The sequence below is a fragment of the Nicotiana tomentosiformis genome, chromosome 1, assembly GCF_000390325.3.
Source record: "Nicotiana tomentosiformis chromosome 1, ASM39032v3, whole genome shotgun sequence".
NCBI lineage: Eukaryota > Viridiplantae > Streptophyta > Magnoliopsida > Solanales > Solanaceae > Nicotiana > Nicotiana tomentosiformis.
Genome location: NC_090812.1, coordinates 30,003,074 through 30,075,162, shown reverse-complemented (window position 1 = coordinate 30,075,162; position 72,089 = coordinate 30,003,074). Strand labels below are relative to the sequence as shown.

General features: G+C 38.1%; 5 protein-coding genes across 7 annotated transcripts in view; all 5 read right to left on the bottom strand.

Moving 5' to 3' along the window:
- Positions 1-28,591: 28,591 nt before the first annotated feature.
- LOC104090945 (pectinesterase) lies at positions 28,592-32,030 on the bottom strand. Its single transcript, XM_009596163.4, has 3 exons — positions 30,767-32,030; positions 29,689-30,453; positions 28,592-29,229 (listed from the first exon to the last, which is right to left on the bottom strand). The coding sequence occupies exons 1-3, from the start codon at positions 31,770-31,772 to the stop codon at positions 28,946-28,948; spliced, it is 2,055 nt and encodes a 684-aa protein (XP_009594458.1). The 5' UTR covers positions 31,773-32,030; the 3' UTR covers positions 28,592-28,945.
- A 341-nt stretch (positions 32,031-32,371) lies between these two features.
- On the bottom strand, positions 32,372-35,589 carry LOC104090936 (pectinesterase-like). The gene is made up of 3 exons (XM_009596151.3): positions 35,057-35,589; positions 34,137-34,496; positions 32,372-33,270 (listed from the first exon to the last, which is right to left on the bottom strand). Exons 1-3 carry the CDS (start codon positions 35,550-35,552, stop codon positions 32,567-32,569), a joined length of 1,560 nt encoding a protein of 519 aa, XP_009594446.1. The 5' UTR covers positions 35,553-35,589; the 3' UTR covers positions 32,372-32,566.
- An 831-nt stretch (positions 35,590-36,420) lies between these two features.
- Positions 36,421-38,650, bottom strand: LOC104090930 (putative pectinesterase/pectinesterase inhibitor 22). Its single transcript, XM_009596137.4, has 2 exons — positions 37,666-38,650; positions 36,421-37,242 (listed from the first exon to the last, which is right to left on the bottom strand). Exons 1-2 carry the CDS (start codon positions 38,624-38,626, stop codon positions 36,572-36,574), a joined length of 1,632 nt encoding a protein of 543 aa, XP_009594432.1. The 5' UTR covers positions 38,627-38,650; the 3' UTR covers positions 36,421-36,571.
- Positions 38,651-40,766: 2,116 nt separating this feature from the next.
- Positions 40,767-46,814, bottom strand: LOC104090919 (F-box/LRR-repeat protein 3). Of its 2 annotated transcripts, none has more exons than XM_009596133.4 (7): positions 45,706-46,814; positions 45,472-45,597; positions 44,806-44,910; positions 44,308-44,704; positions 43,793-43,922; positions 43,418-43,712; positions 40,767-41,377 (listed from the first exon to the last, which is right to left on the bottom strand). In XM_009596133.4, exons 1-7 carry the CDS (start codon positions 46,333-46,335, stop codon positions 41,132-41,134), a joined length of 1,929 nt encoding a protein of 642 aa, XP_009594428.1. In that variant the 5' UTR covers positions 46,336-46,814; the 3' UTR covers positions 40,767-41,131. The 2 variants fall into 2 exon arrangements, with proteins under 2 accessions (XP_009594428.1, XP_009594422.1); XM_009596127.4 differs by having other exon boundaries at positions 44,308-44,707; positions 45,706-46,813.
- Positions 46,815-60,536: 13,722 nt separating this feature from the next.
- The window catches only part of LOC104090912 (glycine-rich domain-containing protein 1), a 12,291-nt gene continuing 738 nt past the window's right edge, over positions 60,537-72,089 (bottom strand). The window contains exons 3-8 of one of the 2 annotated variants that reach the window (XM_070180106.1): positions 71,603-71,986; positions 70,734-70,997; positions 61,943-62,463; positions 61,722-61,846; positions 61,344-61,504; positions 60,537-61,260 (exon numbers count right to left, since the gene is read on the bottom strand). In XM_070180106.1, coding sequence (XP_070036207.1) covers positions 60,724-61,260; positions 61,344-61,504; positions 61,722-61,846; positions 61,943-62,463; positions 70,734-70,997; positions 71,603-71,986 — 1,992 coding nt within the window. In that variant the 3' untranslated portion in view covers positions 60,537-60,723. Of the gene's footprint in view, positions 61,261-61,343; positions 61,510-61,721; positions 61,847-61,942; positions 62,464-70,733; positions 70,998-71,602; positions 71,987-72,089 lie in introns of those variants that run through there. The other variant, XM_070180108.1, reaches the window with a different exon arrangement.

The following is a 72,089-nucleotide window of genomic DNA, read 5'->3' as shown; positions in this document are numbered from 1 at the left end:
TTTCACTTGACCGCTAGCTTGTGGATGATAGGGAGTCGTAACTTTGTGAGTGACACCATACTTGCTAAGAAAAGTGTCAAAAGCCTTGTTGCAAAAATGCGACCCCCCATCGCTTATGATAGCCCGCGAAGTACCAAATCTTGTGAAAATATTCTTCTTCAAGAACGCCACCACACTTCTCACTTCATTGTTGGGTAGAGCAATGGCCTAAACCCATTTAGATACATAATCAACCACGACCAAGATGTAGGCATTTCCACAAGAACTCACAAAAGGACCCATGAAGTCAATACCCCACACATCAAATATATCAATCTCCAAAATGGCGGTGAGAGACATTTCATTCTTCTTCGAGATTCCACCGGCCCGTTGGCATTCATCACATTGCTTCACCATATCACTTGCATCTTTGTAAAGAGTGGCCCAATAGAAACCGCAACTTAGCACTTTACCCGTTGTTCTTGTTTCGCCATGGTGACCACCATAAGGCGAAGAATGGCAAGCCTCAAGAATAACATTTTGCTCTTCATCCGGTACACATCTTCTAATTACCCCATCCGTGCAAATCCGAAAAAGGTATGGCTCAACCCAATAATAATCTTGACAATCCCATTTGAGATTCTTCCTTTGATTTGAAGAGAACTCATCCGGGATGATTCCACATAAAAGGAAGTTTGCTAGATACGCGAACCATGGAACCTCCTTCATTGAAATAGCCAAGAGTTGCTTGTCGGGGAAAGAGTCATTTATTTCAAGGCCATCATGTGGCCTCCTCTCCTCCTCCAAACGAGACAAGTGGTCCGCCACTTGATTTTCACTCCCTTTTCGATCTTGGATATCAATATCAAACTCTTGCAACAATAGCACCCATCGTATCAACCTAGATTTTGAATCTTTCTTGCTCATAAGATAGCGAAGTGCCGCATGATCCGTATTAACAATGACTTTTGCACCCATCAAGTATGGGCGGAACTTCTCAATTGCAAACACAATGGCAAAGAGCTCTTTCTCTGTAACGGTGTAATTGACTTGGGCATCATTCATGGTCTTACTAGCATAGTAGACCGGATGAAAGATCTTGTTGATACGTTTCCCCGAAACTGCTCCAACCGCTATATCACTAGCATCGCACATGAGCTCCAAAGGAATACTCCAATTAGGAGCGGTGATAATGGGAGTGGTTGTCAACTTGAACTTTAACAATTCAAAGGCTCTCATACAATCATCATTGAAGTGAAACTTAGCATCTTTCTCTAAGAGCTTGCACAATGGGTTCACCACTTTAGAAAAATCCTTTATGAAGCCCTATAGAACCCCGCGTGACCCAAGAAACTTGTGATGACCCAAAATATCATCTTTAAATCTAATAATTAATTCTATGTTCTAAGACCTCGAAAAGCACTATATGTCACTCCTCTACTTGCGTACGAAGTCTGTAAAATTTTCCGAAAAGTTTTTATGTGAAAATGGATTAAAATATGAACTAGAGCCTTAAAACTCAATTAAGTTGACTTTGGTCAACATTTTGAGCAAACAGACCTGGATCAGTGTTTTGATAGTTTTGGTAGGTCTGTATTGTGATTTGGGGCTTGGGAGTATACCCAGAATTTAATTTGTAGGTCCCTAGCTCAAGTTATAACCATTTAACGGAAACTAGTAATTTAAAGGCTAAAGATTTCTAAGTTTGACCATGGGGTTGACTTTTTAATATCAGAGTCGGAATCCAGTTCTGAAAATTTTCATAGCTCCCTTATGTCATTTATGACTTGTGTGCAAAATTTGAGGTCAATCGGACTTGATTCGATAGGTTTCGGCATCGAATGTAGAAGTTGGAAATTTCATAAAACTAAAGTTTCAAATGAGTTCGCACAAGACCTAACTTTAAATGAGAATAACTCTAATGATACAAAGTTTTATATGGTGTATTACCTATCAAATGAAATAACTTTGAGTCTAGTTTCTAAAACTTCAAACCGTTCGTCATTTGGAAATTCCTACAAGAGGTTATAACTAAATTACCAAAAGCTGGAAAAATGCAATTATGCGGCAAATTATGCGAGCCGCAGAACAGGTTTGCAACCCGCAAAATAGTTGCCGATATGCCCAACGCACACCACTTCTGGGCATCAGTTTTGCGATCTATTGTGCGACCCGCATACCTACTTGGCAGTGCATTGTGCGATCGCCTACCTGTTTTCGGAGGGGTAATTTTCCTATTTTCATAATCCGACCCCATTTTGATAAATAGGTTTTGGGGCATATTTTGGGGTAATTATCTGATGATTTTAGAGAGAAGTGAGAGTGTTCTAGAGAGAGGAAGTAGATAAAGTGTCTTGTTCATCAAATTCTTGTCCAAGCCTTGAAATCCTGCAAGAAATCCCTCAAGTTCTTCATCAAAGAGTTAAGGTTCTAACCCCTAATCTTCAATTTCGAGTTTGGGTAATGATGGGTGATAAGAGTATGATTCTTGGGGTAAGTGTTCATTATCCTATATTGATTATATTTTATGATTCCATACTCGTTTACATCATGAATCCGTGAATTTAGGAAAGAAAAATTAGATTTTTATAAAATATTCCAAAACCGAAAATTTAAGATTTGAAGGTCCATTTGATATCGGAATTGGATAATTTTTATATGGTTGAACTCGTAGCGGAACAAGTGTTCGTATTTCGTGAGTTTTTCCAGAATTTGAGATGTGGGTCCCGCTATCGAATATTTAAATGAATTTCGGATTTTGTATCCGGAAAATTAGTAAATTCATATGGAATTAATTTCTATGATTCGTATTGAGTATATCGAATTGTTTGTGAATAGATTTGAAGCTTTTGGAGATAAATTTAAAAGGAAAATCTTTGGTCGAGTAATTGATTGGAATTTGCAAAGCGAGGTAAGTGCCTTGACTTGAGGGAATAGAACCTTTAAATTATTTGTTTGCAAAGTGAGGTAAGTCCATAGACTTGCTCAGATTTCAGCTACTCAGAGGAGACTTGAGGTATAACTGCACGACGTTCGCAGTTCTGAAGTTCCCGTCTACTTTACTTTAGCTGTGTATTTGTTTTCAGACAGCTTTATTTTATTCAGACCTTTATTTGTATTATTCTAGAAGCTCATGCACTTGTGGCACTAATTCTGGGATGGTATTTAGACACCGTTATTTGTTTTATGGATTATTCACTACATTTCAGACTTTACTTCCGCATTTATTTCTTTGTTATTAATAAATTTAAAAATTGTTTTAAAATGGATAATATTATTCTAGCATTGGCTTGCCTAGCAAGTGAAATGTTAGGCGCCATCACGGTCCGAAGGTGGGAATTTCGGGTCGTGACAGTTGGTATCAGAGCACTAGGTTACATAGGTCTCACGAGTCACGAGCAAGCTTAGTAGAGTCTGAAAGATCGGTACGGAGACGTCTGTACTTATCTTCCAGAGGCTATAGAGTTTAGGAATAATTCCACTTCTTTAATTCCTTATCGTGCGACATTGATTTAGCTTGAAAAATATATCTCATATTTCTTTATATCCCTTCATGTATGACATTGCGCACTCGGTATCAGTTGTGCGTCGACTGTTCGTGATGCCGTAGATAGACTACGAGGGAGCTAGAGATGCTCAAACAATTCCTCAGCGTGTGGTTCCGAGTGAAGATGCGAACGTATTGAGAGATCACCTAGTGAATCATGTGGGAGGTGCAACGGACCTTGGCATCTGGTTGATTTATACGAGCTGTGAAGGTTATTATTGTGGATCATCGGACGTGGTGAACTATGACTTCACGCTGAGTGGGGGGAGTCCACTATCAATGGACGGATTGCGGGGTCATGTGTTATATTAGTTTTGGCCTGAAATGTATATATGTGGTACTGAAAGGTTCCCCAAAAATTTACACATGTTTAAGGCTTAAGATTTTGTAGAGGATAAGGTTGGGACTTGTGGTATGTCCGCTTACTTAATAATCCTATACTTCAGTACAAAAGGAGTTAGAGAAACAACTTTAAATTTACAGAATATCTACTCAACGTGGACGTCATGGTTGCGGATTTTGGGGTACTTTGGGGGAAGTACAGTGGTTGATGAGATTCTAGACTATGTGGTTCGTGCCAAGATTTGCATGTATGGAGATCTACTTTTGTGATCGTTGTGTATAAATAGGGGTTAGGGTTACCCCAAAGAAGATTCGAAGAGTATGTTAAGAAATGGGTCAGCTCAATAGTGTTGAGTCAGCATAACAAAAGAAGAAATTGGCCTTGAGAGAGATAATTCTCCACAGGTGTCCGTGGCAAGCCTATGAAGAGGGCAAACCAGCCAATGCAACATCGCCCACTTGGGTCATTTCTCAGAACGCTTTTAAAGGAGTTTGTTTCTCGGACTCTCCATAATACGTGGCACATAAGGTTTGAATGGCTGCATCAAGTCACCATGACGGTGTCATAATATGCCATCAGGTTTAATAAGTTAGCCCGTCATATTCCTACTTTTCTTCCTACAACCAGAGAGGGAGTCCGCAGACTCATTAAAGGACTCAATTATGATCGCAAAATTTTGTATGACTCGGGAGCTACAGGCTGATACTTCATTTCCACTGGTGGTAGAAATTGCCAAGATATTATAACGTGTTCGGGGTGAGGAAAAAGGAAACTAAGGATACCAAGAAGTCTCGAGGTTCTGGGGGATTCAGTGGATTCTACTCTGCGAGTATAAATTATTATGGCGAGGGCTCGGGCAGTCGGCCAGCCCAGTTCGCACATCGGATTAATCGAGGTACTCAAGTAAGTTCTTTTGATGCACCACTAACATAAGTTTCCTATAATGGTTATTCCAGTTATATGGAACAGACTTAGTATGAGCAGCCAAACCCGCAAATGGGTTGTTATGAATGTGGTGATACTAGGCACATCATGAGAAAATTGTCCTAGACTTGGGAGAGACATATTTCATCAAAGCACTCAGGCTACATGCCTCCATTGCAGTTACTACACCACCCACATGACCAGTTAGGGGTGGAGGATAGGCGGGTAGAAGGAGTCCTAGAGGTGGAGGCCCAGCCGTTGATATATTTATTTTATGATATGGCGGAGGTCGCTACATCAGATGGTGTTGTTACAGGTATGACCTCGATTTAATATAAAGGAATAATTTCCCTAACTTGATTCAGTTCTGAGTATCGAGACGAGTCCTCCTATTGTGCTACACTTATGAGTGAACTTCGTAATTCTATAATCTACTTATGTGTTTACTCCTGTTGGGAAATTCTATGGAGATAACTATGCCTATCATTCTATGTTGGTCACTAATAAGAGCTATGAGGCTAAAGGTGGCTTTCTATTACTCATATCGATAAGTTTTGATGTAATTTCTAGATAATTAATTACAAATTGTGAATTATATGCCCTACCGGTGTGGGGTTCATTATGTGTTGTGATTTTGTGTAACCGAAAATATTTAAAAGGAGAAAATGGAAATTTTCGATTGGCACAATGTGCATATTACTTGTGATTCAAAACAGAGGACGAGATCCTTGCATTTTAATATAAAATGATATGTTTAAACCGGGCTACAAGCTGCGGTAGAAGTTATATAAAGACGATATCCTTGTGAGGAAAATTCTTGTGTTTAAGTTCTCCCTTGTGAAATTAAATTTGTACTATAGCAATAATAGGGAGTCATGCATGTTAGGCTTATTTGAAAATTTTTGTATGAAATTCTCTGTGCATACTTGCCAAATTCGTGTTGTAATTATTGAGTTTTAACCTATGAGTTAGGTAGGTGCCCGCCTAGGTGGCATTAAATGCGACTCGTTAATTCGGGTAAATAATTATGAGGTCTTCATGCCTTACATTTCGTTATTAGTATTGTGAAGGTTTGAAACAAGATTTTTGTTAACATGGAGTTAATTGGCGATTCTGTAATTGATTATGAACAACTATTAAGACTAGATTGACCCAGAAGGATGCCCCATCTAGATGGTCAGACGAGTGTGAGTTGAGCTTTCAGAAGCTCAAGACTGCTTTGACTACGACGCTAGTGTTGGTATTACACACAGGTTCAGGATCTTATACGGTGTATTATGATGCATCTCGCGTTGGGCTTGGTACAATATTGATGCAGGATGGCAAGGTGATTGCATATGTGTCGCGGCATTTGAAAGTTCACGAGAAGAATTATCATGTTCATGACTTAGAATTAGCAGCCATTGTTCATCCACTAAAGATTTGGAGGCATACCTTTACAGTATCTCATGTGATGTATTTACTGATCAACGTAGTCTACAGTATCTGTTCAAACAAAAAAAATCTCATTTTAAGGCAGAGAAGATGATTGGAGCTATTGAAGGACTATGATATCACCATTTTGTATCACCCCGGAAAGGCCAATGTGGTGGATGATGCTTTGAGTAGAAAGGTTGTGAGTATGGGCAGCCTTACGTATATTCTGGTTGGTGAGAGGCCGTTAGCTATAGATATTCAGACTTTGGCCAATCAGTTCGTGAGGTTAGATGTTTCAGAATCCAGTCGGGTTCTAGCCTACACAGCCGCTCGGTCTTCTTTATATGAGCGAATCAGAGGGCGACAGTATGATGATCCTCATTTGCTTGTCCTTAAGGACATGGTGCAGCACGGTGGTGCCAAGTAGGTTGATGTGGGAGATGATGGAGTTCTGCGGATGCAGGGTCGTATTTGTGTTCCTAAGGTGTATGGGCTTCATGAATTAATTCTTGAAGAGGCCCACAGTTTCCGGTATTCTATTCATCTGGGTGCCGCCAAAATGTATCAAGATTTGCGGCAACATTATTGGTGGAGGAGAATGAAAAAGGATATAGTTGCATATGTAGCTCGGTGTCTGAATTGTCAGCAAGTTAAGTACGAGCATCAGAGAACTGGTGGTTTGCTTCAGAAGTTAGAAATTCCTGAGTGGAAGTGGGAGCGTATCACTATGAATTTTGTTGTTGGGCTCCCACGGACTCAGAGAAAGATCGACGCAGTATAGGTCATTATGGACAGGTTGATCAAGTCGGCACATTTCATTCTGGTAGCAGTTACCTATTCTTCAAAGCGGTTAGCGGAGATTTACATCTAAGAGATTGTCTGCCTTCACGGTGTGCCCGTGTCTATCATTTCTGATCGAGGTACACAGTTCACCTCACACTTCTAGAGGGATGTACAATGTGAGTTAGGCACGCATGTTGAGTTGAGTACAACATTTCATCCACAGACATACGGATAGTCAGAACGCACTATTCAGATATTGGAAGATACGCTTCGCGCTTGTGTTATAGACTTTAGAGATTCTTGGGATCAGTTCTTGCCACTTGCAGAGTTTGCCTATAATAACAGCTATCAGTCAAGCATTCAAATGGCTCCATATGAAGCATTACATGGGATACGGTGTCGTACGCCAGTTGGCTGGTTTGAACCAGGAGAGGCTCGGTTGTTAAGTACTGATTTGGTACAGGATGCCTTGGATAAGGTCAAGATTATTCAGGATCAACTTCGCACAGCTCAGTCTAGGCAAAAAGGTTATGCCGACCGTAAGGTTCGTGACGTTGCATTCATGGCAGGAGAAAGAGTATTGCTTCGAGTTTCACCTATGAAAGGTGTAATGAGATTCGGAAAGAAGGGCAAGTTGAGCCCTAGGTATATCGGACCCTTTGAAATTCTTGAAATGGTGGGTGAAGTAGCCTACAGGCTTGCACTACCACCTATTTATTAGTAGTGCATCCAGTACTCCATGTATCCATGATTCGAAAATATCATGGTGATCCGTCCCATGTGTTAGACTTCAGCTCATTTCAATTGGACAAAGATTTGACTTACGAGGAGGAGCTGGTGGCTTTTCTAGCTCGGTAGGTCTATCAGTTGAGGTCTAAGAGTTATCCTTCAGTTCGGGTACAATGAAGAGGTCAACCGATTGAGGCAGTTACCTGGGAGTCCGAGTCAGACATGTGGAGTAAATATCCACACTTATTCATCAACTCAGGTACTTTTTCTAACTTCGTTCGAGGACGAACGTTTGTTTTAGAGGTGGAGAATGTGATGATCCAAAATATTATCTTTAAATCTAATAATTAATTCTATGTTCTAAGACCTTGAAAAGTACTATTTGTTACTCCTCGACTTGCGTGCAAAGTCCGTAAAATTTTTCGGAAAGTTTTTATGTGAAAAATGAATTAAAATGTGAACTAGAGCCTTAAAACTCAACTGAGTTGACTTTGGTCAATATTTTGAGCAAACGGACAAGGATCAGTATTTTAATAGTTCTTGTAGGTCCGTATCGTGATTTGGGACTTGGGCTTATGCCCGGAATTTAATTTGGAGGTCCCTAGCCCAAGTTATGACCATTTAATTGAAACTAGTAATTTAAAGGCTAAAGATTTTCAAGTTTGTCCATGGGGTTGACTTTTTGATATCGGAGTCAGAATCTAATTTCGAAAATTTTCATAGCTCCATTATGTTATTTATGACTTGTGTGCAAAATTTGAGGTCAATCGGACTTGATTCGGTAGGTTTTGGTATCGAATGTCGAAGTTAGAAATTTCATAAGACTAAAGTTTCAAGCGAGTTCGCACAAGACCTAACTTCAAATGAGCATAAATCTCATGATACGAAGTTTTATATGGTTTATTACCTATAAAATGAAATATCTTTGAGTCTAGTTTCTAACGCTTCAAACCGTTCATCATTTAGACATTCCTACAAGAAGTTATGACCAAATTACCAAAAGCTGAAAAACTGCAATTATGCGACAAATTGTGCGACCGCAAATCAATTATGCGAGCCGCAAAATAGGTTTGCGACCCGCAAAATGGTCGCTGATATGCCCAGCGCACACCACTTCTGGGAATCAGTTTTGCGATCCATTGTGCAACCCGCATACCTACTTGGCAGTGCACTGTGCGATCGCCTACCTGTTTTCGGAGGGATAATTTTCCTATTTTCATAACCCGACCCCATTTCGATAAATAGGTTTTGGGGCATAATATGGGGCAATTATCTAATGATTTTAGAGAGAAGTGAGAGTATTTTAGAGAGTAATAGTAGATAAAGTATCTTGTTCATCAAATTCTTGTCCAAGCCTTGAAACCCAACAAGAAATCCCTCAAGTTCTTCATCAAAGAGGTAAGGTTCTAACCCTTAATCTTCAATTTCGAGTTTGGGTAATGATGGGTGATTAAGAGTATGATTCTTGGGATAAGTGTTCCTTATCCTATATTGATTATATTTCATGATTCCATACTCATTTACATTATGAATCCGTGAATTTAGGGAAGCAAAATCAGATTTTTATAAAATCTTCCAAAAACGAAAATTTAAGATTTGAAGGTCCATTTGATATCGGAATTGGATAATTTTTGTATGGTTGAACTCGTAGCGGAACGAGTGTTCGGATTTTGTGAGTTATTTCAGAATTTGAGATGTGGGTCCCACTGTCGAATATTTAAATGAATTTTGGATTTTTTATCCGGAAAATTAGTAAATTCGTATGGAATTAATTCCTATGATTTGTATTGAGTATATCGAATTGTTTGTGAATAGATTTGAAGCTTTTGGAGATAAATTTAAAAGGAAAAGTTGTGGTCGAGTAATTGGTTGGAATTTGAAAAGCAAGGTAAGTGTCGTGGTTAACCTTGACTTGAGGGAATAGAACCCTTAAATTATTTGTTATGTAAAATGCATGTGAACGACGTATAGGCGAGGTGACGAGTGTCTATACGTCGTCAAATTAATTGTTTGCCTACTTACTTGAAAAATCATAAATTATTTTAAATTATGAATTAATTGTTATAATAATTGTTTATCTCCTATTCTTTGTCAAATATTAATTTTTAAATTCCTGCATTAATTGTTACATGCTATTTGAATTATGTGTCTTAAATGTTATTTGACATTTAACATATTAAATATTAAACTGCCTATTTTCTCCCTGATTTTCATAATAACTTGCTATTTGTCATTGTTTCTTTCATAATTAAATCATAATTATTGTATGCTTATTGTCTTATAATTTTATATTAATTGTTGCATTTATTGGGAAAATTTATTCTATAAGAATTAGTAAATGAATATATTGGAGAAGCGGATTGCACGCCGCAACAACATTGAATTGGTAAATGTATATATTGGAGGAGCGGGTTGCACGCCGCAACAGAATTTATCGAAATGAATATATTGGAGGATCGGGTTGCACGCCGCAACAGACTTATTAAAAAGTCCATATTGGAGGATCGGGTTGTACGCCGCAACAGACTTTTTAAAAAGTCCATATTGAAGGATCGGGTTGCACGCCGCAACAGACTTATTAAAAAGTTCATATTGGAGGATCGGATTGCACGCTGCAACAGACGTATTAAAAAGTCCATATTGGAGGATCGAGTTGCACGCTGCAACAGACTTATTAAAAGTCAATATTTGGGGGGATCGGATTGCACGCCACAATAGACTTATTTAAAAGTCAATATATACTTGATTAAAAATAATTATATGAGAGGATTGAAAATGAATATATTGTGGAAGCGGTTTTTACGCTATAACGGAAATTGGTTGAAATAATAATGGATTATGACTGCTGAGTTGGCTTCAATTATTATAAATGAATTATCTGATTTATTTCTATTATTTGTTGTTGTTACTAATATTGCGTACATGTTAATGTAAGTGAACCGCCTTAGCCTCGTCACTACTTCGTCGAGGTTAGGCGCAGCACTTACCAGTACATGGGGCCGGTTGTGCTGATACTACACTCTGCACTTCTTGTGTAGATTTCAGAGTTGGTCCCAGTGGTGTACCATAGACTTGCTCGGATTAAAGCTACTCAGAGGAGACTTGAGGTATAACTGCATGGCGTTCGCAGTTCTGAAGTCCCCGTCTACTTTACTTTAGCCGTGTGTTTGTTTCCAGATAGCTTTATTTTATTCAGACCTTTATTTGTATTATTCTAGAAGCTTGTGCACTTGTGACACCAATTCTGGGATGGTATTTAGACACCGTTATTTTTTTTTAATGAATTATTCACTACATTTCAAACTTTACTTTCGCATTTGTTTCTTTGTTATTAATAAATTTAAAAATTATTTTAAAATAGATAATATTATTCTAACGTTGGCTTGCCTAGCAAGTAAAATATTAGGTGCCATCACGGTCCGAAGGTGGGAATTTCGGGTTGTGACACTTCTCACGCCTTTCTCTAAAGTTGGAGGTGGAAGTTTAGAAATCACCTCTATCCTCGCCTTGTCGACCTCTATGCCATTATTTGAAATTTTATGGCAAAGGACAATGCCTTCCTCGACCATGAAATGGCATTTCTCCCAATTTAGCACCAAGTATGTTTCTTCACACCTTGCCAATATTTTATCCATATTTGCCAAGCAATCATCAAAGGAATCCCCGACTACCGAGAAGTCATCCATGAAGACATCAAGGTAGTCCTCTACCATATCCGTAAAGATCGCCACCATACACCGTTGAAATGTCGCCGGTGCATTGCATAAGCCAAATGGCATCCGCTTGAAAGCGAAAGTGCCATAGGGATAAGTGAAAGTTGTTTTTTCTTGATCTTCCGGGGCAATAAGGATTTGGTTGTAGCCCGAATATCTATCTAGAAAGCAATAGAAAGCACGACCTGCCAACCTATCAAGCATTTGGTCAAGGAAGGGGAGTGAAAAATGATCTTTCCTTGTGACTTTGTTTAGCTTCCGATAGTCTATACACACTCTCCGCCCGGTCACCATTTTTATGGGAATCAACTCGTTCTTGTCATTGGTGACCACTGTTATGCCCCCCCTTTTTCGGGACACATTGCGCCCGAGAAGTCCACGAACTGTCGAAAATAGGGTAGACCACCCAGGCATCCAACCATTTGATAATCTCCTTTTTGACCACGTCTTGCATGGCTTCATTGAGTCTCCTTTGATGTTCAATGGAGGGTTTAGCATCTTCCTCCAAGTTAATCTTGTGCATGCAAAATGCGGGGCTTATTCCCCAAATATCCGCCAAAGTCCACTCAATAACTTTCTTCCTCTTGTGGAGCACCGCCAATATAGAGTCAACCTGCACGTTAGTCAAGCAAGAGGAAAGAATAATTAGTAAAGTAGAACAAGGGACAAGAAACTCATACCTGAGATGTGGAGGCAATGGCTTCAACTCCAAGATAGGAGGCTCTTCAATTGATGGCTTTGCAGGAGGAGTTTTCCTATTCTCAAGGTCTAAGGAAAGTTTTCGGGGTGCATAGTTGTACGACCCTATTCTTTGCAAAGAATTAACACATTCCACGAAGCCATCCATCTCGTCATCATCGAAGTTGAGCAAGACGGCCTCCAACATATCACCCACATTAATCGTGGCACTTGTATCATCAATAATCACATCGGTCACCAAGTCCACGAATGAACACACTTCATTGCTATTCGGTTGCCTCATAGATTTGCACACAGGGAACACCACCTTTTCATCACCCACCCGAAAAGTGAGTTCTCCGGCTTCTACATCAACTAGAGCCTTCCCTGTAGCATAACAATCAAGAATAACAAGAATAACAAAATCCACCGGGAGAATGAACTTATCAACACAAACCAATACATCTTCAATTGTACGATCAACCATTTGTAATCTCATAGATGTGGGTCCTGTTGCCCAATTCCTAAGGTCTTGAAAACCGAATAGGGCATCAAATTATACCCGCCCCAAGATCACAAAGAGCTTTAGCAAACTCGGCACTTCTAATAGTACAAGGGATTGTGAAAGCGTCGGGATCTTCCAATTTAGGATCCATCGAATGCACAGTTGCACTCACTTGATGAGTGACTTTGATAGTTTCGAAATTCATCGACCGCTTCTTTGTCACCAAGTCCTTCATAAACTTTGCATAACCGGGCATTTGCTCCAAGGCTTCAACTAATGGCATATTTATCGAGAGACTCTTCATCATATCAATGAACTTTTTGAATTGATTTTTGCCATTTTTCTTGGCGAGCCTTTGAGGATATGGAGGAGGTGGCTTAGGTAATGGTGCCTTAGCCTTTTGCACTACTGGTTCCGGTAGGTCAATAGCATGATCCCTAGACGAGTTCACTTCCTCTTGAGTCTCTTCCACATTATCATCAATAGGAATTCGCACTTCATCATTTGCTTGCACCACATTATTCGGGATCTCCTCTTCTTCTACCATTTGCTCATCATCCACAAGTTGCCTTTGACTTGAGGTGGGTGCATTCCCACCTCTTCCACTTCTTGTAGTAACGGTCATGGCATGCCCCGTGTTGATCCCACCCTTTGAGTTCACCACCGTGTCACTTGGTAGTGCCCCCTTAGGACGAGAATTTAAAGCTTGAGAGATTTTTCCCATTTGTACTTCCAAGTTACGGATCGATGTGTTGTGTGAAGCAAGTTGAACATCGGAATCAACGTTCTTATCCATCATTTGCTTGAACATTTTCTCAATACGGCACATTTCATTGTTGGAAGAACTAGGACTAGGGGAAGGATAAGGAGGTGGGTTGCTCGGTTGTTGATACATCGGGGGCCTTTGAAAACCCGACCCCAGATTTCCTTGATTGTTATTCCACCCGCCTTGACTATTGCCTTCCCCATTGCCTTGGTTATTGTTGTTATGCCAATTTCCTTGATTATTGCTTCCACTCCAATTGCCTTGACTGTTGTTGTTATTCCAATTGCCTTGATTGTTTTCACCATTCCAATTACCTTGGTTGTGAGAATTCCAATCGCCTTGATTATTTTGAGGTCTTCATTATTGTTGGCTAGGGCCTTGGTAGTTGTTTCTTTGCCCTTGAAAGTTGTTCACATATTGGACCTCCTATTCTTGGTCATTGTAAGATTCATATTGATTAAATCCACTATCATCTTGCACAAAATTGTCCACTTTTTGTTGCACTTGTGGACTTCTTGTTCTTCGCTTGTTCACCATTATACCTACTCCCTCCATTGCATTGACTTGCCTCGAGTTTTGCACTTGTTGAAGTTGAGCCTTTGCCAATTGGTTCTTGGTGGTAGTCAACTCGGCTATGGCTTGCCCGTGGTCATGCAATTCTTTGTGAAGGTGAATCATATTGGGGTCACCTTGTGGAACATTAGCCCGAGATTTCAACACCGATGAAGTATCCGCCATCTCATCCAAGATATCATACGCCTCCGTATAAGGCGTAGTCATGAAGTTTCCACCGGCAAGTTGATTCACTACACTTTGGTTGGTTGTATTGATCCCCCGATAGAAAGTTTGTTGAATCATGTTCTCCGTCATATCATTGTTGGGGCATTCTTTCACCATTATTCTATACCTTTCCCATATCTCGGGTAGTGGTTCATTGGGATCTTGCTTGAATGCTAGAATTTCATCCCGAAGAATAGCCATGTGCCCGGGAGAGAAGTACTTAGAAATAAATTTCTCCGCTAATTCATCCCATGTATAAATGGAATGATTTGGCAAACGTTCCAACCAATCTAAAGCTTTCCCCCATAGAGAGAAGGGAAAAAGCCTTAGCCTTAAAGTATCCAGGGAGACATTTGTTTGTTTACTCCCCCAACACGTATATACGAACCTCTTCAAGTGTTTATATGCATTTTGACTTGGTGCACCACTGAAGAACCCTCGTTGCTCGAGCAAAGTGAGCATCACATTGGTTATTTCGAAGTTGTCCGCCCTAATACGGGGAGGGACTATAGCACTTGCATACCCTTAATTCGGCAACACCCGGTGTGGAGCCGCTCGTGGTGGAAGTGGGGGGGGAACGGACACATTGTCATGAGGCGGTCGGCCTCATCTATTGGCTTAAGGTTCAAGAGGGACCTCATCCATTTGATCATCCTTAATATCCACATCCCCTAAAGGTAAGTTTCCGAGCTCATTGTTTGCCATGATTGCACCTATAATTTCTCAACACGTTAGTAACACAGAAGGAAAAGAAGATATTCCCAAAAATACACCTAAATATATAGCTAACACCGTTTTTAGCTCCCCGGCAACGGCGCCAAATATTGATCTCGTCCAATTTCACACCTCAATTCAAGGTTATGAAAATGGTCGATGCAATAATAATACCCAATAAGAGTCGGGGTGAATTCCGCAGGGAGCTATAGATTAGAGTTAGAAGTATATATCGTAGCGTGAGAGTTTGAATATCTAAGTTTACTCTTCCACAAAATGGAAGTCTAATTTAAAACTACAATTGCAAGTTAGGAAATAAAACTAAGAGATTGTTTTTGTTTTTTTTAAATGTAGTAAAAAGCCTAGGGCTATGACCTTCACCTAGGTGTTTGCCTAATGGGATATAAACCTTAATACTTATTTTATTGAACGGGGTGTATTATAGCTATCAACACTCAATTACCCACTCAATACCTCTCGGTCATAGAGTGATTTTGCCCAATTTTGCTTTTTCAAGTCCAAATATGTATTGAACAAAACGATTTGATAAAAGCTCAGGTCGGATTATTACTATTTCTAGGTTGAACCCTTTAATTGGGATTATCAATCTCTCGATTGACCCAATTTCTTGTTAGCCAAGTTTTTCTAGACTAAGTCTCTCTTTCTCAAGTAGAGACCAAGTCAAACAGGCATGAACTAATATTTGTAACCATTAATTCCACAAATAAAAGCAAGATCATAGCTAAATAATAAACACCCAACCATAAACAAGCATTAAATCAAACACCCATTAAATTTAAAATCTAGCTACTCATGCTTGAAATGGAAGAAATAGAAGAAGAAATGATAATTAAACTCATATTGCAAGATCAAAATGATAAAATCTAAGTTAAAATAGCTCAAAATATGAAAAACTACTAAAAAGAGTAAAAGGAAACGGCTACTGTAGCAGCTGTTGTCAAAAGTTGACCTAAAAATGTGAAACTCGTTTATTTATACAGGACTGGAAATTTCGGACAAAAATGTCCTTCGGGAGGTTCTGCGACCGCATAATTCCATGTGCGGTTCGCACTTTTCTTCAATTTGTCAGGATTGGAAGTCTGCGGCTGCATAATTCTGATTTGCGGCCTCAATGCACTCTTTCTGCAGTCCGCACTTTTACATGTGTGACCGCACCTTGCTCTTCTGCGGTCCACATTTTTACATATGCGGCCGCACCTTGCTCTTCTGTGGTCCGCACTTTTACATCTGCGGCCACATAGCTCTTCTTCTGCGGCCGCACAATTATTGTGCGGTATGCACTTCTGGGGAACCTGAAATGCACCTTCTCTGAACTTTACTCTGGCTTAGCTTTTGCGGCCGCACAATTCATTTGCGGACCGCACTTTTCACCAAAATCTGATGGCTTTTCCTTCATAACCTGCGGTCGCAGATGATATTCTGTGGTCCGCACTTTTGAGCTTCTGTGCCTTTTATGTCCTTGAGTTCAGATTACTCATTTTTGAGTTGAATTTCATATCGGGAGTTCATCTTCCAATATTCCTACAATTAAGCACATTTCATTAGTATTCCGGAACACAATTAAACACTTTTGGATAAAAACAAAAGCTAAAAGGCGCTAATAAGTAGTCAAAATCCCCACTTATCACTCGGGACAATGTTATTTCGGCACAAGACCTCCCCAACGCATATAAAAGCAAGTCTAAACCTATTTTGGAGGGGGAGAACATATTTTTGAGAGGGGAGACGTCACTTTGAGAGGAAAACACAAGCACGGAACCCTCAAGAGCAAGGACTCTCAGTTTTTCTTGATATATCTTCCTTTAACTTTATAGTTTATTAGTTCTAGAATTTTGGGTGATACATGAACGTTATAGTTTGAAGTTTGAATTGTTCTTATTATTTTATCATATTGATTTATTTATTCAATCTTGCACTTAATTATTTGATTGCTTGATCACCAATTGAATACTATCTACGAATCTAGAATTGAACTCGGGAGAGTAAATTCTAGATTACATATAAGATTGGGTAGAGCGCGATCTTGAACCTGATTAACGGGGAATAGATTTGCGGTTAGGATAGGGATATACCTAATCGCCTTATTTGGTTATTATACGGGAATTATTAATGCGTTCTTGTTAATCCTAATTCCATAGGAATATAGGCGTTAGGTTAGCTTGAATAGGCGAGTAGTACTTCGGGAGAAGGCTACGAGTAATATTAACCCTATCAACCAATAAACTAAATAAATTAATTAGACAATTTAAGTGTAAAACTCAACGAAATTGTTAGCTAACCCATAACTCTAGAATATCGTCTCTCATTGAATTCATCTCTAATATTGCCGACTTATTTTTTTTAATTTCTTAGTTTTCGACTCTAGATTAGTTTTAGTTAATAATCTTTAGAAAAGTACTTGAACAGATTAACTATCTTAGTTTAATTTAATAAATAGTTAGTCACAAGTCTCTGTGGGTACGATATCTGGACTTACAATCCTATTTTACTTGTCGACCACGTATACTTGTGTGTGCGTTTGGGAGCAACAGTTTGGATTATGTGTTCTTGAAAATGATCGAGAATATCCTTTGGAGTTTATATCTGAACTTTGAGGGAGTTCAGTGAAGATTAGAGTTGATTTTAGTTGAAATTTCAGATTAAATCTCCGAGAGGAAGAAAATAAAATATACAAAATACATACAAATAACATATAAAACACATACAATAACATAATATGTATGAAGTTGTACGCAAATTGTATGAAAGTTGTGTGATGTTGTATGAAGCAAAACATGACTTTAACTGCGATGAACTCATGTTGAAAGATATATCAAATTTTTTATGAAAGTTGTATAATGAATTATATGAAAGTTGTACGATGTTGTTTGTATGAAGCATGACAACAAACTTTAACCGGTAATGAACACACCTTGCAGCTACTTCCGTGTTGTATCATAAATATTTTGTTCCATCTTGATAGGATTTGTATGCTGCTTTTGAATTTATCTGTATTGCAATATTTTGAAACTATATGAGGTTTTCTTTGATGCTCGCATCATATTAATTTTTGTTTTTGAATATATTTGCACTCCAGTTTAAAATTTTGAGATAAACTTCAATGGCCGTTAATGGCAGATTATTTGTAATTATATCAATTTGTACCTTGTTAATTATGTATATTAATGCCAAATACAATTTGCTTTTATGATAGTAGAAAATTGTGGCTGAATTTATCGATTTTTGATGTTATATAGTTATTATCAATGGTAGATTTATGAAAACTTATGAGTCGTAATCAGTTGGGTGTTTCGAAACTCAGTTGAAATTGACTTGGAAAAGTTAAATCCAAACCTTGAAGTAATTCGAAGAAAGATTGAACTAGAGTCGCGGAATTTGTCGCTTTCTGATGCTATAAAGTGATCGTCAACGGCAGATCTCATTAAGGAGAGAAATAATGGGATAATCTGGGCGCAACTATTGCTTTACTTCAGTAAATCCCTGATTGTATACAAATTGTAAAATATACCAAGATATTTTTTGAAAACTTGAAAACCAAGATAAATCGTATAAATAATTTCTTAACTTCATATATAAATGAAAAAACCCCTATTTTATATGTATGTATAGGCCCAAAACTTATGTATACATTTTATTGACAATGTAGAACCTAAGCATATTGACTTGGTAAACAGAGAATTGCCCAAACTGTCTGAACAATTGCCCGTGGGAATGTTCGTTGTTGGACAGTATTGCTCTACAAAGGCTAACACATTACCTCTATTACTAGAGGCTGCCTTTTTTTCCCCGTTCTACAAGTAGTGGAAACAATTGTGAGATAATAAGTATTCCTATTACATTTTCTTTTTTGCCGTAAAATAATTTAGGCAAAATACATAAAGACCCCATTAAACTTGTCCAGAAAATATATTTGAACACTTAAACTAAACGGGTGACTTTTTACCTCTCTAAACACATTATGAGTAAATTTTGTTCCACCCTCCATGACACCAGACCAATTAAAGAGTAACAAGTGTGAGCCACGCTCTTTCTGGTGATGCCACATTATTAATGAAGTTTGCCATTTTAATGACCCGGTCCATCACTAATAAATCCACCCGATTAAAATACTCGACCCACTTCATTTAATTTTTACCCAAGTTCTAACCTCGATCTCATTTCTTTCTAAACACAACGAGAAATGGTCTGATGAACTCAAAACCTTGTGTAGATTTTTCCCCAAATCTCGTCGATTAGAGCGTAGATACTGCGGTGTAACACCTCGAAAATTTTTTGAAGTACTTCAACACTATCAAGAAATTTGATGTGCGTAGGCATGAGTTGCTATAGCCAGTTGAGATTGATACCGTTATGGATTTAGAATCAGACCTTTTGAAGATAAATGGAAGGTGGGAATTTTGACTCTAAGGCTTATCCGTGTTGATAGAAAGGATGAATTATAGTTGTAGCTAACGAACAAGTACCTGGATCTGCACAAAAATATGCAGAAGTGTAGAATGATCACACCACAGCGGTGCCCAGTAAGTATCAAGACTAACCTCGGTGGAATAGTGACGAGGAACAGTCAAGACACCCACTGGTCTAATAAACTGAACATGTATAAGTATATGAAACATAAGTATGATATCTACATAAAGACTATACAATATGGCTCACAATACAGAAATGGCATTAAGGAAGGAAACGACAAGTATTAGCGGAATATCATGAAAATGACACAGACAAAGTGAATGGAACACAACCTAAATTCGGAATCACAAATATAACAAGGACAAATAATAACTCAGCAACTACAACCGCTTATACATCAGGTTTTAGTCAACAACTCCACGAGGTACCGAACCTCGGACAATTCATAACTCACGGGTCTAAATATCTGAACCCTAACACTTGGCATCATGTGCCCTCATAACACCTCATAACCGCACTGATGACTCACGTGCCAATAGAGCCATTCTCACATAGAAGGCAAGTAAACAAGGGTGAGCATCTATGCTCAACAATGTCAAGAACACATCTTATCCGATAAGAGTGCTTAACTACGTGTATGCTTGTGCAAGTGTCCTACCATAGTCCATATCAACAAATAAGCATAAGAAAAAATAATGGACAATACGTGGAATATTTTCTCACAACTTTCACAAGATAAAGCTCACACAGGTACATATATCACTACACAAATATCAACAACAAGAATTCCCCCAGGCCACAAATTATCACAATTCAATCCCTAACACAACCCACCTTGTCTCGTCACGTGTGCAGTAATAAAGTAAGTGCCCATCTTGTCTCGCCACATATGCATAACAATGTTCTCACCTTGTCTCGCCACATGCGCAATCCCCCTCCCCCATATATATATATATATATATATATATATATATATATATATATATATATATATTCCGACTTGTCACGCCGCATGTGCAAATATCAATAGTAACAATAGCACGACAGAAACCTCGTGCAAATACCAGAACAAAAACTTATATATATATATATATATATTCCGACTTGTCACGCCGCATGTGCAAATATCAATAGTAACAATAGCACGACAGAAACCTCGTGCAACCCCATAACAACAATCGCACGACAGAAACCTCATGCATCACAATAATAACAACCGCACGGCAGAAACCTCATGCTTTACCACAACAAGTACAACAACAACAATGACAATAATACAAAGTACGATAAGTAAATCATCTCAAGAACTTTGAATCACAAAGAAACGGTAGAACCAATTCACAAGAAATAACCACAGTAAAGAATGCTAGGCGTAAAGAGAACAACTTAACAAGGGAAAATTTATGTGTAGCAATGATCCCACAATATACATTTCAATAACAGAGAAGCTAACACGAGTCACGTAATTCTAAATAAGGATAAGCAGTTATGAAAAATAGCATGACAATAGAGGAGGTAAAATCTTTAGTTAAGTCAAATAAGAGTCAAATAGGCAATAAGAGTGAATCTTGAAAGCAATTAATTCTAATTAAAGCATGTAGAGGTGAAACTAGTAAATAGGAACTTAATCATATCAAGAACAACTTCATACTCACTGAATATAAGGACCCAAGAATCCTAAAAGGCCAACTTTTCACAAATAAGTCTGAGCACGCACTCGATCATAATATGTACAATATCTTAACAAAATATTCGGGAGTGAACAACTCAACCGGATAATATTTCACAATTTGGCACTTTGCCTCAATATGATTCACGTCCCTTATAATTCAATACCAAATTTTCAACAACGTGAACTGGGAAGTAATTCATCAAGGAACAACACCTTCTTTAAATCATAACTTCAAGAAATAAATAGATTTATTCATCTTATTAACTAAATTTTCCATTTAAATTATCTGTAGGTAAAATCAATAATAAAAGTGTTTTTCATAAAAATGGCAACTCAAACAAACACAGAGTTCTTATAAACATCAAGTGGAAATCACACTAAATTATCATATAAAAATAACTTCGGCAAACAAGAAATGATGCATGACAAATAAGGGATTTAATAAGTTACAACAATTTTTCAATTTAATACTTAAGGGCGTCTACGAATTTCAACCGATATAATATGCACATATAAACCAAGTACATACTCGTCACCTCGCGTACATGGTTTTCAATTACACAATCTTTACATAAGACTTAATACCTAAGGGGTAATTCCCCCGCTGCCTTCGCAAATGCGAGGAAAGTGTCGCATTTGCGACTACTGAACCTTGCAAATACGAGTAGATGTTCGCATTTGCGAACCTGCCCTTCCCAGACTCCCTTCGCAATTGCGAAGGTAACTTCGCAAATGCGAGAACTGCTGGCCCAGGCTTCTGATCGCAATTACGATGAAAGCCTCGCAATTGCGAACCCTGTTATGTTCATATTTGCGATGCCTGATCTCGCAATTGCGAGATCAGAGGCCTGCAATAGGTTCAGTTATACCAGCAAAATTTTATAAGTTCAAAACATCCCGTGACCTATCGGAAACTCACCCGAGCCCTCGGGGCTTCAAACCGAATATGCCCACAAGTCTAAAAATATCATATTGACTTGCTCGCACGATTAAATCGTCAAAATAATACCTAAAACTATGAATTTAGCACCAAATCGAATGAAATTCTTAAGAACACTTTAAAATTCATATCTTCTCAACAGGACGTCCGAATCACGTCAAATCAACTCCGTTTCTCACCAAATTTCACAGACAAGTCTTAAATATCATAATAAACCTGTACCGGGCTCTGAAACCAGAATATGAACCCGACACTAACAATGTCAAACATCAATCAATTCTTGAAAATAATTAATTTTTAGACTTTTAATTTTCATCAAAAATTCATAACTTGAGCTAGGGACCTCCGAATTCGATTCCGGGCATACACCCAGGTCCCATAATGCGATACGGACCCATCGGGACAGTCAAAATATGGATCTGGGCCCGTTTACCAAATATGTTGACCAAAGTCAACTAAAATCAACTTTTAAGGCATAAATTTTTATTTTCATCAATTTTCAACATAAAAGCTTTCCAAAAACCTGCTCGGACTGTGCACGCAAATCGAAGAGGGTAAAAATGAGATTTTTAAGGCTTAAGAGCGCAGATTCGAGTTCTAAAATATAATATGACCTTTTGGGTCATCACACAGCCCTATGCAACAGAGATTTCCAAACTCTTCTCGTATAGCCTATAGTGTATCCATCATAACTTTTTGTACACACTTTCAAATGATAAATGGTTTACTTTTCTGAAAATTAGACACAAAGGGCTACAACTTTTATTTTTGGATCATCTCCAAATTCCTTATATATTACGAGATATGAGCTTTCAAAGTCGGATTAGTGCGGCAGGAGTTTCCTCTACGCGATCGCGAAAAGTCTTCCGCGATCGAGATTCACAGTGTCGAAACAGCAAAATCGCTCTTCGCGATCGTGACCGTTTGTCCGCGATCGCGATGCATACCTCTGTGGCAAAAAACCAACAACTAAAAATGATCTAGAAATGGTCCGAAACCACTCCGAAACTCACCCGAGCTATTCGGTACCCCGTCCGAGCATACCAACAACTCTCAAAAGTCAAAACCTCAAATCACATCAAACAACGGTAAAATCACGAATTATACCCCAATTCAAGCTTAATGAAACTAAGAAATTTCAACTTCTACATTCGACGCCGAAACCTATCAAATCAAATCCGATTGACCTCAAATTTTGCACACAAATCATATAAATGACATAATGGACCTATAAAAAATTTCAGAATTGGATTCCGACCCCGATATCAAAAAGTCAACTCCCCGGTCAAACTTCCAACTTAAACTTTCTATTTTTGTCATTTCAAGCCTAATTTCACTACGGACTTTCAAATAATTTTTCGGACACGCTCCTAAGTCCAAAATCACCATACGGAGCTATTGAAATTATCAGAATTCGAATTCGAGGTCATTTACACATAAGTCAAATCTCCGGTCAACTCTTTTTATTTAAGCTTCAAAAATGAGAATTGTTCTTTTATTAAATTTCGAATCTTCCGAAAATCAAACTCGACCACACGCGCGAGTCATAATACATATTATGAAGCTGCTCGAGACCTTAAGTCACTGAACGGGGCGTTAATTCTTAAAACGACAAGTCGGGTCATTACATGCAGATTGTTGGCTTCTCTTGTAGGATCATCATCTTCCATGCAAAGCCTAACCAAGTTAGTTGACCGCACTATATGTAAAATAGAAAATCTGAGAAACCCCTCAAATAAGAAAAAATTCGAACCACTCAAAATAAGCCCTAAAAACAGATGAACCAAAAGATTATAGAGAAGAATAAGGCTTTGATTCAAATAAAAGGATTTGATTTTGTTAAAAATTCCATATCTTGGGCCAGAAATTGTGACTAATTGAAGGAGAGGGAGATTTAGGGTTCTTGAAAAAGAGAAGAAGAATTGGAACGGGTAATTCAATTTTGCCGTTGGGTTCTCTTTATAAAGTAAATGTGATTTTAAAATAATTTTTCTTTTTAAAAAAAAATCATTTTATCCATTAAACTTAGTGTAAAACGCGCTCATAAATGATATGATGCCACGCGCTGGGTCTGGTGTCATGAATGGTAGAATAAAATTCACTCACAATGTGTTTAGGGGGTAAAAAGTCCACTACTAAAAATTACTTTCTTACTGACGCAAATTACCGAGGGACGTCCCTCGGTAACAAGGCTTTACCGAAGGAAGTCCGTCGGTAAGTGATAGGTAGGTAAATCTTTTCTCGGTAAAATAAACCGACAGAATCCTTCGGTAATTACCGATGGACCCCATCGGAAAGCCATCGGTACCTTTCTGACAGCATTTGGTCAAATAATTTTACTTACTGACGGATATCCGTCGGTATATTATAAAATAATATAATATCAATAATATCAATACCGACGGATATCCGTCGGTAAATAAAAAATAATAATTTAATATTACTGACGGATACCATCAGTATATTTAGAATTTTAATTTAGTAATTTAAAAATTAAAAATATGAATAAATTCATATTCCGATGGATATCCGTCGGTATGTTCAACAAAATTTAAAAATTTGGTTTAAGTCTACCGACAGACTCCCCTGGTAATTAAGAATTTTGGATTGAAAATGAATAAGTTTTCCGATGGACTCTGTCGGTAAGTCCCTTGGTAAATCTGGTGTATTTTTGGTAGACAATGCTTATTTTTGTTGCACCACCTGCCAGTCAGAATATTACAATAGAAACAGAAATGCAACCACAATAAAATAAAAATTAACAACAATAAAACTTTATAAACTATCCAAACATCCAAATTATCACATCAAACATCAAAACTATCCAACCAAACTTCAAAATGTAATATTCAAAGTCAACATCCAACTAAACAACAATCCAATCAAACATTAAATCACTCCTCGTCTTTGGATTCCCCCTCATCTTCTTCATCATTTATATTGTTTCCATCACTTTCATCCTCTTCATAAATGTAGCTTTTTGGCGGAGAGCGGGGCAGGCCAATGAAGTGGTTCACAACTACGCACTTTATATAATAAAACATTTGCTTCATATATGTTCTCAAACATTAGTGAAACGCAGATAATCTTTGCCAATAACAGTCCCCGAAACACAGCTAACAAAAAGAAGAGCTTATTAACAAAAAAGTATATACCTTGTAGTACACACTCGAGGCGATGATAGTTGCGCTCGGAGAAAAGGCTGTATTCTCTACCCTTATACACGCCTCCAACCACGTTCAACCAATATGGGAGAGTTTCTTCCTCCAATGGAATGATTGGCTGGCCTTGCTCATCGGTCGGCTAACTCCTAGCGAGCTCTTCCAGAGGAATAACTATCACAGAATTTTCATATTCTAGACTAAGAACCAGAAAAAAGCAGAGTGAAAAACCATCTACCTATAAAGGGTCTTTTAGTAAGCATTTTGATTAAAAAACCAAGCTTCACGAAATACTAAAATGATTCCTTAAGAGTATGGTAGCCTGATGTTTGTTAATTGTATACATTCTTATTGTATGTAATGACTGGTCACTTTATGTTGAACCTTATCAGGCAAAAGAATTCACGATAAATTGTAGCAACATGAGTTGTTAATTCTTCTTGTCCCAGAATGGAAAAACAAAAGCAGTTAACAGTACTACCAAATGCAATAATGAACAGACTTGAAAAGTTACTTACGTGACTAGCCAGCACAAACCACAACAGATAATATGCAGCACCAGTTCAAAACACAGCTGAAAAAAAAAGCTTCAAAACACCCAAAAATGACTACCCAAAAACGACCTCAAACCACCCCCCAAAACCAGCTCTCTTCCACCTTAAAACAACCTCAAACCACCAACAAACCTAGATTGAAACGGCCCCAAAAACAGCCCCAGTAACTCGGCTAACAATCTAATGTCAACCATGGAAAACGCATCTCTAAAATCAGTTAGAGAGGTGGAAGAAAAAGAAAACTTACCGGAGATGGAGAGGAGCCTGAGTGCTGACGATGACCGCTTGGATTGCCGACGATGACGACGATGGCAGCTTGGTGTAATGCACTTATACTTGGTGTAATGTCAATCTATAAGCTAATTACAACTAATGCACTTACTAATTATAAATAATACACTTATACTTAGTATATTATCAATGTATAGGCTAATCAATTATTAACGTTAGTTAAGCATACCACTACTACACTTCTACTTACTGTAGTTATCAACTTATAAGATAAACAATCACTAATATTTCTTGTCGATACCATTAATACACTTATATTAGCGTGTAATTATTAATGAATAGGCTTATCAATAACTAACATTACTTAAGAATACCACAAATCTACTTCTACTTAGAGTAATTATCAATTTACAAGCTAATTACCAGTATTATATTACTATTTAGTATAAATATTACAAATACAGTTTCACTTAGTGTAATTATCAATAATTATTATAAGCTGCAAAATAATCTTAAGGATATTTCTATAAAATAGCATCTAGGTAGTGTGATTATCAATTTAGAATAAATCATCAGCCCAATCCACTTATACTTAGTGTAATTATTAATTTTTAAGCTAATTGTCACTAATACACTTCTATATAATGTCATTATCAATTTATGGTATAATCGATCCTAACATTACTTAAGGATACTACTGATGCATTTCTAATTAGGTAATTATCAGTTTATAAACTAATCAATCACTAACATTTCTAGGGGAGTTAGCGTTGCCTAGAGAGTTAGCCGTCTGGGGGAGGAAAAGAGTAAAAAGGGAGAAAGGTCTTAGTAGGGTTTTGCTCTTTTGCCCAATTTTTTTGCTCAATGTATAAGCTAATCAATCAGTAATAGTTCTTAAGAATACTATTAATACACTTCTACTTAATTAGTGTAATTATTAATACATAGGCTAATCAATCATTAATATTACTTTAAGAATACCACTAATATGCATCTACTTTATGTAATTATCAATTTATAAGCTAATCAATCACTAATATTTCTTACTGATATTACTAATACACTTCTACTTAGTGTAATTCTCAATGCATAAGCTAATCAATCAGTAATAGTTCTTAAGACTATACTAATACACTTCTATTTAATTAGTATAATTATCAATGTATAGGCTAATGAATCACTAGCATTACTTCAGGATACCACTAATATTACTTAACGATACCACTAATAAACCTCTACTTACTTTAATTATCAAACTAAAGATAAACAATCACAAATATTTATAACAAATAGCATTAATATACTTCCATTTAGTGTATAATTATCAATGTTTAGGCTAATCAATCACTAATGTTACTTATATAAGGATGCCACTAGTTCACTAATACTTAGTGCTTTTATCAATGTATATAGGCTAATCAATCACCAACATTACTTATAGATATATTATTAATACACTTATACTTCGTGTAATTATCAATCTACAAGCTAAATACAACTAATACACTTTTGCTTAGTATATTATCAATGTGTATGATAATCAATTGTTAACGTTACTTAAGGACACCATTAATACACTTCTACTTACAGTAATTATTAATTTATAAGATAAACCATTATTAATATTTCTTACGGAAACGACTAATACACTTCTTCTTAGTGTGTAATTATTAATGTATAGGTTAATCAATGTAGTTAAGGATACTATAAATTCACCTTTACTTTGTGTAATTATAAATTACTAAGCTAATTACCACTAATATATTTTTAAGTAGTGTAACTACCTCCACTTAGTGTAAATTTTAATAAATAGGCTAATCAACCACTAAGATAATTAAGTAAATACTTACCGAGGGACTTACCGACGGCCTCCCTCGATATGGTGTAATAACAAATACAAAATAATTATGTATAAGATTATATATTAAATTATCGACGAAAGTCCATCGGTACTGTAAGAACAAAATTCAAAATATTATGTAAATGCAATAGCGATTGAGTACGTCAATAACTTTATTTTCTTTTTCATTTATATTTTTAAAAGCACCGAGAGACACCGTCGGTACCTAAAAAAATAATTCAAAAATATAAATACAAAATATTCCGAGGGAGTCCGTCGGTACATTACCGACAGAGTGCATCGGTAAAACCAATTAAATTTTGACCCGTCAAAGTATCATTATTTACTGAGAGTTGTTCGTCGGTTATTTTTAAAAAAATTAGAAATTAAAAAGTTCAAAAGTATCGAGGGACTCCGTCGGAAAGTCCCTTGGAATAGCGACGGAAAAAAGTCCTTCGGTACTGCTGCATCGGTAAATAGTTATCTTTTAGTAGTGCAATCACCCGTTTAGTTTAAGTGTTCAAACCTATTGTCTCGACAAGTTTAACGTAGTTTGCCAATAATTTATTTAGAGTATGCTCAACATTGACCGCATCCGAACTACCGATATGATGTTTTTCATTTTTATCGATAGAATGTATAAATTGGAGAGGCTTTTAAATTTTTTTTATATTTATATAAAATAAACTATAAACCTTATATATGGAAAACCAACTGGAGATAAACGAACTAATTTAACGTAACAAAATATCAACTAGATTTAGAAAGAAAAAAACACACAATAGAAAACTCAAAAAGTATTTTCTATTTTCATCTAATTTAAAATATTCAGTCATTTGTCATAGTAATCCTAGATTAATTTACCTAAAGAAGTAAGCAAAACTCTTCAAAGAAAATAAAAACTTAGAAGACAAATAAAAAGAAAAGGAATATAATTACAAGTCAGATTATGACATGTGAAAAATAGCAAAATTCATTTTTTTTTTTTTCCAGACAATAGAACTGTTTTTTTCTTTCTTTTTTCCTATACAGAGTTTTTTATTGTTCGAGCTGTTAGCAACAATTGGCTTGTATATCTCCAAATAGTAGCAAAAATTGTTGATTGGATGGTGAAGCAAGCGTATCGAATCATGCACATAATGAACGAAATTCCCAATCAAGAAGATGAAAACCACATGATTTTTCTCAAGATCCTGAGAAAAAAAAGCTTATAAACAAGGCTCCAATCTTTCTTGTTAATTAGGAGCTGCCTTCACTCTCATCACTAGTGTTGAGCCATACTTCTCCGGACGGAGATTCCGCTGGGCTTGGTACTTGTGTGTCTGTCTGATATTCTTCTGAATCTGCTGCCGGAGATTCTGCCGGAGATTCCTCTGGGGATTCTGCCGGAGAATCTACTGGCGATTCTGACTGTGGAGCTTCTACCACTACTAGTTCTGTCGTCGGAGCTTCTGCAGAAGATTCTGTCGGAGATTCTGCGGGAGCTGCCGCCGGAGCTGACACTGGAGCTGCAACTGGATCCACTGTTGGAGTAATGTCACAAAGTTATGTTTTTTTATTATTCGAAATGTAAAATTAGTATTTACATCTTGAACTATTCTTATACTTTTACTATATTTAAGGTTTCTAGTAATAGTTTAATGCATGTTTTTAAAGGATATTTCTGACTAATATACAATAATAAAAACAACAATAATAGCAACAATTAATTACGGCTCAATCCAAACAAGTTGGAGTGAGGTCTTTTTATTAATGATTGATAGTTTTACAAATTCAAGTTTCTAATTTTGTTGTACATGTGTGTATGCATGCATGCACACATATAGATATATATACACACACATTTGTTTCTAAAACATCTAATATAAATATGATTTGTGTTTCCTTAAAAGTTGTTCTAGTAATCTTTTAAGAAGTTTTTTCGATTTTTTTTCTAAAATTAACCGTCTAAATCTTAGGTTCATAAGAAGATTTGTCTTTACCGCTTCCCAAATCTTTGTATTCCTCGTCATCCACAGGGGAGTATTCAACAGAAGCGTCATATTGTGGTGGTGGTAAGAAGAATCCAGGTGTATAAGGGATACCAGTAGATGGTATCCATGCATCTCCATCTAGAAATTGTGATGCTGTGAATCGTTGAACACGATTTATCTGTAGTTCCTTAACCCCTTGCCATTTTGCACGTTCTGTTTTGGATGAACCAGACCCTCTATTGTTGAATTCAGTATAGAATAGTGTGTTCAGAGCGAATGTTTTATTCCATTCCACCCATCCTTCTGGCTGAATCAAATCATCAATGGAAGATTCCATTATAATAGTTCTTGAGTACTCTTTCCATGGACGGCCAAGATATGTCTTGACTTCCCCCTTGACCTCATCGTAAGAAGAATCAGCCACGATACTGCAGTTTTGAAACACAAGACCTGTTGGCTGGCGTGCATCTGTCCTTCCTTGTGCTGTGACAATGCAATGCTGCTCTTTTAAAGGTTTTCTTACTGCAAGAGTGCAGTTTTGGAACACAGCAGCACCATCGCCGAAAACAAAGTCTATGGTGCCTCTGATAACACAATCTCGATAAAATTGTCGATAGGTGTGGACACAGAGCGTGTCTTGGTAGCCATCGATATGGCAATTGTAAAAGATTGACTTATCTGCTGCTACCCTCAAAGCTACGGCTTGGTGTTTTTCTGGACCAGCAGAGTTCTCGAACCCGATGTCCTTAGCAACGAAATAATCTCCCATTACAGCTACAATAGTCATATTAATTGTTCTATTAAAATACCAAACAAAGAAGAGAATAAAATAATTGCAATACTATTGTTTGACTGGCACGAATTTAAGGAAACAAAGAAAAGCTTTTCGCACATACCAAAAATGTTTTTAAAACTCGTAGTCTTAAACGTCTCATTATATTTATATTGTTTAAGTTTAAAGTTATGAGTTTTAAATATAAGAAGGTGTCATTCTTTTTAAAATTAAGAATGTACGGAGGGAGTAATTGTTATGAAAAACTAACTGGTATTTACAATAAAATTGTATATTTATTGTGCCAAAACTTACCAGCAGTTGCGGTGAGATAGGTGGGAGTGCCATCTTTGAAGTTTTGGTTCCCGGTGATTCTTGTCTTTGTTGGACCATCTCCAATGACCATCAAATTCGTCATAGAGCTAGTAAACTCTACTTTCTCATTATAAACACCCTGTTTGATGTACAGAACATAAGTCTGGTTTCTATTATTGGGGATGTTTTTGAGAGCCTCGTTAATAGTCTTGTATTTGCTTGATCCATCCTTGGCAACAACAATATCAGGTTTGATTTCCTTGGCAGCAAGAAGTCTGCGCCTTCTCATATCAACCCAATCAGGCAACAACTCATTTCCATGACCTAAGATAGGGGCCTCGTCCAAAAGGAGAAGACGACGACGACTGGAGCTGCCAGCATTGAGGCTTGTGAAGACAGATGAAATCTCGGTAATCATGTAAAGGGCATTGCTAGTTAGTTCCATCGAAGAATTCAATGCCCTTTTCATTTTCTCCTCTGTCTCTCCAGTGGTTTTCTCAAAGCCATCCAAACAAGTTTCTTGATATGTAATAGCACCACTTAACCAAATCTTCAAATCAGCAATCCAATGACTTAGATCATTGAACTCAAAACTCTCAAATTTGGTGTGTGTTCTATTGAGATCATTAACGGCTTGCCATGCCAGCTTCTGACAATTCTCCAGGGCAAGTTTCGCTCTTGGATCCTTCTCGAGTTTTTGCAACATTGTTGAATTCTCAATTGCTTCCTTAATTTTCTTAATTGCTACCTGAAATGACTTTTGGATAAGGTCTTTGGGATCTGAGGAGCCTTCAGCTGAGGACTCAAGGCTCTCAACACATGTATGTTGATAACGTGTTGTTTGGCAAATGGATTCAATAGTTTTTTGCGAAGTCGTGGCATCTTGACCATTATTATCTGAGTCCTTCCCCTTCATTGTTATGGCTACTGCGACTATCATAGCCACCAAGATTAATGAACATACACTGATAATCGCGACATTCCTCTTACGATTATTTCCCGCCATGTTTGATCTCTAATGGGAAATTTAACGGCTGGTTGAATTAGATAATAAAACAAATAAATGGAAATATTGTTGCTTAGTGTTCGATTTACCAAATTGTAACGGAGAAGGGCCTGGAGATTTGCTCTTGACCCTCTCCTCAAAATGGCTGGAAAAAAGAACGAATAAGAGAAAAGAAGTTATAGCATTTTCCCAAATTTTGTTCTGTTCTAGATCAGAAGCTTAGAGGGAAACAAGCATATTGACGGAGGATAAAAGTGAAAGTTGGTAATTTGTGTCTTATTATAGTTTCCAAAAAGCTAGGATATTTTTACCACCATCCACCAACTCCTATTTTTTTGACTGATCAATTTCAAATCCTAAAGTTACGGGGGATAAAACAGTGATGTTTAATCGTAGTCCCTTGGGTACATTTTAACCATACTTTGTACACGGCTTAAACACAGTAGTACTTAACCGTAAGCATACAAATGATTTTAACACGTTTATTTACACGTTAGTCCAAACAAATTTTCTACTTTTAACAGGAGAAACGTACTGTTGTTAGTCCCCTCTACTAATTTGTTCTTGCAAAACAACCAAATGCAATTGAACAACACATGGAAGGCTAAAATTTGTACATGTAATGATAATAACGACAGTTAATTCCAGTATCTTATTGACCTGACATCAATTCCAGTTATATAAACTCAAAGAACCAAACTGGCAAACAAACAAATAAAGAAGATACAGTGATCACTCGGAATTAACCGAAGAACACAACCAAATTAAATAAAAGATCAAGAAAAAATTCTTGCTTAAAAATATAAACCACCAGTGTAAGGGACTCCAGTCCAAGGCAGCCAATAATTCCCCACTATGAAATTGGAGACAGTGAAATAAGATGCATCCAAGAAGTTAATCTCACTACGATAACCAGGCCATGTAACCCTATTACTAGTATCCGATCCTGGACCCATGTTCTTATATTCAGCATAACACAATGTACTTAACGCAAAATCTCCTGTCCAAATCGACCAACCATCAGGATGAATAAAACTGTCCAAAAATGATTGCATATAAACAGTTCGCGAGTACTCTTTCCATGGCCTGCCTAAATATGTCCGTACTGGAGTAGTGCCATTGTACGAGGCTAAGTCAGAAGCGGGTGTGATGGTACATTTGTGAATGGATATGCCTGTGTTCTGGTTAATGTCTGATCTGCCCTGTGCTGTAATTGCATTAAATTGGCCGCGCAATGGAAGGCGTGGATATATGTTACAGTTTTGGAAAACAACTGCTGCATTTCCGAATATGAAATCTATTGTCCCATAGATATCACAGTTCTTGTAGAACTGTCTCAGGGAATGTGTGTACAGAGTGTCTTGATACCCTTCAAAGCTGCAGTGGTAGAATGCGGATAGATCAGCACTATTCCTAACGGCTACTGCTTGGAACTTTGCTGCTCCTGCTGTGTTTTTAAATGTAATGTTTACTGCCACAAATCCTTGCCCGTCTACAGCTGCATGAGTATCAAAGATCGATTACTTAGATCCATAAAAGGAACAGTTTACCTCTGTGTGCATGACAATTTAAGTGGCACCATTCTGATTTCGAAGACTTTCTTGGACCGTTTATTATACGCCTTTTAAATTGTTAATTATTATGACTTATACTAATTATTACATAAATTTCAAATACGTACGTAAATTTTATTGCAAAAAACATAAAGTTTCTATGTCCGAATTCATTATCAAAATTAAGAAGTTTGACTTTCAAAATCCGAATGTTGACACATAATTAGTTGGAACCGAGAAAATAATTAAAGATTGTTTGATTAAATTAATTAATTATAAGTAACCTGATGTAACATGTTAAATTAAGTTAGGTGTTAAATCCTAAAAAGAAAAGTGGTGCCTTGTTCCTTCCCATAATTACAGAATACTTATTAGCTTCATCTATCTCCCTTCTCCCCAACCAACCTCAAACCCTTAACTCCTAAATTTTCGTCGGTGATGATATAATAGTAGTACTACTATATATATACACACAACTGTCTTTATAGTAAAGAATCCTTGGAGATTTAGATGACAAGCATGTGGTTATTTAAGAAACTTAAACAAGATATGACTTCAATAGAATATATAATCCATTAGCGAAAGAACATGGGGAACTGCATGCATGGCATTAATTTTGTCTTCCTTTAAACTTTAATATTATATGTCAACCCCATATGATGTGTTTAGATATGCACCGAAAAATTAAATATGTTCCGCAGTCTGATATTTAATAAACCATAAAAGAGCCAAAAAAGATTTGGTTTTTCAGTTCTACATATTGACTGAAGATGGATTAATAATTTAATATATCTCGATGTTAAAAACTTACCAAAAGTTGCAGAATTGAAAGTTGTCCATCCATCAGGTACATTTCTATTCCCGGTGACTATAGTCTTGTTTATGCCATCACCAACCATCATCAAATAGTTCTTGTTTTTAGCAATTGAAATATACTCATGGTAGACACCAGCAACCACATATATCTGGTAATAGCCTTCATTTGCTGGGGTATTGTTCGGGGCAGCTGCGATTGCATCATTGATAGTAGTATAATCCCCACTTCCATCAGGATTCACTACCACCTTTTGGCTAATTTTCAACATACTCCAACTAATTACCTTCCCTAAAACAGAATCAGGATTCCACCCATTCTTAAAGAGCGCGAGTGACACACTACACGTCATGCTTCCTGTTGAGACATAATAATAATGTATATGTAATTGAGTAAATTAAAAATATGTTTCTTTTAACGGTTTAGATTTTGAAATGAGGTAGTCATACAATGTAACATGGTTTCAAAGCAGACAAGAGGTCATAGGTTCAAATCACACCGTCGCCCAAAAAGCAAAAAAAACATATTTTTAAGTGTTTGGTTAATGAAAAAGAATCACTCACATATGAGGGGCATGTTGAGACATAATATAATTAATTATTTCATCCGGTCCACTTTAATTGATTTTTTGGTTGTTTTTCACACATATTAAGGAATTCACCTTTTAACATTAATTAACAATGAAATTGACCATATTAACCTTTACTATCTTTTTAATTTGTTCATTGAAAATATAAAAGACACTCCAAGGGCAGCTTTGAGAAAAAGAAGTAAATTCCTTCTTGATATTTGAAAAAAATCATATATTGTGGACAACGAAAAAAAGACCAAAAAATCAATTAAAGTGGACAAGAGGGAGTAAACAAAAAGTGTGCACTCTTAATAAGATTGTAACAGATTTCAACACTACGGCGTACCTTTAGAAATTATGGGTGTAATCAACTTAGAAACCTGTAAAATAGAAGGCGCAACTAGAAGACCATCCAAACAAGTTTGTTTATTGGTTATAGTTGCACTAAGCCAGGTTAATACATCATCTGCTTCTGTATTCTCAAGGGAATCTTTTGGTTTCTTAGTAACAGCAGCAGCAGTAGATAATAAATCAACGTTTAGGCCAAGGAGGAACTGGCAATCTTGGAGAGCAGAACTGGTGCTTTTAGGGAGTAATAGATCAATTGGATTGAGGAAACCGTTGATTGAGTTAAGAATCTGACTAGTTGTTGAAAGGGAAAGCTGGATGGAGAGCCTTCCTGAGTCATAAATGTCAATAGAATTGTTGGGAGGGAGTAAAGTTTTGCACAAGTTAGGAAAAGGGGTGTTGCTGCAAATTTCATCAGAAGAGAGAGATGCATGAGAAGGAGAGAAGAAGAATTGAAGTATGAAGAATACAAGGATGGAATGTGTGAATGCCATGGCAATTAAACATTGGGTATGAATAATACTTATCTGAAACATGCATTTATATAGCAATGAGTTTCATAAAAGAATTGTCATTTCGTAAACAATATATATAGTTGGATTGATCGTGCCAACTTGCATGCCATGCTGTTGAAAAGAGGTGCTATTTTATTACGGTAATATCTTCTTAGTATTGATTCTCGGTGGTTGCAATTTATTTCTTATTATGCAAAATATAAACATCGATCTGCAAGCAAAGTCAAGCTGTACCTAGTGAACTTTGAAATTTTAACCTTAATATTTAAATTCCATTTGGAATTAGGAAGGGTTCTCCATCAAGATATATTAAAAGGGAAAAAAGAAAGGTGCATTTTTTAAATGGGAGGAGAACAATTCTGAAAATATATAGTACCACTTAAGTATAATACATGACTCATAATATTAGATTGGATAATTAGATCTAGTTCAGATAACTTTGTAAATGGCTGTGAAGAATTATTGCTTCAGTTGTCCTTTTGAGTTGAGTGCAGGGATAGGATCAGAGTAGCATACAAAGATAAATTTCAATTGCCTTTCTTAAAGCCAGTATAGATGGCAAGAACATCAATATTGACTACGTTGCATTAAGTAAAATGCTAAAAAATGTATGCACTATTTCACGTGGCAAAGTATGCACATACCAAAGAGAAAATGAAAATAGTAATCACATGATTTTAGGAGATTGGGAACTATAAAAGTCAACTTTTTTGCTTTCGCAAATTAGCAAGGGAATATTTAACACACAAAGAAAGGTTAGGTCATTTTCCACGTTAAGAAAATTTAATTAACCTAATTACGACGTGCCAAGCAATGGAGAGAATTGTTACATGCATACACAAGTCGCTTTAGACGTTCCACGTCCATTTGGAATAAATATCTTACTTTGTATGTATGATACAATATGCCATCATGAATTATATACATAATATAGAAGATAATGATATAAACATAAATTTACTCCATTAAACAAATGAGCTATTAGTTACTGCTGTAACCTAATTGGTAAGACCAGCTGTGAACTGGACGCCGGTAGCCGGCAACCACGACATGCCGTCGATGAAATGTTGAACGGTGAAGAAACTAGCCGTTGACGGATCTTTGATAATATGGTAACCGGGCCACTTAACCCGCCCAGAAAGCGATGATCCAGGCCCATAGTTCTTATACTCACCATACCACAAACTGTTCAAAGCAAAGTTCCCATACCACTCTAACCATCCTCTGGGCTGGACCATACCACTCATGTAAGTATTCATGTACGCAGTCCGTGAATACATTTTCCAGGGCCGGCCCAAATAAGTGGGCCTAGTGGCATAAACATAGCTATCTTGGATCGAAAATCCAGTGCTTTGATCTGGGCTTTTTCGACCTTGGGCCGTGATTGTGACCTTCTGTAAAGGAAGTGGCTCTCTAGTGTAAATCTTGCAGTTTTGAAGAACAGCTGCACCATTGCCAAAAATGAAGTCTATGGTGCCATAGATGTTGCATTCGCGGTAGAATTGGCGTAGAGAATGGGCGTAAAGTGTGTCTTGATATCCTTCCATACTGCACCTGAAGAAGGCCGACTGGTCCGAGTCCACACGTAGAGCCACGCCTTGGAAATTTTTGGGTCCGGCAGTGTTGCGAAATGTTATGTCCCTTGCAATAAATCCCTTGCCCGAAACAGCTGTTAAAAGAAACATATTATTAATCAAGAGAAACATAATTAGTTTGAGTCTAAGATCTATGCAATGACGGTATAAAAAATATTTATACATTCAAATTATTCAATAATAAATTACAAGTAAATTTGTGTGATAAGCATTATCGGGTAACTTGGTGAAAATGGTAATCGGTTTCTATCATATGTTAAACTACATTGAAAGTCATTACGGAATAAAGTTATATACAACTGATAGTGTAAATAAATTTACACTTCAAGTGCAATTATTTATCCAACTTTTGCAGCTTGTTACCCTATTTTTCATCCTACCATATCAAGTCTACTCTAAAAAGTACATATTAGTGTAGTCATCAATTTAACCTAATGGTTCAAAAATAACATGACCTAGTCAAAAGGAACATACGGAAGAAGGGTTGAGAAAAATACCAACAGTTGCAGTTCGAAATGTAGTCCATCCTTGCATGAAATTTCTGTTACCAGTAATCACAGTGGCTCCAATCCCATCTCCCACAAGCATGATGTTGGTTTTTTTCTTCTTCATATCAACGTTTTCATGGTAAATTCCCCTCTTCACGTAGATCACATACCTTCTACTACTATAGCTAGGAGCCTCATATATTGCTTGTGCAATCGACCGATAATGGCCACTTCCGTCTAAGGCTACAACAGCATCTACATGCATTTTATTTGGACTAGAAGTTAGCATCTCCTTGTCTCCATTAGTCATCCACTCCGGATATTTTGGATTTTCATATTTTATTGTCTCGTTTCTTGGTGATTTAAATGGTAAGCTATGCAATTGAACATACAAAGTTAGAACATTACTAATGAGTTGTGTGACTTGTGTTAAACTTCCCTTAATAAAATTTTCAAGGTGTCGGTCCGTGCCCTCAAATCCTTCTAAGCATGTATCTTGATTGCTCAAAGCTGCACTTAGCCATGCCTTGAGATTTCCCTCATAATGAAAGTTCTTTAAACCATCTCGGATTTTTCTCATTTCTCCTAACGACCATGCTAGTTCAGTGACCGAGAAATCGAGAAGTTCTTGACAATCCTCAATGGCCATTTGATCCCGGGATGAAGCAGATAAGGTGCTGAATTTTGTGATTGATTGAATGGCTAACTTTGCCTGATTGAGGGAGTTTCGAATGGCTGCTCTAAGGATTGAATGTGGATCCCTAATATGGCCATGATTATCAAGATTGGATTGAATGTGTGAGAGGCATAAGGCTTGGTTTTGTATGTTGTTGCAAGCTTGAATGATCATGGCCTGAGGATCAAGAGTATATGAAGTTTGATATGGATGGAAAGTTTCATGTTCATTAAGGGAGAGAACTTGGTAGAAAGGTAAAAGGATGAGAATAAGGAGAAATTTGGGAAACTCCATTTGATGGTTTTTTTTTTCTTTCAATGAAGTGGAAAAGGGAGCCAATTTAAAAGAAATATAAGAGGGTTAGGAAGGGAATACAAATTGAGAATTGTTTGTCTTGAAAGAAAAGGGAAATTTCTAGACATGGAAATATATGCTTTTCTCTCTTTCCAACTTTCAAGTTATCCTGCCTTGTATGGAATGGTTACAAAATTCTTTTTACTACTATGTATTGTCAATTTGTCAGTGGCTAAGTAGGCTGCTACTTGACATCTAAAGTCAGATTCTCCAGTGTGTGGGCTCCATTATGATATAGTTTGGTTTCACACTGTTAAATAATGTTAGTCTCCTCCTCCCTTTTCTTCTTAGTTTTCTTGTTTACATTTTACATGGCCACATGAACCAGACTACAAGCAAGCACAAAACGGCAAAAGGGTTAAATTGACACTCAATTATCATATGGAAAGATATATCATCCCGTAGCTACTTCTCATTCACTCAATCTTCACGGTATAATCATTGCAACTTTTGCTTACATATATACTCCGTACGTAATAGCTATCAAAAGTTCAGACCGTCAAGTTCAAACGTACTTTTCCTAATGCTGTTCACTGTTCCTAATCGCCTAGCACACAACTTGAGAAAGAAGAACTTAATTTACATAACACTGTTATTGTTCTCTGTTTATCTACTTTCTTATGTAAATTTTATTTTAAAAATATTAAACAATTCAGGTCCGGGTTGAGATCAAAACTAAAAGATTTAACTCTGTACTTCGACAATCTTACATTCTTTCAAAACAGAATATCTGGTTAAAACAGAGGAAGTACAAAATAGGTGGGGTTGTCTGGTTGGGCGGCGAAAAAAACCTATTCGCAAGAAAAGCATAGGTCATATTACGGGAAAAAGAATAGAGACCAGAAATTAGGGGCGTGCATGATTTGGTAAATACCTAATTATCATGTCGAAACCGAAAATTTTGATATTTGATATGGTATTTGGTTTAAGTTTTAAAAAAAAATTGGTATTTACAAAAATAATACCGAAATACCGATACCATACCGAAATATATATAAGTTACACAACGCGTATATTATTTATTATAACATACTAAGTTGCATAATACTTTTCTTCGGTATGCATGTTGAGGCTGACAGTAAAGCCCATGTACTTCTTTAGAAAATGGAGGAACAATGTAGGATGCAGATTTTGACCTTATTCTCTAGGATACCAAGCATCTTAACGTAATACTTTTACGGTTTTAAGGTATTTTTTTCTCGTATATTGAATTGCATATGTTGGATTAGGTCTTGTTGTATTCTTTAACTTCAGCAATTAGCTCTAAGCAAGTAACAAGACATTTTTAATGATTAAATTTATTCTTTTATGTACCTTTTTTCTCTATGGGTTGATACTTGCTGGTTTTGGACAAATTTTTTGTCAATAGTCATGTGAGCTTAGAACGTTTTCATTTTTATATTTGTGAGTACTTTAATTAAGACTATTACAGTTTATGGCTTTATGCACTAGTTAATATTGAAACCGAATAAACCGAAGTTACTGTACCGAATAAACACCGAAAGGAGAAAAGTCAAACCATACGGAATATAATTAGACACGTTATTGGTATAGTATTTTAAGAAACCGAAAATATCGAATCAAAATATGTAAATATCGTACCATACCGGCCGACGAACACCCCTGCCAGAAATTGTGCAAACACCCCAACCAGAAATTGTGCAGATTTGTGATTACCTTTTTCCTTTGTTTTTTTTTTTGGGGGATTGCACAGCCACGATGGGATCTTTACACAATAGCAGACTAGTTTCATTGTTACTTTTATATTTTTCTAGTCGGTATACTTAGATTATACATATATTATATTTTTTTAGTCGGTATACTTAGATTATATACATATTATATGTAGATTATACATAGATTACTATTTTTAGTTTAGTTAATTGCGGGGGCTGCTATTTAGGTTAATTCTTTTTTTGCTTCTGTGTAAAAATTTACACATTCAGCTATTAGAAAGTAAATCATTGACCCGCTTCTGGTTCCATAGTAAAATCTCTTTTCTGAAACTACGATGACAACAATTAGAAAAAGTTGACAAAAACACAATCCAGCAGATAAGAAGATATTCTCCGCCACTAGCTTTAGAAATCCACTGGTAAGATGTTTAAACATCCATAGTTAATCTCCAGACTGCAAAGTACATAAGAATTTTATGCAATGTGTCCACACAAGTGAAGAGTCCAAGACCGTGCAAATTCTCTTAGGTGGACTTTTACAACGTGAAGGAAAATTTCTGCTTTACTAATGTAATGGGAGGAGTTTTAGGTTCAACTGCTCAAATGTATTGTAGTACTCCAATTCATGCAAGTGGAGGCTGTGGCTACAACAGTCATATAATGCTGTCATATATTTAGCTTTTGGTGAGTAGAGTTACCCGATATAATGCTCCACTAGTATCAAAAAAAATGGTAACACACACTGGATATAATGCTGTCATATTTGGCCCTAATCCCACCTAATCCTGCAACCCCTTGCACTCAATGTCTCAACTATGTCTGGTGTAAGATGTAGCCTCAGGGAAGCAACCACCTTAATTTTCTTCAGCCGAACACAGCAAGCACGAAGAGCAACTTCAAGGCCATTTGTTGATACATTGAAAAGGTTTACAAGCTTGGCATCCTGCAAGCGTGTCAAGTTCCCCATCACCATGCAGAGGCCAACATCCGAGATTGCACAATGACTCAAATTAATCTGCAATCAAAGATTTATTTCAGCATTTGTAAACAAATTCAACTGACAAAATTTGATATACAGAAAACAATTCAGTATCAAGTTTGCAATTGTACAAGGATCTCCTATGAACATGAATAAATGACAACTTCAAGATGCATTTCAAATGCATTGAATTCATTCTCTTTTTAGGAAGAATTAGTGCTCAAAATTTTATATCGAAGAATGAAATTGCTCCTGAAGAATGAGATTGCTCCATAATTACTTGCAGGAAAAATATTTTGCTGTACATACAACTTTATAAGATTTAGACCAAAAAGAGCAAAAGCACCCATAAAAGTGTCATAGAGCTTTGGAACATATATCATTTCAACACAAAACTTGTCTCCAGTGAAGGCGGATATAATGATTTTGAAGATCTTGCCCAAAAGAACACAAGGTGCTCCAGGCATAAGCCTCTATTCCCATTTAGGTATTCAAGGACGCAAAAGCATGGTATGTACCGCACAATAATGTATATTATTTACGAATACATGTGAACAACGGAAATATAGGAGAATAAATGTGTTGTCTATACCATAGCACGCATAACCAAGTCAGAATGCACAGACAAGCATCAAGGCCCAAGGGTTCCAAAGACAGCTACATGCATCTAGCCAAGTATTTAACCATACCATTTGTAGAAACTGAGTCAATTCCGGCTAATATTACTTAGTGCACTTGACATGAAAAGGTCTGTATTACTAAAGAACTAAATGATTATGAGCTTTATTTCGAACTCACCATGTTAAACAAGTATTTAACCCAGTTAAATCTATAAGAGATTGTTCATTCTATCACAAAAACATAGAGCAATAGCAAGGGCAATCATTAAAACTGATGAATGCTCATTTCAGTTCAAGAGTCTTAACAAACAAATGCACTGTCATGTGCAGCATCTGATTCTTGAACAGACAACAAAGATAAAAGGTCAATCAAGCATGTTCTAACTTTCAAGTTGAGTTATGGCATCAGTTTTTTAAATAAATAATTGTGCCACATGCCCAAATTTGTGAGTTGATTCTAACTGATGACCTGGTTGAAGAGTGCAGTAACCACCATACAGATGCATACAAGAATGATGTTAAAAGAGACGTCATGTTTGAACTTATCCTTTTGTCCTTTAATTGAAGTTCAGAAAAAATCAGGTTCAGTTGATCCTCAGATGGTCTCAATTTTAAACCTCATGATATGGGGGAAAAAATCAAGTCAAAAATTCAAGTATGATCTAAAAGGGGAAAAGGAAGTTTTTCAGTAAGTGTATCTGATGATTAATTGAGTTTGATAAGCTCAATATCAAGTTTGATCAGTCAAAAGATTGCAGATAATATAGCAAAAAACTTTGATTGGTATCCAAAAAGTAGGGGTATACTGAACTTTTTAAGCATAACAAAAAGAATTGACCAGTTTTTTAGGGTTGATACAAAAGTCCGAGTCCTTTCAGCATTGTGCATATAGCGACATAATAAAGTTTAGGATGAAACAGATGCCAGACGGAGCTAGAATCACCACATAATTCTAACATATCTTATCATGGATCCAGAAAATTACACCAAAAAATTATCTAGCAAATCTGCTTGTTAAATTTGAATATGCAATCACTACTCTACTTTGAACTAGGAAAAAAAGAAAACCAGGATTGCTTGATCCTAACAAGTAGTCTTTCCATAAAAAACTGAGTGTATTTTACAAGAGGTAACTTTGACCAATTTTCAGTGTGGGATTCAACAACTCCTGTCAAATAAAAGGATCATAATAATATATCTGAAAGACTTGAGGCGAAAAGCTGTTGACTAATATTTGAAACCTGATTTGTAACACAAATGTTTGTTCGTCTATCAAAAGGGAGTATTAACATAACTCTTTCAAGATTTCGAGAAAATGATAAAGACTGACCAAAGGTGTAATTTTCTTACCATTTAAGCATTACTAATCAACTGGTAATGTGGAAAGCACATCACATTGACAGCATCATCAATTACAAAGAAGTAGAGAGAGTAGTTCAAGATTGGGCAATAATACCTGTTGCAAATTCCTAGAGTAATAAGCAAGAGCCATGAAACCCGAATCATCGATATAAGCACAATCCTTCACATCCAATTCAGCAAGTCTCTTGCATCCAGTAGCAAGTGCTGTTAAACCAGTGCCTGTGACATTCCAAAGACAACGCATCTCGAGGTTATAGAGCTCTGGTAGATAGCCAAGATACTCAATCCCTTTATCGGTGACCTCAGAGCAGTAAGACAAGTTTAACTTCTGCATTCTTTTGCAACCACTTGATAAAGCATAGAGTCCATTATCACCAATTCCTTTGCATCTGCAAATGGTTTTCAAGATATCATATAAGAAGACGTTCTCAAATTGACGGGATAAGTTAGGTGGGAAAATAAATTTTACCGGTATAGATCAAGTTCACGAATCTCTCTGCAGTTTCTAGAAATATAGTACAGGCCCTTGTCGGTAATGTTAGTACATAATCCCAACTTTAGACATACAAGCTTTGTACATTTAGACAGGTAATGAAGTCCTGCAGAAAACATGAGATGCACCACATATTAGCGCACCTTTAAAGGGTAGCTGAATTCCTAGCTAGAAAGGCTTAACATAAAGTTAACCCACTAACTGCACAATTTTTGGAGTAACCATATCATCGAAGAATAACACGAGGAAATTTGAGAAATGAGGGCACGAAGCTTCAAGATGTCTTTACAAGAAGAAAAAAATCAGATGTCTTGACCTTGAGGAACAGAAAGCCAACAAAAAGCTCAAAACTTAATGACTATAAAAAAAAGGCAATAGAACCCAGAAGATACGAGCACATAAACTTTTTTGTGGATACACATGCATGGTTGTAATGGTGGCGGAATAAATATGTAAATAAAGAACAAAAGACCGAATGGTTTGAGTCTCACCAGTGTCACTGACTCCAACACAATCAGTAAGATCAAGCTCCTCAAGTAAGGAACAATGTAATCCAAGGCGATATAGGCTCTTCTCCGTGAGCGAGTTGCAGCACTCCAACTTGAGGCACAAAACACTCCGGCAAGAATCTGTGATAGCTGATATTGCATTATCTGTAAGATCGCTGCAGCATGTGAGATTCAAGACTTTTAAATTAACACCCCCTGATACCAGCTGGAAAATGCCCAAGTCAGTCACTCCTTTGCATTTGCCTAACCCTATTTCAACCAAATACTTGCAACTGAAATTAATGATCTTGAAGAATGATTCAGAAACTGGTGCTCCATCAAGTATGAGCGTTTTCAGATTCTTTAGGTCCTTCAGCCCTTGGATGACTTTAGTAGGAAACTCCTGGTGCATCAAGATTCTCAATCTAAATTGCAGAACCAACATCAAAAACTCCACAAGGAATAATTCAAAATGTTCGTTCTAACAATGAATTTACTCACACTGAAAGAGTAACTAGCATGGATTTGTAGCATCGAGGGATGTCCTTTGATCAAGAAAGCTAGGGCGGATGAGCTTAATCTGTCACACCTTGATACATCCAGTGCCTGCGATCAGACAATTTTCTTAATAATTATGACAACTAAGTAAATTACACAAACCTGAAGACAATTTCACGACCAGTTTTTCTCAGAGGTAAAGTAGCCACAACATAGGCTAAAGGTTTGAGCTTTGGCGTACTAATTTCATATATTCATGGATAGATAGATACCAGAAAAAATCATCTACCATAATTTCCAATAAAGCATTTCCTGTGTTCCAGATTCATGCGCTCACTGCATAATCTGGCCATCAGAAAAATGTCATATAGACGAACTTAATTTAGTTTCATCCATGACATTGAAACGAACTACTATAAGTTCACAAAAACAAACTCAAACTCTATTTTTTACTTCTAAGATAAGCATTTAAAATTCAACAAGCTATAGACATGTGCTTATCTAAGGAGCAACTGCATACACATACAAAGTCTATTTTCAAGCTTCAAATGGGCAAACGATCACTAGCAACACAGTAAAGGTCAGCTTAAGACCGAACCAAAAACAGCTATCATCTCATACTTTCGTTTTTACAACTCATCACAATAGTTTGCCAAAGTTGTAAATCACCTGAAGCGAAGGACACCCATTTCCAAGATAATGCAGTCCTTCATCGTCCACAACGCCGCACCCAACCATAGCCAAAAACTCCAACTTCTCCATACTGCTTATAGAACGCAGCGACCCACTAGTAACCTGAAACAAAACCAAATTAAACCCACTTTTTGCATTTCCATAATAACTACATTTACCTTTATTTGATAATAAGAACAAAGAGAAGGATGACAAGATAACAAAATTAACCTTTAAATATGAAATGTCAAGGTGCTTGAGTTGTGTACATTTCTTGGACAAAAGATCAATCCCAAGATCAGTAATTTCAAGACACCATTTCAAGCTAAGTATCTCAAGGCATTGACACCCAATTGCAATTTTAGCCAAACCAACATCAGTAACACCCAAGCACCTATCCATTTTCAAATCTCTTAAAGACCCACCACAAATAGATAAAGCCGCAGCTTCCCTATCACCAAAATCCCAGCAGTAGGACACATCAATAGACTCCAAAAAAGGACACGACTTCACAAGCAGTTCCAATCCAGCTGATCTCAACCCGGTGCACCGACTCAGCACCAGTCTTTTGAGCCTCCTACTCCAATCACAACCCACGGTCAGCAGTATGGAAACAGCAGAGTCGTCGATTTGGGGGCAGATGGAGAGGTCTAGGGAGTAAATATTTGGGAATTTGGAGAGAAGTGTTGTGATGAACTCCGGACGAAGGATCTGAAGATGGGTTCGGTGGAGGGAGTCAACTCGGTGGAATGCTTTACATACCAAACGGAAAGCTTTTCGGTCGGAATCATAGGTAAGGAAGGATAGAATACGGATAAGAAGATCCTCATTGAGAAGACAAAGTAAACTAGCAGAATCCATGTAAACAATAGCAAACGACAACAACAAAAACTACTACTACTACTGCTGCTGCTGCTAATCTCAACAAGTCAGATACGTCCTGTGCAGATCTTCTTCTTCTAATAGGAAAATGCCCAAGAAAAGAAAAGGGTTTGTAAGTTGTATTATGTGGGGACAAAGAGGAAGAGGAGACGAACGTTGAGAAGGGGTTGGAGGGTGGAAGAAGAAAGACTACGAGAAATGCCAAAACGGGTCTTGCGGACGAAGATGGCGATCATGGTATAGAGCGATATATTCCAAGTGGGTATCGAAAATTCCCAGGTGCTATGAGAATTGTGCCAGCGGTGGTGCCATAGCGAAAAAGAAGACAAGTGTGCATGTCTTGTCAACTTAATTGGGAAAGAGAAAGGAAGATAAGTAGAGTGATGATGGGAGAGATGGAGATGCAGTGATTGATAAGTGATCTGTAAACGCAAAGGCGGCATGGCCTACTCATATAAGTGGCCAAAGACGTGATGCTATTGTACCATTTGAAGTTGATGTATATTTTTTTACAAATATAAGTATTGCAAGTTGCAACATGAAACGAACGAGTTAGGCCAAGTTTTAGTTGAGATGAGATATACTCAACTAAAATGGCTTATTCAAAATGAGTTGAGAAATGATTATAAATTAAACTTGTACAACTCAAACGTATTCAACAGTTAACACTTTCTTTTTTAATCGACGTCGATGACTTAAAGAGTCATAAAACAGCCACGTGAAAATTTGAAAAACCAAAAGGGATCTGAGTCAAATTAACACTTATGACCAAGTTCAAAGTCTATTTAGAACAGTACCACAGTATGGCCATGTGGATCGAGCTGTTTAGACAGGTGAAACTTTTGTGGATCAAATTTGATATCCATATTTGTACGTACATAAGTCGTGGCGGCGTTACAATTTTTATCAAAAGCAGTCAAAATATAAATAAATACATAAAAATATAAATAAAGTCAACATATAGTATGTATTTATCTATAATTTTTTGATAAAGGATGTCAATTAACTCCCCTCGCTAATGAGTGGCTCTGCCACACATAAGTACAAATAAAAATATTCCTACAAAACTTAATGATTTTTCGCTTGATTCTAATTTAGAAGCTAAATATGGGGTCCAACTTTAGATCAACGGAACATATATATTGCAAAAAAAAAAAAAAATGTTAATCTTGTATAATAAAATGCCATTATATGAGGCGTCAGATGATTTCTTCAAGTTCTTAATCCTACTTTGTCCCATTTATGAGCCTCTGCGGCCCCAAAAAGTTACAAAAAGAAAAATGAAGAAAAGAATCTTATAGTAGGCATTTGGACATGAATTCCAAAAAAAAAATCAAATTTGAAATTTTACTAAAATTTGAATTGAAGATGAAGTTGTGTTTGGTTATAATTTTTGTAACATATTTGAATGTCCTTTTTTTAACATATGCAACTAAACATCGGCAACCTTTCTATTTTCAATTGAAAAACTAGTTCTCACTAGTTTTTTAAATTTAAAAATATATTTTTAAGTGAGATTGAAAAAATTGTAAGATTTTGATAACCAAGCATTATTTTTAAAAAAAATAAAAAAAATTTCTTATGTCAAACTGGCTCTTATAATAATCGCAGATGAAAAGAACAAAAGAAGAAGTTAAAATTCATCTGAATTTGGCAGGGTGGTGTTAAAGATACTAAAGTCAAAGGGATCTGATCCTTTGAATAAGTAGCCTTAACAATAATCAATGGCCAAGATACATGCTAGCACACAGATAAAGGGGCGCACGAAATACCACTCATAGTGGGTCCCCAGAAATAACGTAAATTCGTCAAAGTGGTCACGGCAGACAATAATAAAGATTGAAACGTGCAATGACCGTACCTATATTACCGTACCTGCACAGATAAATATACTCCAATTCATTTAAGATAAATTATGTACGAACCTATTTTTTATAGTCGGTGCTAAAAATAATGATTTATTTTTATATTTGAAAAAAAAATTAATTTTATACAATGATTTATATCCACACAAATTATACGTGTCTTATTTTATACCACAAATTCTAAAATTTTCTCTCTTCTTTTAAAGTTCGTGTTCAATCAAATGAGTTCGCGTAAAGTAAAATAGAGGGAGTATCAAACTAAGTAACCCCGATAGCAGTAAAAAAGATTGTATTAAATTATTATTATTATTATTATAGCCCGTTTGCAAGATTCTAAAATCAGTTTATTTTGATAAATGTTTTTTATTTTAAAGTATTTTTTTCAAAAGTATCTTTGGTGAGAAGCATTTTGTGTTTGGCTAATTAATTTGAAAAGCACTTCTGAGCAGCAATTAGTGTTTGGCCAAGCTGTAAAAAAAGTACTTCTAAGTGTATTTTCCTCAAAAATATTTTTCAAAAAAAGTGCTTCCGAAGATAAACTAATTTTTTTACTTCTCCAAAATTGTTTTTGCTTCTACTCAAAAGTATTTTTTTTCTTCTAAAAATTTGGTCTAACACTTCAACTTTAAAAAAAAAAAAAAAACTTATTTGAAATATTTTTTACCTTGGAGGAGCGGGGCCAAACAAGCTATTAGTGTACTAAAATGGAATAATCCTCTAAAATTGACTAACTATTCTTTAAGGAAAAATAATTGAATTCCTCAATCATAGCCTGCCAACTCTCTAGGCCATGTTAATAAACTCAAAGTTGCAGCGCAAAAGAGGTTAGTATCTAGTAGAAAAGAATATCCAAGGAACTTAATAGACTTTCCAAAATGTAAAGGAATCAATACTCCTTTTATATTGTTCTAAATTAAGGATTACATAATATATACTACAAGATAAAGTATCAAGTGGACAAGTGGCGATGGAGATTAATTCCTAAGATTAATACACTAGAAATTTTGACCGTTGTTGTCCTTCCGTTTACTATTCAAAGACATATGGTATTAAAATATTTATTTTTCTAATCTCCACTTGTCGTCCTATATAGCATTATGTGAACTATTTGACCAAAAATATAAATCTTGATTCAACTAATTAAATTTTATGTAGATGAGGTTTACTCTAGGTTAATAATAATATCCTAAAGATAAAATCCGTGGTATTACGACATGTAGCATGTAGATCTATTCTGAAGGTTATGAAAGTGCACGATAATGACAATATTCGAGGATCCTAACAAAAGTAATATAACATTAAATAGTGATGAATAACAATAAATGATATTTATGTAAATAAATGTAAAGGAGTCACCGAAAAAAGGATGAAATCAATGAATATTCTTTGTGACAATCAAGAATGATGGATAAGCCTTTGAGTTTTCGAGATATTCTCGGATACAGTAGAAAAGTGTAGGCCAGAATCTTAGTGAAAAGGTTATTTTTGTGTGCTTGTGATGAGACCAGATTCTCTCTATAAAGTCAAAGTATATTTTACGAGTGAATATCCCATGTCCCTATCATTGTATCTTTTTCTATTTATAGGTAACATGTTCCTAGAAATCCTAATAGTACAGTGTAGAGAATATCTACTAGAATATTCTCTTTTCTGTCCTATCTTGAAACTAGCCGTTATAACTCTGTAAAGGGTATTCGACTTCGGCCTCGATCCTTGATGACTCCTCGACTTCAGCCCTTGCTGACTCTTCGACCACAACCTTCATTGTTTCTTATATCACTTCGACACGTGGCGGTCTGTGAATGTTTCACTAATACCATTTTGACTTAAGTATTCTAGGGATAGATTTTGACTCATACAGTTAGCCCCTCCTCTTACTGAGGCCGTCTTCCCGGGCGGGTTTGATGAGCAGATCATGTGGCTGGTGGTCGAGCTAATTAAGCGGACTACACAAGTCATGGTTGTTGCAGAGAACAGGCGACGTGGCCCTCTATGGGCCACACATTTCAAATGCTACGAATTTTCCGGGTGATTTGCTGGAGTTATGTTGTCCACGGGTTAGGATGACGTCATGATGCCATGCGTCATTATGACGCATATTCCCGATGTGTCGCTTTGTTTCGCGTGCGAACTTTGACTAGACATACCGCTTTGGTTCCAGTGCCAATCATAATGAACTATTTTCGGTTTCGGTGCCATGACTTTTATAAATAGAGATCCTTGAACCCCATTTTGGAGTTTTTAAATTCTCTAACGTTTCGAAGCACCATATCTTTCTCTTGCTCTCTTCTTCTTCGAATTTCTTCTCTGTAACGTATCTTCTAATGCTGGTGAGGGGAGTCGTGTTGCTCCCTTGGCAGTGGTATTTCCCTCCCATGAGGAGAGCGCTCCCGCCATTGTTGAGGATGAAACCTACCCATCGATGGAGGAAATAATCCTGCGTAATCCCGATTCCAGGTCTGATCTTACTAAAGTACCGGACATCGCGCCTGGAGTTTTTAAATCAACGATAATGCCTAAGGAATTGGCGAAACTTAAAGCCAAATTCGGCCTTCCCAACTATGTTGAGCTGATCCTGGTTGAGGGGGATGTAGTACAAGTCCATCATCATGGGTACTGCGCTCTTTATGCCTATCCTTTCCTCATCGGCTATTCTTTTCCCCCATCCCGTTAGTGGAGGAGTTTTGTCATCACTACGGTGTCTTCCCGACTCAACTTGCACCGTACATCTACAAGGTGATAAAGATGTTGACAAAATTCGCCGAGCTGACGCTATAACACTTGATACACCTATACGCCCCTGACTTTTATAGGGGGACGATGATGAACTTTTGCCACCAAGGAGGAAAATGTTTGGTGGTGAAGATGGACGACAAAGCAAATGGTCAGTTCTGGCTTAACTTCTTCTTTGTCAGGATCGAGGACGTCATAGCCAACGTCAACGGCTTTCCTGAAGCTTGGAACTACACTCGTGAGTGCCCTGTCTCTTTTTGCGTTCGTTTTTGGTCCTGAATTTTGATATTTTTACTTCTCTTTTGCAGCCAACAGCCAGCCTCCTCCTCTGGTCTCTCATATCTCCGACTGGGTCCAGTGACTCCTCTCTTACATCATAGGGATCCGTGACTGGCCAAGTTTATTCGAGAAATTCAAGCCTACTCTCCCTTCTACTAGTAATTTCCTTTCTTTGATCGTGGCCGCTCCATTTTCTATTGTGTATGGATTCGTTATGCTAACTTAATATTGTCTTTTTCTCAGACAGGGGTTCTATGAGGAGCCGGACACCAGTGCCCTCTAGGCGACCGCTGCATTATCCCCTTCGGCTCCTGTTGCAACTACTACGTCGTCTGTATCGATCTGAACCGTAGTTACCGTAGTTCGGGATCCCGTCTCCATTCTATCTGCAACTGCTGCTCCCCAACTCTTCTCGTTAGTTGATGAGGACAACGTCTCTCCTGATGACGGTGGTCTAATACCTTGTAAGAGGAGAGCCGTGGATACGGGGGGAGAGGGGTAGGCAGCCGTTAATGTGGGAGGTTGTGGCTTTGTCCTTCGAGAAACAACACAGTACATATTGGAGAGAGCCCCGAGGAAAGTCCTGAGGCCCCTCACTTGGAAGAAATGGGCATACGTCCTATGGGGGACACGGTCGAGGGCGTGGTACATAATGACGGCCCTACACTTTCGAGGCGCGAGGAGGCCTCATCTTCCGGTGTCGCGGCGGACGTGCCTTCTTGAACTGATGATAGAAGAAAGGTCGTTGCTGAGGAGGATGTTGGATCTGGCTCCGACATGGATATAGACGAGTTGAGGATGATCGATGGGGGCTTACTTTACTCGAAGTGAGGTTGGAAGGGGGTTCAAGGACTATTGCGATCCCGATGGATCGTAACCTTCTTGTGAACACCGAGAAGATAGTCCCCTCCCTCGGTCCTATTTGTTCTGAAATTGAAAGTATGACACTCGAGACTATAAGTGACAGCACCCTATCAAATAACATTGTGGGTCTCGTCCTTTGGGTAAGTACATTTGTTGACCATTCTCTTCCTTACGTTTTGCTCTCTTTTGTAGGCTCTAACTCCTTTTCGTTCGTTTTGCAGACGGTCGCTCTGGAGATTGAAAGTGCTTATAGGGAGCAGAGATGTAAAGACATCTATGTGAAGTTGTAGGACAAGTACTTCAAACGTCTTGAGAAGTATCGGGAGCTCCGATCGACTCCGCGAAAGCGGAGATGTGCGCCAGCTAAGGGAGGACTTGAAGGAAAAGGACGAGGAGCTGGTGCGGGTAGTTGGGAAGTGCAACGTCTTGGAAGGGACGTTGAGGAGCAAAGAGGAAGAGTTTGAGCTTAGCAGGGGGTAGAAGCCCAGTGCTGTGATAAGCCCAAGTGGTCTTGTTGCAGGGCCAACTTGAGGAGTGTCAATTCGGGGCGGAGGCTCTTAGTGGCGAGGTCGCTGAGAAGATAGAGGAGCCAAAGAAGGCAGAATCCGCTCGGTCGGAGGCTCAGAAGAGGGCGGAATCTCTTGAAGTGGCAAACCAAACTCTTTGCTCCGAACGAGAAAATGATTTGTCAACGGAGAAGCTTAAAGAAGAGCGGCTTGACAAAAGGTTTGGGGAGTTGGATAAAGAGACCTCTAACCTCTATGATAGGGTTGTCGCTCTAGTGGTTGAGAAGGCCAAATAACTTGCGCAGCCTTCTTCATCTACGGCTTCTGGCTTCCCCAACATTCCTTGTGAGTTATATGAATAGTGGATTCATGCTGAGGCCCGACTAGATGTGCTGTGTGAGTTGCACATGGCGGGTTCTATCCCTATCGTGGACTTTGAGGACGCTCGGGTCGAGGCTCGTGAGACTGAGGTCGCTTGTGGCTATGACCCGACTATGCCTCGTCCTAGTGAAGAAGGTGGGGATAACGAGTAAACTATTGATCATCTTGAGGACGAGGCCTGGTATGATTCCATATACCCTCCGGACGAGGACGGGAAAGACGTTGGAGGACGGCCGACGAGGGTATCACAGGTCGTTATGGCGGTGGCCAGTAGTAGTTTTTGAACTTTCTATCTTTTTGTGTATTTTTGTTGGTGTCTTCATGAGCCTTTTGTAATAAAATTTTGTTTATAAAACTCGGAGTTGGATTTTCTTTCATCTGTACCTTTCTTATTTGCTGTGGTTTGTTTCTGCACTTTTCATGTTTTGCTCCGTCGTACTTTTATTGTTATTCTTGTGTATGTCGAAGCTTGTCGAAGCGCGGTAGAGGTTCGATGGGTGTTATTTGGACTTGGTCAAATTTTCTCCCTTTTAACTTGCGGCCGAAGGCCGGTGGGTGTTCTTCGAACTGGGTCAAACTCGAACTTTTATTTAGATCGTGGCCGAGGGCTGATATGTGTTGTTCAGACTAGGTCGAATATGACTTTTTATTAAATCACGGCCGATGGCTGATAGGTGTTGTTCGAACTGGGTTGAACATGACCTTTTATTAAATCGCAGCCGAGGACTGATAGGTGTTGTTTGAGCTGGGTCGAACTTAATATTTTCTAAGTCACGGTTGAGGGCCGATAGGCGTTGTTCGAACTGGGTCGAACATGACCTTTTATTAAATCGCGGTCGAGGACTGATAAGTGTTGTTCGAACTAGGTCGAACTTTACCATTTCTAAGTTGCTGCCAAGGGCTGATAGGCGTTGTTCGAACTGGGTCGAACATGACCTTTTGTTAAATCGCAGCCGAGGGCCGATAGGTGTTGTTCGAACTGGGTCGAACTTAACCTTCTGTTATATCACGGCCGAGGGCCGGTGGGTATTGTTCGAGCGTGGTCGAACTTAACCTTTTCTATGTTGAGGCCGAGGGCCGATAGGTATTGTTCAAACTGGGTCGAACTTAAATTTTTGTTAAATCGTGGCTGAGGGACGATATGTGCTGTTCGAGTGTGGTCGAACATAACCTTAACACAAAAAGGTGTTCTGATAAATGTAAGTTTCTTATTACTTCGACGTTGTTGTTTCAGTTACATACTTGGAGAGTTACAGATTTTGGGTGTTGGTTGGCGTTCCAATCCCAGTCTACCTAGTCCCTTCATTGTTTGACTTGGATAGTATCGAGGAGTCGGGCAATGAAAGAGTAAAAATGGTCCCTCCTTCCCATACTTCGTCTCGAAGTATTCCCTTCGACGCCTCGTTTAAAAACCTCCTTGAGAAAACCCAATTGGGACAAAACGCAAGTGAGGGGGAAAAGAGTACGGCTTAGGGGGCACTTTTTCTCTTAGAAGTTGAAGTACTTAAGGTTGCTGATGTTCTAATTGTTTGGTAATTGCTTCCCTTCCATTGTCTCTAATTGGAATGAACCCTTATTTGCTTTGTTGTGATTTTGTACGGGCCGTCCCAGTTTGTTCCCAGCTTGCCTTCTTGTGGGTCTTTGCTTGCTTGAGTTTTGGCTTTAAGCACGTAGTCCCCAACTTTAAGCGGCCCGACCTTTGCTTTCTTGTTGTAATAGCATTCTGCTTGCTGTTTTTGGGCGACCATTCTTATGTATGCCATATATCTTCGTTCATCGATTTCGTCGAGTTCTCGCCTCCTACTCTCATCATTACTCATATCGCTTTTGTGGGAGTACCTTAGGCTGGGTTCTTCGACTTTGACTGGTATTACTGCCTCGACCTCATAGACCAAAGAGTAGGTCATCTCTCCTGTGTTCGTCTTCGGAGTTGTTCGGTACGCCCATAATACTTATGGCAGGATTTTCAGCCAGAGTCCCTTGGCATCTTCAAGCTTTTTCTTCATGATGTTTAGTATGGAGTTGTTGGAGGACTCCATTTGTCCGTTACCCGCTGGGTGATATGGGGTTGAAAGTATTCTCTTGATATGCCATTTCTTGAAGAATTTGACGGTTTTCTTCCCCGTGAACTAGGGTCCGTTGTCATAGTTAATCTCCTAGGCCAGGCCGAATCGGCAGATAATGTTCCTCCATATAAATGTGATTACCTCTTGCTCCCGTATTTGAGCGATCACTTCTGCTTCCACCCACTTAGAGAAATAGTCAGTTAAAACTAAAAGAAATCGTATATTACCTCGCCCTGCTGGGAGGGGGCCCACAATATCGATTCCCCATTTGATGAACGACCATGGGAAGGTGACTGACCCATGTCTTCATGAAGTCCGAGGCATGTTTTTTCATGGTGGACAATAGTATCCCGCTCGTATGAGGCATCTGATGAGTGCTCGATTGTTAGAGTGAGCACCGCAATGGCCTTTATGGACTTCTTCGAGGATGCGATGGGTCTGGTTCGAGCCCAATCATTTTGCCAGAGGGCCGCCGTAAGTCCTCTTGTATAGGTCGCTATGGAGGAGACTGTATCTGGCCGCTTGCATTCTTAGTTTCTTAGCTTCTTTTTTGTTATTTGGGAGTGCGCCGTCGTGCAAGTAGGCGATAATACGATTGTGCCAATCCTAAGTTAAGCTCACAGTTCTTACCTCGATTTGTTCTAGTGATGATTTGAGGAGGTGGACTACACTTTTATCCCCGGTCGTGATGCTTTTGGTAGTTGCGGCCAGTTTGGCGAGGTCGTCCGCTTCGGCATTCTGTGCACGTGGGATCTGGTCGAGCTGGCATTCGTTGAACTCAGGCAGTAGCTTGCAGATCTCGGTCTGATGCTTTTGCAAACTTTGTTCCTTGATTTGGAAAGTCCATGTGACTTGGTTGACTGCGAGTTGGGAATCACAGCGGAGTCTCAATCGTTTCGCCCCATACTTGAGTGCTAGCCTTAACCCTGTAATTACGACCTCATACTCGGCCTCGTTATTAGTCATTTCTGGTCACCTTATGGACTGACGAAGAACTTCGCCCGTAGGGACCTCGAGTACGAGTCCCAGCTCGGATCCCGATGCGTTGGATGCTCCCTCGGTGTACAAGACCCAAAGGTCCTGTGTTTGGAGGGAAGCTTCAACGACTTTCTTTTTGACTTCCGGCATTATCTTTGCACTGAAGTCTGCGACGAAGTCGGTGAGCACCGACGACTTTATCGCCGTTCGCGACTGTATATGATATCGTGCTCGCTTAGTTCGATGGCCCATTTGGCCAGCCTCCCCGATAGCTCAGGTTTGTGCAAAATTCTCCTCAAGGGAAAGGATGTAACGACCGAGATAGGGTGGCACTGGAAATAGGGTCTAAGCTTTCGCGAAGCTACAACCAATGCCAGAGCTAATTTTTCGAGGTGCGGGTACCTTGTCTCGGCGTCGATGAGTGTTTTCCTAATGTAATAGATGGGAGATTGCGTACCTGTGTTCTTGCGTATCAGGACTGCACTTACCGCTACTTTGGAGACGGCTAGATAGACGAATAGGTGTTCCCCAGGTTCGGGTTTTGTGAGCGGGGGTGGTGATGATAGGTATGCCTTCAGTTCCCGTAGAGCTTGGATGCACTCGGGAGTCCATTCGAGACCGTTGTCCTTTTTTAGTGCGTCAAACAATTTATGACATCTATCAAACGACCGCGAGATGAATCTCAATAGGGCGGGGACTCAACTGGTCAACCTCTGGACTTGCTTCTTGGTAGTCAAGATTTTCGGTATCCCCTCAATAGCTTTGATCTGGTCTGGGTTGACCTCGATCCCTCACTGTGACACCAAAAAAACCAGGAACTTTCCAAAGGCTATAGCAAATGCGCATTTATCTGGATTTAGTTTCATTGCGTACCGCCTTAGTATGTCGAAAGCTTCCTTTAAATGATCAATATGATCCTTTGCCTTTACGAACTTGACTAACATGTCATCTATGTATACTTCCATGGTCTTGTCGAGATGGTCCTTGAAACATCTTTGTGACCAATCTTTGATATGTAGCCCCCGCGTTCTTCAGCCCAAACGGCATGACCCTATAACAATATGTTCCTTGGTGGGTTATGAACGTGGTCTTTTCCTCACTTTCTTCCTCCATAAGTATTGGTTATAGCCCGAGTATGCATCCAAGAAACTCAATAGCTCGTGCCCGGCCATTGCGTCGATGAGCTGATCGATGTGGGGTAATGGGAGCGAATCCTTCGGACATGCTTTGTTCAAGTCTGTGAAATCCACGCACATCCGTCATTTCCCATTTTTCTTTTTGACCATCACTACGTTGGCGATCCACTTGGGGTACTTCGACTCCCTAATGGAGCCATTTTCTAACAGTTTCTCTACCTCCTCGCGGACTGCCTCATTGATGGTGGGGTTGAATTTACACCTGAACTACCTTATTGGGGGTAGAACAAGCCGACGTTTAATTTGTATGTGGCGATTTCCCTGGGGATGCCCGGCATATTTGCATGGCTGAAGGCAAACAAGTTTGCATTAGTTATTAAGAATTGACTGAATTTACCTGGTTCCCGGAGTTTGCAGCCGATGTAGGCCTTTTTGCTACGGTCATTGAATTCCAATTGAATGGGGTCGAGGTCTTCTATGGCCGAATCTGCAGCCTCGACCATTTCGGGATCCACGATGACGTCCCTGGTCTCTTCTTGCGTCGACCTCGGTCCTATTGATTGTTATGCTTCTTTTTCCTTGTCTTTTTCTGTCGGATTGCCGTGCTGTCTAAGGCGATGCGGTAGCATTCCCAGGACGTATGTTGTTCTCCGTGTATGCTGAATATTCACCATGGTGTTGGAAATTTAATTACTTAGTATAGGCTAGAGGGGATGGCTCTCATAGGATGTATCCATGGTCGTCCACTATATCATTGTATGCGGTGGCCCTGTCCATGATGTGGAATATCGTCTCCAGAGTTATGTCGACGGCCAAGACGGGGAGCGTAATTTCCCCTGATGTCCACTCAACTGCATTATTAAAACTGGTTAGCGTGATGCAGTGTGGCAATATCTTGTCCTCAAGTTTCATTTGGGTGAGGACTCGAGGATGGATAATGCGCTCCACTTTCATCGTCCACCATGATGTGTTTGGCATCTGTATCTAAAATGTGTAAAGTAATGACGAGGGCGTCATTATGAGAGAAAGTCAAATTGTCGGCATATGACTCATCGAAGATGATACTTTCTTCGAGTCCGTCGTACCGTTCGTGGGTGATAGACCGTTTGAGCTTGTGAGTGGTGGTGAACTTCACACCATTGATAGAGGTGTTGTCGCCGCCAATGATCATGTTGATAGTACGAGATGGTGATGGCGGCTTCGGCGGGCCTTGGTGTTCACGTCCTCTGACGAAGTTATTTCTCCTTTTGTCGCTTAGCAATTCTCTGAGGTGTCTCTGCCGCAACATGTTTACAACTTCTAGCCTGAGTGAGATGCAATCTTATATTTTGTTCCCACGTTCATGGTTTGTTCTGAGCTTCTCAAGGGCATAGACTATTTATATAGGTGACACACAAAAATTGTGAGCAGATAATAAGGGGGCATACCTCTCTCATTTCGGTGAGTCTCAGTCCTCGGCCTAGATGGGACTTCTTCAAAGCGGAGGGAAGGTGTGGTGGGCACCCTGACGTATGGCTGGTGTCGTTCCCTGTTGGATTTCGAGACCGGATGATCCCTTCTTACATTATCTCTTCATTCTTTCCTGAACTCGGCTTGTACCGAGATGAGCCGATGAGTTGGTCCGTTGAGGTCGTCCTCATTCGCTCAAACTTCGGCATAATAGGCATTATGGATCTCGTCCCAAGTGGTTGGAGGATATTTCATCAATCGACTCAGCAATTTTCTAGTTGCTCTTGAACCATCCCTACTCAACCCGTTTTGGAAAGCTGAGACCGCCATCCCCTCAGACACGTTCGGTAGAGTCACCTTTACCCTGTTGAACCGGGCGAGGAAGTTCCTCAGTCCCTCTCTCAAGGATTGCTTGACAGCGAATATGTCGTTTACTCTCGCTTCGGCCTTCTTGGCTCCTGCATGTGCGGTTACGAACTTGTCGGCCATTTCCTCGAAAGTTTCTATGGAACAGGCTGGTAACTGTGAGTACCATGTTAATGCCCCTCCCGTAAGGGTTTCATCAAACTTCTTCAGCAAAATAGAGGACACTTGTTCCTTGGCGAGGTCGTTGTCTTTCACAGCGGTGACGTAATGAGTCACATGATCTTCGAGATCGTTCGTTCCGTCGTATATCCTGAGGTAAGGTGGCATTTTGAAAGACTTTGGTATGACATGCGGGGCTGCTTCGTCGTTGTACGACTGCTCTACGAACCTGCCGGCGTCCCTTTTTGGCAACAACTTAGGAGCGCCCGATATCTTGCTGACTCGTTCTTGGTGTTCTTTCATTTGATCTATGAGTGCTTTATTTTCATTCTCCATTTCTTCCATCCTCTTTAGAACGGTAGCGAGGGCGTTGTCACCTGCACTGTTAGTAATATTGTGAGTTATACCTATTGTCGGAGGGTTTGGCCGGTTGTACTGTTAGCGAGGGTTAATAATATTGTGAGCTAGGGACAGATTTTGACCCATATAAGTAATTTAGCAGTTGATAGCAGGTGTGACTAATTGAAACAAATTTGAAATGTTTTCTTTACCGGACCATGTTATATCAACTAACCAAAGTCTCAATCTGACACAAGTGGGAGATCTTATGTTACATGACATATAGTTGACATTTAGAGTGATAATTTTTATGTTATAGTTTATGAAAACTATTTTAAGAATACTTTCATTACTGTACATAAAAATCTTAACACAACTTCTAATTGTCACCGAATCAGTGAGTTTTTACAGGTTGATGTAATATAATTACCAGTGGATTAAAGACTTGAATATTCGTAAATTGATAGGACCAAACATTGATATAGAGATTAAAGAAACATCCACATAGAAGGGGGCTCGGTCTTCCCCCAGAATCTGTGACACCCTTGGCGAATCCCACATCTATAAAACACGGGAGATATGCTAGGTATATAAGTAAACAGACATTTGATCCTAGTGATGCGTTTTAAAGTCGTGTGGGCCTAGGCCCAAAGCGGACAATACTACTAGTGGGTTGGGCTGTTACATATGGTATCAAAGCCACTCCGCGTGCAATCTTGAACGGTGGTGGAGCAAACCTCGCTGCCCTAAGGGGCCCAAAGCGAACAATATCACTAATGGGCTGAGCTGTTACAGAACCCTATAAAAAGCACCTAATAAAATTCACTGAAAAATGTATATCTGTACCCGCTCCCAAAATAAATATAAGCGTATAATATAAATATCGGATATATTTTATACTTTTTGGCTAGCGAATTGCAATTAGTTTTGGCCGACCAACCAATCTTGTATTATATCCAAGACCGCGTCTTCTGTACAAGTGTGACTTCCACCATCAAGATCTTAAGGTGACCTGCCTAATGTGCATATACCCAACTAAGACTCCTGAAATCACTGGTATACCAGAGATGTGATGATGCTTGTTATCCATTAAATTAGTAACTCTGCTATGATGAGCAGGTGAAATATGTTTATAAGAGGTGACAAAATGACATTTGGATGGAATACATATATATAAATAGCTGTTTCAGAACCTGTGCTTGAAAATCTTTTTCAGCTCCATGTTATTGGAAAATGGCGATTCGTTCTAATCGATTATGCCATGTTTGTACAACCTGTCTCCACCTTCAGCCTGCGTATAAGTCAATGCTGGAGCTGGTAGTCTTGGGATATTATCTTGTGATCCCATCACTGCTTTTGCGTTCCAATACCAAGGCTGAAGGTAAGGTGAGCAGATCGACGGAGAATATGAAGATGGGTGGAGAATCACTGAACCCCAATCTCTATCACCAATTTTTGCTTCTTTTATTCTTCTTCTAACCAACAGGCTTCCTACATCTTGCTTCTTCATTTCTGATATGCTTCTGACAATTGACATGCAAAGAAGAAGTATGAATACAGCATCTTCTTCAGGTAAAAACTCCACCACCAATAATTTCCAGTTAAGCAGTGCTGTAGCTTTTCCAACCGGATTATCCTCTGAGAACCTAACCACCGTTATGAATCCGTCTTCATCTTTGTCTTCAACTTGCTTTAGCTTTTCTTTTGGCACATTTTCTGTCTCTTCAGTCGAGCCAGATTTATTGACTTCATACTGCATTTGCCGCCCTTCCAATAACTTTACCTGCAGGGATTGTGTTCTTAAGATGATCAATACTCTTTAGCAAGTTGTTGCTGCAATCAAATCAAAGTTTAAATATACTGTACCACTGAATCAGTTGATTGCTGGTTTATGAGGCTGAAACTTAAGCCTGAACTGGATGTTGAGGATTCCGAGCGTACTAGTAGCTCATCTCCAGTTGAAAGGTACCACAGAGAATGCCATCCTTCTGGTGGATCTTTTGGTTTTGCAGTACCTACCACTTTCTCTGTACTAGATGAGAAACACAAGCAAATGACACCACAAATTAGGCAGGAAATCTAGAATGGGAAGCATCCACTGAAAACCAACATGCTCTCCTATGAGTTGGTTACTAACAGATCAAATGTAAATCTTTTTAATTTTCTTTTCTTGATCGTTGAAATGAAGGTTGGACCAGAAGAACAGATACAGGCACATAGGGGGACAGAGGAAATATTACATACCAGGCGCTCTACCTATGGAACCAGCAACATAGGACCAATGACCTTCACGTATTTCTATAATGCGGTCCTCCCATTTTACAGCTGACGGAGTTTCAGCTCCTCTCCTCCAAAAGCCACCTCCAACTCTAGCTTATTGACAAACAAAACACGAGATCAGAAAATTAAACACAAGGATGCATACGATCACTTAGTCAAAATAAATGTGTCCTCGTGTTCTCTACCTAAGTCGAATCACAAAGCATTCCCTGCCTGCATGATCCAGAACAGTGCGAGATAACCATCGACCTTCTTGGGGACGATAATGATTCATTTTCAGAATAACATCAGATATCATGGCACCTGAATCATCTGAAACGCGATCGGGCACACATTTCAACAAGTAGGATGCTTGGACAGGAGGAGTTATTGAGGTAGCTACCCTGACTGTTTGGTCAATTTCTTTTGACAAAGCAAGTGAAGGTGCACGTAGCAAATCATTCCAAAGGAATATGACACTCTCTCTCAGGCTACTTCCTTTAATGCAGCGACCACCACGTCGGCGAGCCTCAAGAACCATTCCTTTCGTTCCAAACTCACAATAGAGATGCAAAGCTTTTCGCCACCTTTGAGACGTAAAGTTGCAGAGTGGTTTATCTATTTTGAGCTCTCTGTGACATCTGACCATCTGAAGACGTAAGAACTCCTTTGATGCATCGCAGCTCAAAGGTTTCATCTTTGATTTTAGCTTCACTGTTAAGCAAACCTGTAATGCAAATCATAGCACAACCAGCCTTTTAATCATCCCTTCCTGATAGCACTGCAACAGTGCAATGCTATTCCCCTCCCCTACCCAAAGAAAAGAAAAAGAAAAAGAAAAGAATAGAAAGGGAAAAAAAACTATAGTCAGATAAACCTGAGACGCTGTTGTTATGGAATTAACCAACTAAAATGGGCTTCTGAAAACTATGTTTGAGCTCAACCTCCATATCATTCGACAGGTAACTAATTAAGTTATGATGTCATATAGTTTTAATCAGGAAATAAGGTTAATTCCTTTGAGAAAGTACGCTCAATTTTTATCATTCAAGTCAATACATCAGAAATCTAGGAACAAATTCTATTACCGAAGAAAAACTCTATCCATGGAACCTAGTCTCTCTCGGTGTGACAGTGATAAAGAAAAATATCAAACAGTACAATTGCTTCATTGAACTGGTCTGCCCCGTGGTCAGACCTCTGAGTAACTATGCTTGAGAAAAGCCAACTATATGCTGCAGTTCTTGGTGGATTGATCATTTATAAGAAAAGCTTATTTCTGATTATGTCATCAACTAGCATAACCAGTGTATTGCCTTCTTCATTACATCAATGATTTTAATCTAACTCACAATAGCCTAAAGAGCAAAGGAAAAGGCAATAAGTTTTATAATCATACATACGGGAGTATGTATTTTGCTGATTTACAGGCAGCAAATTTAGCTCTAGAAAGTACAACAAAAGTTTGTTATTTTAGTAAAAACGGGATTCACAGGATCATATACTAAACTGGTCATAAATCATGTTATATAACAAAAGGATCTTATGTGATATATTCATACGAGACATGTCAACATGCATTTTGATTCCGAAGCATGAATCCCTCACACTTACTTTTGTTTCTGCTAGTTCCAGTTAACCATACATAACACTAAGGGAGGGAAAATACTAGTTCCGAAGCATGAATCCCTCAATTATGAATTCCTTGCATGATTTGGCTCTAGGTGCCAGTTGATTGACACCATAATACGCACCAGATTCACCCAAAGTTTTCCAAAATATCCAGCATTACGACAGAGATTTAATTTATCTAACATTTTGAAAAATTACAGAGAGAAGCGACTTAAGGAAAACCTGTTAGTCCCGCCAATATTGCTGTATTTGTAAATAATAATTTTGGGAAATATAAGTTATCGTAATGAAACAGTAATTAATTCGAGCCCACTGAATTCACAGTGTTTCCTTAAGGAATTTAATCCCCTCCTAGTACCCAAGGTTATGGATTATTTCCTCCCAGGATAGAACGACTCACACACTGGTGTAGCGGTACTTCAAACCCCAGTGTTTCAGCGAACACAAAGTTCGGTAGCAAATCACACTTACAGTTGCTTTGTTTGAAGTTAAAATAATGCAGAACAAAGGAGTAGAAACTCAGAAAATCGTATGGAAATGCTGAGAGGAAGGAGTGCAATGTATAGCCAAAGTTGAGCGTTTTCAGTTTGGTGTATCTTTCTTCAACAGCTGCTGCACATATTTATAGCAGTCAGCTTTGAAGATGAACGACCCTCCACCCTCCATGGTGGAGCATGCACTAGCTTGTTTGTGGAGCAAGCACTTGGCCATGGTGGGAAGAGCATTAGGCGGCTGCTATTGCAGCTGGTGGTCAATACACGGATTGGAACATATCCGTTACAAATGCGGATAATCTTACGTTAATATTTACTATTAACAAATAAATTTGGTCCAAAAAATTAATCAATCGATCGATCATTTGACCAAATCCAAATCCAAATACGAAGCCGAGCAGAGCGAGCGACGACGACGACGGCGCGAGACTTGCTTTCTTCTTAACTCTTTAAGAGTTACAAGAAGAGCAATTATATATATACCCACCAAAAATCTTTTCCTCTTCCAATATGGGACAATGTCTCATTGTCAAGAGGGGGAAACTTAAAATTTTACTCAAAAATTTTATTTTTCTCTCCATTTCCCATTCACCCTCATTTTAAGACTATTTCATCTTAAATAACAAAAACCTCAACAATCCCTCACATGAATGGGGAATGGCTATATTACGGAAGTATGCATGGAAAAACTGTGTGATTTGCAAGCAAGGATTAATCGCATCTGGATAAGTAGGTTTCCCTTTGAACTTTCCGTAGTGAACTTATGTCGGATATACTCGGTCAATCGGTAGATTTGATATCTTTGAACCGTCGATCTTTGGTGTATACCTAGACAAACATAAGTCACACAATCAACCCTTAACCGTCTTTGGTTCTCATTGTTGTGTTCGTTTCAGCCATGAACACCGCCTGGTTTCATAAGTGCGTAGAGAACTGGCCTTACAAAATTCTCCTTGAAGCGGCTAACACTTCACACTTACATAGGTGATTCCTAAACGTGTCATCCTGTAGATACACTATTTGATATACCCCGTATCAAATTTAGAAATCATTAAAAAGCCTTAATGCTTTATCCTTGGTACTGAACATTGTCTCATCACGAGAACGGACTAAAATTTTATTTGACAATGTTGAACCGTCATTAATGACTTTGTTTGATCTCCTTGAACCTAGATCTTGGGATCTCCAGTCTTCTAGGTAGAGTTACCGCCACAATGACTTGTTCTCGGCCATAGCCCCATTCCCCTTGATGATTTCTCAACTACCTCTCTAGTTAGGCCTTTTGTAAGTGGATCCGACACATTATCACTTGACTTTACATAGTCAATCGTGATAATTCCTCTAGAGAGTAATTGCCTAACGGTTTTATGTCTTCGTCGTATATGACGAGATTTACCGTTATACATAACGCTCCCAACCCTTCCAATTGCCGCTTGACTATCACAATGTATGCATATTGGTGCCAACGGTTTGGGCCAAAATGGAATGTCTTCCAAGAAATTCCGGAGCCATTCAACTTCTTCACCGGCTTTATCTAAGGCTATGAATTCAGCCTCCATTGTAGAGCGGGCAATACATGTTTGTTTGGACGACTTCCAAGATACCGCTCCTCCACCAATAGTGAATACATATCCACTCGTGGACTTAGAATCAGTTGAACCGGTGATCCAATTTGCATCACAGTATCCCTCAATCACCGCAGGGAATTTACTGTAGTGCAAGTCAAAGTTCTGGGTATGTTCTAAATATCCCAAAACTCGTTTCATTGCCATCCAATGAGATTGGCCTGGATTGCTCATATATCGACTCAGTTTACTTATAGCACAAGCTATATCTGGTCGTGTACAATTCATGATATATATTAAGCATCCCAACACACGAGCATAATCCAATTGTGATATGCTTTGGCCTTTATTCTTTGCTAATGCAAGATTCACGTCAATTGGAGTCTTTGCAACTTTAAAGCTCAAGTGCTTGAATTTTTCAAGTACTGTCTTAATATAATGAGATTGTGACAATGCCAGACCTTGAGGAGTCTTATGGATCTTAATTCCCAGAATTAAATCAGCAACTCCCAAGTCTTTCATATCAAACTTGCTATTGAGCATACGCTTAGTAGCATTTATGTTGGCAATGTCATTACTCATTATCAGCATATCATCCACATATAGGCAAACAATGACTATGTGATTTGGAACATTTTTAATGTACACACATTTATCACATTCATTTATCTTAAAACCATTTGACAACATTGTTTGGTCAAATTTCGCATGCCATTGTTTGGGTGCTTGTTTTAGTCCGTAAAGAGACTTAACAAGTCTACATACCTTCTTTTCTTTACCTGGAACCACAAACCCTTCAGGTTGTTCCATGTAAATTTCTTCCTCCAACTCTCCATTTAAGAAGGCCGTCTTAACATCCATTTGATGAATTTCAAGACTATACACTGCAGCTAATGCTACTAACATCCGTATGGACGTAATTCTTGTAACTGGAGAGTATGTATCAAAGTAGTCTAGACCTTCTCGTTGTCTATACCCTTTGACTACGAGTTTTGCCTTGAATTTATCAATAGTGCCATCATCTTTGATTTTTCTCTTAAAAATCCATTTAGAACCCAAAGGTTTATTTCCAGGAGGAAGATCAACCAATTCTCATGTATGGTTGTTCAATATGGATTCTATTTCACTATTGACTGCCTCTTTCCAAAACAATGATTCGGAAGAAGTCATAGCTTCTTTAAATGTTTGAGGCTCATTCTCCAATAAGAAAGTCACAAAATCTGGTCCAAATTAAGTAGACGTTCTTTGACGTTTACTACGTCTTGGATCCTCCTGATTACATATACTTTCTTTTGTTTCTTCCCGAGGTCGTTTAGATCCTTCACCAAACGACTCACATTCCTTTTTATACGGATATATATTTTCAAAGAACTCAGCATTATCTGATTCTATAACCGTATTATTATGAATGTCGGGATTTTCTGATTTATGAACCAGAAATCGATATGCTTTACTATTTGTCGCATATCCTATGAAAACACAATCAACGGTTTTCGGTCCTATCTTTACCCTTTTGGGTTTAGGAACTTACACTTTTGCCAAACACCCCCACACTTTAAAATAATTCAAGTTGGGCTTCCTTCCTTTCCATTTTTCATATGGAATGGATTGTGTTTTGCTATGGGGCACTCGATTTAATATTCGATTAGCCGTAAGAATGGCTTCCCCCACAAGTTCTGTGGCAAACCAGAACTTATCAACAACGCGTTCATCATCTCCTTTAATGTGCGATTCTTTCTTTCCGCAATCCCATTAGATTGGGGCGTGTAAGGGGCTGTTGTTTGATGAATAATTCCATATTCTAAACATATTTCTTCAAAAGGAGATTCATATTCACCACCCCTATCACTTCTTATCATTTTTACTTTCTTGTTAAGTTGCGTTTCAACTTCATTTTTGTATTGCCTGAATGCGTCTATTGCTTCATCTTTACTATTCAGTAAGTAAACATAGCAATATCGAGTACCATCGTCAATAAAAGTTATGAAATACTTCTTTCCACCGCGAGATGGTATTGACTTCATGTCACAAATATCTGTGTGAATTAAGTCTAAAGGATTTGAATTCCTTTCAACTGACTTATAAGGATGTTTAACATACTTAGATTCCACACATGTTTGACATTTTGATTTTTCGCATTCAAACTTAGGCAGTACTTCCAAGTTAATCATTTTCCGCAAGGTTTTATAATTGACATGACCCAAACGTACATGCCATAAATCATTTGACTCAAGTAAGTAAGAAGAAGCTGAAATATTATTATTGTTTTCCACAACCATTACATTTAGATTGAAAAGGCCCTCGGTGAGGTAACCTTTTCCTACAAATATTTTCATTCTTACTTATGACAACCTTGTCGGACACAAAAACGCACTTAAAACCGTGCTTAACAAGAAGTCCAGTAGAGACTAAATTCTTTCTCATTTCGGGAACATGAAGGACATTGTTCAAAGTCATGACCTTGCCAGAAGTCATTTTCAGAAATATCTTCCCATATCCTTCAACTTTTGTTGTTGAAGCATTTCCCATATAAACTGTCTCTCCGGGTCCAGCAGGAGCATAAGTAGCAAAAGCTTCTCTAACTGCACAAATATGGCGAGTGGCTCCAGAATCAAACCACCACTGTTTAGGATTTCCCACCAAGTTACATTCAGAAAACATGGCACACAAGTTATCAACATCATCATGTTTTACTACCATGTTTGCTTGACCCCTTTTCTTGTCTTTCTTCGGAGCACGACACTCCGTAGATTTGTGTCCGATTTTCTCACAGTTGTAACAGTTTCCACTGAACCGCTTCTTGCTTGGGTTGTATTTCGGAACAGAAGCCTTCTTACTCTTTTTGTTATCTTCAACAATATTTGCTCCCATTATTGTTGAATTTTCACGGCCTCTCCTTTCAGCAGCTTTATTGTCCTCTTCGATTTTCAACCGAACAATGAGATCTTCAAGGGACATTTCCTTTCGTTTGTGTTTCAAATAATTTTTGAAGTCCTTCCACAACGGAGGCAACTTCTCAATCATTGCTGCTACTTGGAATGCTTCATTGATGACAAGACATTCAGCAAGTAGATCATGAATAATCACTTGTAATTCCTGGACTTGGGTAATAACAGACTTGCTATCTACCATTTTGTAGTCTAAAAATTTTGCGGCAACGAATTTCTTCATCCCGGCATCTTCAGTTTTATATTTCTTTTCAAGCGCATTTCACAATTCTTTTGACGTCTCCACGCCACTGTATACATTATACAGATTATCATCCAGTCCACTAAGAATATAATTCTTGCATAAAAAATCAGAATGCTTCCGCGCTTCAATCACGACAAAGCGTTCATTCGCTGGAGTTTTATCTGGCAGATCAGGAACATCTTCCTTGATGAACTTCTGTAGACATAACGTAGTTAAGTAGAAGAACATTTTCTGCTGCCAGCCTTTGAAATCAATCCCGGAAAATTTTTCGGGTTTTTCTGCCGGTGCCAACGCGGTGTTCGGCTTGTCGATGCGTTGGCAGTCACCGTCGGAACAGCTTGGTTTTCGCTTTCAGTTGTCATTTTTTCTGTAAAAGAATGACACAAACAAACGTTTAATAAACGTTTTCAAACTGGAGTAAAAATCACGTAGATTTTAATCTCCAACAAAACGCCACGAAGGCTTTACTCTCCAAAACGGGAGTACACAAAACCACAAAGGTTTTAGTTTGCAGAATAATAAGAATAACACAAATACAGAAATAAATATTAAATTCCTTAAGATTGTTAGTCCCGCCAATATTGCTGTATTTGTAAATAATAATTCTGGGAAATATAAGTTATCGTAATGAAACAGTAATTTATTCGAGCCCACTGAATTCACAGTGTTTCCTTAAAGAATTTAATCTCCTCCTAGTACCCAAGGTTATGGATTATTTCCTCCCAGGATAGAACGAATCACACACTGGTGTAGCGGTACTTCAAACCCCAGTGTTTCAGCGAACACAAAGTTCGGTAGCAAATCACACTTACAGTTGCTTTGTTTGAAGTTAAAACAATGCAGAACAAAGGAGTAGAAACTCAGAAAATCGTATGGAAATGCTGAGAGGAAGGAGTGCAATGTATAGCCAAGTTGAACGTTTTCAGTTTGGTGTGTCTTTCTTCAACAGTTGCTGCACATATTTATAGCAGTCAGCTTTGAAGATGAACGACCCTCCACCCTCCATGGTGGAGCATGCACTAGCTTGTTTGTGGAGCAAGCACTTGGCCATGGTGGGAAGAGCATTAGGCGGCTGCTATTGCAGCTGGTGGTCAATACACGGATTGGAACATATCCGTTACAAATGCGGATAATCTTACGTTAATATTTACTATTAACAAATAAATTTGGTCCAAAAAATTAATCAATCAATCGATCCGAGCGAGCGACGACGACGCGAGACTTGCTTTCTTCTTAACTCTTTAAGAGCTACAAGAAGAGCAATTATATATATACCCACCAAAAATCTTTTCCTCTTTCAATATGGGACAATGTCTCATTGTCAAGAGGGGGAAACTTAAAATTTTACTCAAAAATTTTATTTTTCCTTCCATTTCCCATTCACTCTCATTTTAAGACTATTTCATCTTAAATAACAAAAACCTCAACAAAACCTCCAACTGCTTTTCCTATTTTTGGAAGAGTTTCAGTTCATATGACAAGCATCTGCAAACATTGCTTTGATATGCAACTACTAAGCCAAGGAAAGCCGTAAAAGACTGTTGCTTTTTGTTAATATATATCTTACAACTTTTACTTCTCACTCTAACGTAAGTGCAGCTAACTAATTGCTTTAGCACCTTCCTCTAACATACTTCTGAAAATTCATCTTTACCCCTTTATATAACTTTATCTAGGATAACCACTATCATTGTATAAACTTGACAAATGATAAGAAGGCATGGATAGAATAAAGACCTATCTACTGATGTGTACGTAAAGATAACCCCCCAACGAAAAGCATGAAAAAATAAAATAAATGGCAGAAGTAGAGAAAAGAAAGGAAAAGTAAGAGTGATCCAAAAAAGAAACATCAATAATTAAATGTGACCTAATAAGATGATGATAGGGTACCAACTTGGACATAAACTAATATACCTTTATAAGTCCTCCTTCAGTTTTTTATTACAACTGCAACTATTGAAAAGAGGAAGAAATGATAAAAGCTAGCACAGACCAATCAAACAGTCAATATTAGGATACCCTACACTCCCGTGACTGCATTCTAACATGTCTTCATTTTAATATTGTCAAGTGGGAAATTACAAAGCGTGAAAGCAAAAGATCCAACTCACCTCAAGCAAGAATCGCGGTAACATGGATGAGTATTTTGCATTGGCATCAGTATCTGTGATTTCCCAGTGGATAGGTGTCTTGACCTCAACAGCATTTCCAATGGACAAACCACCAGCTTTCTCATATGGCTGATCATATATTCTTTCCCATACTTTCTTTGTGTTCTCAATTCCTTCTTCCTTCACAACCTCCCATGGTCCTGCTACTTTTCTCATTTCCTCCTCCAACCCCTTTGTGTCCAATGCGTACGCACTAGGATAACTCTGATTAATCAATTCATAAAAACCGAAAAAATTGCATAAGCATCAATACACCACAGTCATTAGACAATAAACATATCTCAACTTGATGAAATCATACATTCAAATTAATATTTAAGTAAACAAATAGTACAAGATCCACGTGGATTATGACATCAAGGTTATGACAAACACTACAGAAATCTCGACACCATACTACCTAAAAGCTGAATAATTTGACACTGTACTATCTAATTGAATAAGTAGTATTAAGTATTTTATTCTCAGAGCAATATTAAAATCAGAAATCTTTTTCTAGCAATGTGTGATGGCCAATGAAAATTGAGCAAGTTGATGCCTAAAGGATCTGATCTATGTAATAAATTAATGATCTTTTTGGCCTTTTTTTTAGATAGTGACTCAATAAAGTATTTTCTGAGAATAACAATTAACCCAAAGTTTATTAATCGATTATGAATTATTTAACTTATCTTAAGAAGCCATGCTCAAAGTCCTAACTGCTTCACCAAAAGTAAATGGATATGGAAATTAAAGATTTCTCTATAGAACAAAGAAGTGAACCATTAGACAAAAACTTTAATATGTAAATTTCAAAGAAAGACACTTACTTGATGAGTTAGCCACATTAGAAGAATATCTGAAGTAGGGACCAAAATAGAGCAACTATCTGCAAATCTATGCATCATATACAGAAAGCCCTTATACCGTTGTCGAGCTGCTATCAGATAAACAATCTCTGAATAGTAGGGCTCAGAAAATTTGGTGTATAAATGTCTCTGTTTGGATACTTCATTTAGAAGATCTTCGTGAAGAATGGAGACAAAGTTCTGTAAATTGGAGTCAGATTCATTTTCAAAAGGCTCAGTTGGGTATCTTTGAACCCAAATTTCTTTGCATCTGTTTAATGCATACTCTTCATTTTCTTCATTAACTATAGTTGCTTTTCCAATGAGTTTACAGAACCTTGATTCACAATATTGCCTGTAACTGACCTGAAATTAAAATATCCAAATATGCTTTAGCATTAATTAGAACTATTAATACACAGTTTTAGTAGTGCATTTTGAAGCTCTACTTTCAGTTTAATTTAAGAGG

Bases quoted from the DNA above. Each gene is read 5' to 3' on its own strand.
- LOC104090919 (XM_009596127.4), bottom strand. From the start codon at position 46,335: ATGGATTCTGCTAGTTTACTTTGTCTTCTCAATGAGGATCTTCTTATC. The intron at 45,598-45,705 runs GTTAATTTTGTT...GTTTTGTTTCAG, and splicing joins TTGACATTTCATATTTAAAG to GTTACTAGTGGGTCGCTGCG. The intron at 43,923-44,307 runs GTGAGACTCAAA...TGTTTTCTGCAG, and splicing joins TGTTGGAGTCAGTGACACTG to GACTTCATTACCTGTCTAAA.
- LOC104090930 (XM_009596137.4), bottom strand. From the start codon at position 38,626: ATGGAGTTTCCCAAATTTCTCCTTATTCTCATCCTTTTACCTTTCTAC. The intron at 37,243-37,665 runs GTATTTTTCTCA...TTCTTTTAACAG, and splicing joins ATTTCGAACTGCAACTGTTG to CTGTTTCGGGCAAGGGATTT.
- LOC104090936 (XM_009596151.3), bottom strand. From the start codon at position 35,552: ATGGCATTCACACATTCCATCCTTGTATTCTTCATACTTCAATTCTTC. The intron at 34,497-35,056 runs GTACGCCGTAGT...ATGTCTCAACAG, and splicing joins TACACCCATAATTTCTAAAG to GAAGCATGACGTGTAGTGTG. The intron at 33,271-34,136 runs GTAAGTTTTTAA...ATACTCATGCAG, and splicing joins TTTCAATTCTGCAACTTTTG to CTGTAGACGGGCAAGGATTT.
- LOC104090945 (XM_009596163.4), bottom strand. From the start codon at position 31,772: ATGGCGGGAAATAATCGTAAGAGGAATGTCGCGATTATCAGTGTATGT. The intron at 30,454-30,766 runs GTAAGTTTTGGC...TGACTATTGTAG, and splicing joins CTATCTCACCGCAACTGCTG to CTGTAATGGGAGATTATTTC. The intron at 29,230-29,688 runs GTAAAGACAAAT...TTACTCCAACAG, and splicing joins ATACAAAGATTTGGGAAGCG to TGGATCCAGTTGCAGCTCCA.